The sequence below is a fragment of the Oncorhynchus gorbuscha genome, linkage group LG23 (assembly GCF_021184085.1).
Source record: "Oncorhynchus gorbuscha isolate QuinsamMale2020 ecotype Even-year linkage group LG23, OgorEven_v1.0, whole genome shotgun sequence".
NCBI classification, from domain to species: domain Eukaryota; kingdom Metazoa; phylum Chordata; class Actinopteri; order Salmoniformes; family Salmonidae; genus Oncorhynchus; species Oncorhynchus gorbuscha.
The window spans coordinates 54,647,335-54,708,282 of record NC_060195.1 but is presented as its reverse complement, the minus strand read 5'-3'; the positions used below and the strand labels follow the sequence as shown (position 1 = coordinate 54,708,282).

At 41.3% G+C, this 60,948-nt stretch overlaps 1 protein-coding gene across 3 annotated transcripts; it reads right to left on the bottom strand.

Annotated features, from left to right (window-relative positions):
• Positions 1-5,966: 5,966 nt before the first annotated feature.
• On the bottom strand, positions 5,967-40,990 carry LOC124011262 (glutaminase kidney isoform, mitochondrial-like). 3 transcript variants are annotated; one of them, XM_046324460.1, is made up of 17 exons: positions 40,395-40,990; positions 35,534-35,624; positions 34,950-35,068; positions 16,097-16,226; positions 15,892-15,971; positions 14,652-14,815; positions 13,156-13,214; positions 10,075-10,107; positions 9,903-9,961; positions 9,262-9,328; positions 9,088-9,138; positions 8,053-8,229; positions 7,573-7,704; positions 7,363-7,455; positions 7,065-7,126; positions 6,692-6,832; positions 5,967-6,175 (listed from the first exon to the last, which is right to left on the bottom strand). In XM_046324460.1, exons 1-17 carry the CDS (start codon positions 40,715-40,717, stop codon positions 6,019-6,021), a joined length of 1,938 nt encoding a protein of 645 aa, XP_046180416.1. In that variant the 5' UTR covers positions 40,718-40,990; the 3' UTR covers positions 5,967-6,018. The 3 variants fall into 3 exon arrangements, with proteins under 3 accessions (XP_046180416.1, XP_046180415.1, XP_046180417.1); XM_046324459.1 differs by having other exon boundaries at positions 35,534-35,630; positions 40,395-40,989; XM_046324461.1 differs by lacking the exons at positions 13,156-13,214; positions 14,652-14,815; positions 15,892-15,971; ... (2 more) ...; positions 35,534-35,624; positions 40,395-40,990 and adding an exon at positions 11,043-12,096.
• Between the last annotated feature and the right edge of the window lie 19,958 nt (positions 40,991-60,948).

Below are 60,948 nucleotides of genomic sequence, written 5' to 3'. Positions count from 1 at the left end.
CATTATTACTGAACAATCCTACATATACATGTTTTATAAGTAATTATTTTCTTAGAGAAAAGGGCATTGGGAATGATACATTGTAAACCACCACCACCATCCATCTCTAAATCCCCATCGTCAAGATGACCGGTTCAGTCACTGTCTCTTCCCCCCTTAATCTCCAGCGCCTTCCAGGTTTCGTATGTTTTCTTTTCCATGATATATCAACCTTCTTGTCTTTAGGCCCATGTTCTGTCTTGAAGAGAGAAGTGCCCATCGACGCAAATGATCACAAAAAGAGTTTCCACACGTTTGATCATTTCAAGGACTTTTAAGTAATCTCCCCACCTAAAGCTAAAGACAGGCACAAAATAGTTGACCTCTGTGCAGTCTTTTGAAAATACATACGAGCTAACTCATTTGCTGTCATTTAAACTATTAAATTCGGCACAACCTAAAATTGTCACTTTGGAGTCCGGACTATATGCCACTGAAGAGATTATGGCTTTCAAATCACCTCGCCCGCAGACGTCCTCTTCCAATGCACACCCAGGCAGCTCAGGACTGAGAGGTAGCTCAGGACTGAGAGGTAGCTCAGGACTGAGAGGTAGCTCAGGACTGAGAGGTAGCTCAGGCTGGTTGACGGCTCTGGTAGCTTCTGGCTGTCTGACGGTTCTGGCTTCGCCTGGCTGACTGGCGACTCTGGCAGCTCCGGGCTGACTGGCGACTCTGGCAGCTCCTGGCTGACTGGCGACTCTGGCAGCTCCTGGCTGACTGGCGACTCTGGCAGCTGACTGGCGACTCTGGTAGCTGACTGGCGACTCTGGCAGCTGACTGGCTACTCTGGCAGCTGACTGGCGACTCTGGCAGCTGACCCTCGACTCTGGCAGCTGACCGGCGACTCTGACAGCTGACTGGCGACTCTGGCAGCTCCGGGCTGACTGGCGACTCTGGCAGCTCCTGGCTGACTGGCGACTCTGGCAGCTCCTGGCTGACTGGCGACTCTGGCAGCTGACTGGCGACTCTGGTAGCTGACTGGCGACTCTGGCAGCTGACTGGCTACTCTGGCAGCTGACTGGCGACTCTGGCAGCTGACCCTCGACTCTGGCAGCTGACCGGCGACTCTGACAGCTGACTGGCGACTCTGGCAGCTCCGGGCTGACTGGCGACTCTGGCAGCTCCGGGCTGACTGGCGACTCTGGCAGCTCCTGGCTGACTGGCAACTCTGGCAGCTCCTGGCTGACTGGCAACTCTGGCAGCTGACTGGCTGACTCCGGGCTGACTGGCGACTCTGGCAGCTCCGGGCTGACTGGCGACTCAGGCAGCTGGCTGACTGGCAACTCTGGCAGCTGACTGGCTGGCAGCTGACTGGCGACTCTGGCAGCTGACTGGCGACTCTGGCAGCTGACTGGCGACTCTGGCAGCTGACTGGCCTGGCTGACTGGCGGCTTCTCCTGGCTGACTGGCGGCTTCTGGCTGACTGGCGGCTCCATGCTTACTGGCGGCTCTGGCTGCTCAGGACAGATGGGAGTCTCTGGCGGCTCTGGACAGATGGGAGACTCTGGCGGCTCTGGACAGGCAGGAGACTCTGGCGGCTCTCATACGCCCTAGCTGGATGCCCACACTCGCATGACACTTTCGGGGGGCTGCCCTATAGCGCACCGGGCTATGGGCACGTACTGGCGACACCGTGCGCTTAACCGCATAACACGGTGCCTGACCAGTAACGTGCTGTTTATAATAAGCACGAGGAGTGAGCTCAGGTCTGCTACCTGGCTTAGCCACACTCCTCGTGGGGGGGGCTGCCTCTCGTACCTGTCACGCTGCCTCCTCATATCGCCGCCGCTCAGCTTTCGCTGCCTTCAGCTCTGCTTTGGGGCGGCGATATTGCCCAGCCTGTGCCCAGGGTCCTTCTCTGTTCAAAATCTCCTCCCATGTCTAGGAGTCTTGTGATGCTGGCCACTGTTGCTGCTGCTGCCGCTGTCTGTTATCACGCCGCTAGGTCCTAGGTTGGTGGGTGATTCTGTAGTTGTTTTTGAGAATCATACTCCTCTTCGTCTGAAGAGGAGTCTGTTTTTCACCACACGTGTAGCATTTCACGGATCGGACCAAATATGGACACTTACCACGCTGGTAAGTGTCCATATCATTTTTAACAACAAAAACACTGAACACTATGAAATACAAAAAACAATAAACTAATACGTGAAATGACAAAACCGAAACAGTACCGTGTGGTGAAAAACAGACATGGAAACAATCACCAACAAAACAACAGTGAAACCCAGGATACCTAAGTATGATTCTCAATCAGAGACAACTAACGTCACCTGCCTCTGATTGAGAACCATACTAGGCCAAACACAGAAAACCAACCTAGAAACACAAAACAAAGAATGGCAGCCCAACTCACGTCCTGACCAACTAAAACAAACAAATAACACAAGAACTAGGGTCAGAACGTGACAGAAAAACTCCCCGTTTTTGGTTGAAAATGGGTGTTGAGGCAGCCGTTTGTGAAAATCTTCACCGTTGAATCGTCTGGTTGGAAAATGTAACCCATATGTCCGTCACTGATATCCACTCCACCATTAAAACAATCAGGAGCCTCACAAAGAATGGCTTTGATGTCTTTGTCATTGTGTTCATGACACGGATGACACAATACACCGATAGTTGGTCATGTTTTATTTCTTTCTTCTTTAGAGAGTCTTCTGTGGTTAATCTTGAGGTTTCTTTTCACACGTAGTGTTCACAGCTCTTTACTTAGACTGACCATGTACAAGATCACTAAACAGCAGAGACATAAGCTCACTACATCATTGCTATACTCTTTCAAATGTGAAAACACATTCCACAGTTCAACAATACATCAATCACCAGGACAGCCTTAGTGCAAACACATGCTTTACCCTTAACAGGTTACATAAGCACTCACTCCATAGCGTGAGAACATCAGGACCGGATGTACATAAATGAGCATAACCACATGACACATAAAATAGGTCATCAATCCCTTTTGAACACAAACCTTCAACTGTATTACCTTTGAGGTTCACAAACTCATTCCAAGCTTGATGAAAACTCTGAAAGGGGTGTTCCTTTCAGTCATTATATACTGCTACAGAAACAAGTCATATAGGCTTGATTTTTATTATTCATTATTAACGCTGGTTCTTGCATGTGACTGACAAGGCTTCTTCTCTCAAGACTGGGAACTTGAAACGGAGATACTCCTTTTAGTTCCCAGAGCAATGTTCTGGGCGTACTGTCAATTGGTCTGAGGTCACAGCCACCTGCAAGAACCAAGATAGAGTGAGGGAGATGCTGTGTACAATTCAAGGCTATCTCTTTAGACAACATAATTCTCTCAGACACAAGTTTTAAATATATGAAATTATAAACTGCCGCTGTAAATAAAATGACAGTAGGAATAATCATGTAGTACTCACTGTGCTGGAAACAATTCATACTTTGGTGTTAATTTGTTGATAATTTGTAACATTTATGGAATTAATTAATGAAGATACCCAAGTCTTCACATGCCTATATTCAAGAATATAGAGTGGGAGTAAAGGGAGATATCCATATTTAAAGTGATATATTTATTCATTGTTTGATAATTGAAATAAATATTTCTCCTTTGCCTGCAACACTCAGTTGAAGTGGATATACTTGAATGAAAACAAACAAACTGATGACATCAGTGTACACCTGTGGTACATTGAAAATAATTAGCTAATGTTGAAGATGACCTGCACCTACACAGGTGAACAATAAACACTCATACGTATGAGGCTTTCTGTGCAACAGGGACTGGGAAGACCAAGTCAAGTCAAATCCAATGAATGCAACACTTGAACACTTGAGATGAGTTAGTCAATAAAAATATATCCATTCATCAAATCACAGGTTGCCTTAGTACTTTCAGCACAATTGAGTAGGGATTTTGATGGCAATTGAGATTTTGATGGCAATGTCCTCTGTCATTACCAGATTTGTTGTCGCTGTCCCTCCCATAGTCAATGACACAAACAAATACACACAGACTAGTTCTCACCAAACTAACCTGAATTTTCAAGTATACCCTTATGTTATTTTACACTTTTACACTCTAAACAGTTAAACAATCAATATGCGTATCTCTGCATGAAAAGTGCTCCATTAGCTGTGTGTAGGATCGTCTTAGTGTTCTGGTTTCATATAGGCCCATAAGGATAACTATTTTATCTCTACCCAAACGATGCATTTGGGTGAGTATGGCGAGATTTAAAGTCCACCTTTGTGGAGTTGTTCTGAACCAAAAACATTCATCAAAGTGTAATGCACTGTCTATAACTGATGATAAAAAATCAATGTAAAAAAACACATCTGACAAATAAATAAAACGTGTCACAAATCATAATAGTAACACCATTGACACGGCTGTATCCATGAAGTGATAAATCAATGTTTCGAAGGGTTTTATGTTTTGCCCTAAAATTTTACTGAGCACAGGTGGGAAACATGTCTGTAAAGAGCACATGGCTGCTGGTTGAATTGTATTGTATTGCTCCTGAGGCGTGTGATATCCTCTCTTTTTTTTAAGTCGCCGACTAGACTTCATTATCAGGTGGCGCAAACGTACAGAAAAGCTTTGGCTGACACCTAAATAAATAACACCCTTTCTACTCCAAATTAAAATAAGGTTATTGAACAATCAATAAAAAATGTATTTGTTATTTTGGAGAAAAAGGTGCAAAAATGTCTAGCTGTCGAATAGCAAACCAACAAAACCATACTCATTCCACATAATGCCATACTTTGAATTCATATGAAGCTCCTGGGCCTAAATTAAAAGACCAGAGGTCTTAAATCATAGATAACCTGGTCCCAGATCTCTCTCTGGTCTGTATAGCCAGTGTCATATACAGCACAAACAGATTTGCAACCAGGCTCCCTAGATCTGTGAACATGTGGAATAGTTTATGTCATGCATTCTGCCTCATCAATAGAGACAAACTTAAGCCTAATGCACAGTGTGTGGACCCATTTCTACCCATTTCCTTCAAAAGCTGTGCCAGTGAGAGTCACTTGATTTCACTACAGATAAAATAGTATTTACACTGAATCCATCTACCTCTGATATTATATTAATTTCAGGGATATACACACATGACATAAATGTACATATTATCTGATGGATACGTTCAGGTTTTACACACTGTTGTACATAAAGAGAAATGTTTTGTGCATTTAAATGTAGAAAATACATTCCACATAGTGCCGACACACACTGAGGGAGAATTGCGCAGTACGACATAAAAAAAGTGAAGCGAAAGGAAACAACCAAAAAACTAAAAACATCTGGGAAAAAGTCAAAGCTCAATATATATATATATATTTTAAACACATTGTTGTCTATCAAATGACAGAAATACAATACTTTTATACAAATTCAAAAATACAGTACTATCGACAGTATACGTGACCTACCACTGACGTGACAAATGGACCACACACTTACAGTAAGTCTTCCAGATAGTTAATGTGGCCATAGAAATAGAATGACTGGAAAGAACCAAGCCTCTCAGATCACATACATACATATATACATACATATATATATATGTATATATATATATACATACATATATATATATGTATATATATATATATATATATATATATACATATATATATATATACATATATGTATATATATATATATATATATATATATATATATATATATATATATGTATATATATATATATATACATATATATACATATATATATATATATATATATATACATATATATACATATATATACATATACATATATATATATATATATATACATATACATATATATATATATATATACATATATATACATATATATACATATACATATACATATATATATATATATATATATATATATATATATATATATATATATATATATATATATATATATATATATATTTCAATGGGAACGTCCGTTCTAGTTATTTCATTTCTATGGATAGATAAGAGTATTAATTGGCTCATAGTAGGCCGTCAATGTTCTTCTCCGCTGTCTCCTTCTCTTTGTCCTCATTGGCGCCCCCCGGTGGACTGTACTTGTTGTTGTAGTCCTGGAGCATGGTCACAACGTCGTGGTGTCCAAAGTGCACTGCCTCTTCCATCGGTGTGTTACCCCACCTTGATGGAACAGACAAGAGACATTGTAAACACGACTCTTAAAATGGACACGTTTTACATGAGCTACGTTTCCATCCAATTGGCGACAGATTTTCATACAAATATTCTCAAATCTGCATAAGAGGTAATATATACATGTATGTCAAGCTCATCACCATGCACTTTTACCACCCTGTGAAGTTCATTATAACTTATTTCACCTGTAGCCTAATAAACTGCATGCTTTCCCAAGTCGTAACGGGAGGACCACACAACATATCCTTGTGTGGCTCCAAGTTTCCCCATCTTGTTTTTGGTTTGTTGACATTTGGAAAGCTTAATGACACATTTGCTGTTTTCATTCGGCCTGCCGTGACATTTCTTATCCGACATGTACTCATAAAAAAGTGGGATGGAAAGCTGGTTACAGACAAGACACTGGTTGTAAATATGTCTTCTCGTCCATTGGAGACATTGAACCTTAGCTACATTGACAGACACTGGGTGGTCTTTGGGGGCCATTGAATCTAAGCTCACCTGTCTTTGGGAACAGGGTTGACCCTGCATGCCTCCAACAGGAACTTGACCACCTCCACATGTCCCTCTGCTGCAGCCACATGGAGGGCTGTCCTGGAGTCATAGTCCCTCTGCTCCATGTCCATGGAAGACAGAGCAAACCTGGACACATTCCACAGAAGGACAGTGATGAGCACAGTACAGCAGCCAAAATAGCGCACACACCACCTCTAGTCCCCAAGTAGACACACAGGGAAACCTCACAAGGTCTCGGTCTGACACAGGGACAGATTTGGAATTTACTCTCCAAGATGTCAAAACATGACATATTTCCTTTCATGGCTTATTTTCAAGGCCTTGTTGGACAACATGGAGATAATGCAGTGCTGTGTACCTCCTCAGTGCAGACACATCGCCAGTGTACGCAGCAAAGAGAAGATTGATGACCGACTTCACCTGAAAGACAACAGAGAGGCAGCTGGCGTCAGTTTGCACGTCAACCACTTTCCTTTAGCACTATCAGCATCTTCCAGTGGATGGCACTGTTGCTTTAAAAAATAAACACTCAGTCCAACGACAGCCTTTTCAAGGGAATACGTCGACTACATGTACATGGAGGCACCTTGGTGAACGTAGGGAAGTAGAGAAAGAGCAGAGAAGGAGCGAGAGGCTCCCAGTAAAACTCGGCTCACCCTTTGGTCTCCTCCCTCCCTGCGAGGATCCAGCTTCTTGACAAAGTGCTTCAGGTTGTCGTAGTTGTGGAAGTTGCAAAGGGACACCAGATCCTGGAACCAGAGCAAATCCCTGTCAGGCTTTCTGCTGCTTTTCTAATCATCAATCAATCAATGAATTAGATCAGTGACAGAGAGACAACAGAGTGAAAACCTATCAGCTTCTCGTACCGTGCAGAACTGGATTCCTCGTACACTGTTACCCAGCTTGTCCAGTGGAGGGGACCAGCACATGATACCCATGACGTTGGGCACCACCAGCAGGATGCCCCCTGCCACGCCCGACTTCGCTGGAAGTCCAACCTGCCAGAGACAGCATAGAGGAAGAGGTTAACAGGGAGTGCAGACAACAGTGTCAAAACAGATCAGTGTAAAGGAACAGCAGTGGATGGACAAACACCATGGAGTAGGAACTGCAGTGTAATGTGTAATGCTTAAACGGTGGCAGACTGGAGACACAGTGGGAACAACGACAAAGAGCAGCAGGCCAAACAGACAGTAGGAAACAATGCTAAACTAGGGGGGTGGCTAGGAAAATAAAGGGGACTGGAAATGGGAATTCTAACTCAAATCTGGCGCAAAGTCTGTTGTACATGGTCCCTGTCAAATCAACAAATACAAGTATTGAAGGAAGGAACTTGGGAGACTCACGTGGAAAGCGAACTGTCCCGAGAAGTCGTACATGCCGCATGAGTGCATGAGACTCAGGGTGTTCCGTACCGCCTCCGGGCCCAGCACGCGCTCGCCTGTGATTGGACAGAAGCCGCCGTTGGCCAGGGTGGCCGCCATGACGCTGGCGCTTTCACAGGTCACCTCGATGGAGCACAGCTGGAGTAGAATAGAAAACTGTTAATATACCATCGGGAATAACAGCTGACAGAGTGAGAAAAACACAAACAGGATGTTTCTCCATTGAAATGATACAGCTTCAAACTTGAACCATGTTCAGAAAAAAATACTCACTCAATTCCCACACCAATTTACCATACATACATACACTGTCATCACAGCCAGTGTTGTCTATGTATACAGATGACTCAACACTACACACGTCAGCTACTAAAGCGAGTGAAATAACTGCAACACTTAACAATGAGCTGCAGTTAGTTTCAGAATGGGTTGCAAGGAATAAATTAGACCTAAATATTTCAAAAACTATAAGCATTGTATTTGGGACAAATCAATCACTAAACCCTAAATCTTGCAACGAATAATGTGGAAACTGAGAAAGTTGAGGTGACTAAACTGCTTGGAGTTACCCTGGATTGTAAACCGTCATGGTCAAAACATGTTGATACAACAGTAGCTAAGATGGGGAGAAGTCTGTCCATAATAATGTGCGATGGGAGGCGCACAGTACTACATAGAGCCATGACTACATGGAACTCTATTCCAAGTCAGGTAACTGATGTAGAATCAGATTTAAAAAACAGATGAAAATACACCTTATGGAACAGCAGGGACTGTGAAGAGACTCACACACAGGTACAGACCCGCAATACACACACACACACGTACATTGTAATATTGTTGCATGGTGGTATTAGACATTTTGTACTGTAGATATGTAGTGGTGTAATAATGTTATGTGCATACTGTTTTATCTTTTTGTTTTATGTGTGATGTAAGTGCCTTCATGTGTTTGGACCCCAGGAAGAGTAGCTGCTGCCAAATACAAATACTCACCTGGAAGTAGAGGTCTAAAATGGAGGTCATGTCTGTCCCCTCTGGAAAGCACTAGAAAGAAACAGTGATTTGATTTGACAGTCAGACAATGCCTAGTAAAAATGTCTTCAGTGATCTAGGAAAGGTACATTTGATTGATGTACAATGTGTGCGCTTGTTTCAGCTGTCGCCAACCTTCTTCTCCTTCAGGTAGTAGCCAATAGCAAAGTTCCGATCTCCAGACTCCCTCTCTGACTGGAATCTGGTTGCAGAGAGTTGTGTTGTTAGTTAACCGACACACACAGTTAACATTTGAAGTTCGGAGTTCTGTTTCAACTAAGTTCAATTCCAATTTGGAATCCAATTCTACTTCCCAAACCAGTAAAGCTATTTGTGTTGTTGACATAGCCGCTATTTGTGTTGTTGACATAGCCGCTATTTGTGTTGTTGACATAGCCGCTATTTGTGTTGTTGACATAGCCGCGGGAAGTCGTTTGGGGGTGGGGGCGGTGGCGGTGCAACAAAAAACGCTAGCTATATCGGTCTGCTAACACAGGACTACAGTTGACTACTTTTGAGAATTGTATGAATTCAGCACCCCTACTTCCCCTATGGTTTTTGATGTTGTCCAGGTCAAGATTTATCTCTATGGTTGTTGTTTTTGTGATGTTATTCTAAAGCAGAATAAAGTACTGTCTGAAACTGATAATCGTACTAAAAATGCGATTGATGAAAACAACACTGATGAATAACTAAGGCATGGCACCTGGCCAATGGTGGTGAGCCCAAGGTGCTGAACCAAACCACAACCCCAGTTCTTCATCTTGAGAACTCACGTGGCATTGCTGAAACCCACATACTCGTTTCCTGCCAGCTTGTTCATGAAGTTCATGACCTGCAATACAAAGTCCAAAAGGTCAAAGTGTACCCATCATAACGAAGACGATCATCTCAAACAGTCAGCGCAGCGTCGGTCGAAACATAAAAGAACTGGGTAGCGTTACTTACATAATCAAATTTCTCAGCGTTGCTTGCCCCTTGCTAAAAGAGAAACAGAAGATCACATAAGTATGAATGACTACATTCATGAGATGTACAGTATATTGTATATTGCCTAGCTAGTGGGAATACCTTATGACAAATTCAAATGATTCCTAGATCAATTTACCAACATCATTACAAAACCTAGCAATAATCATTAGACAAAAACAGTATGTACCCTAAAGAAAATACATTTAGTCCTAATATAAAAAATATTTAGGATTACTGGGCAAGTAGCTAGATGGAGATGAAATTAATCCCTAATTAAAGAGTCAAGGGTTTTGAAATGAGAAAATAATCTACCAAAAGACAATCAGGAAAACAATGTGTAGACCATTCTACCAGACTGTTATGGGGATAAAACGCACCACAGGTAAATGCAATTCCTTATATCTGCAATTCTGCATAGACAGGCATACGTGAAGTTAATCTGTAGTAGTGCAAGTAGCCTATGTACTGTAGGGGTGTCTGGGTGTCTGTTGAAAGTTAGTGATGTTTGCTAGTGTGTGGCTGATCCTGTGTGATGTAGAAGGTTATGGATCTATATGTGCAGATTAATTAGTGATGTCCTCCCTTGATATTGTGGAACACACTGACTTCTGGGATATGTAGTGTAAGCTGAGGAGAGGAGGTACTACAGAAAGGAAACGTTATATTTAACTCTAATAATACAAATAGTGCAAATAAACCAGTTAAATACATTCAAACACTAAAACACAAATAATCGATCATCTAAAAACAAAATGGCATGTTTGTCCTATCATGATTTTGAAAAACATGTTTTTTGTTTTGCCTTTGTTTATTATCCAGGTTATAAGCAGTTTGTAAACCGTTTGTAAAATGCAAGTGACAAATAGCAACTACTACAACTGCAGCTTCTTTTAACAAATCCAGATGTTGTTCAATGGGGGAAATAATTTAAGTAAAAGAATTACCAACGTCATTGACCTGTGGCAGTGGTCATAATTTCCCACAGATCTTAATGCTGTAAAATATGCAACAACAAATAAACCACAAACGAGGCTTCAAAAATACATTACAACGTTCCCATAGTTTAGTCCCAGATTTACCATACGAGAACCACACTCCGAGAGACAGATCTGGTCTATATTACTGAATACATTAGATTAGAATTAGAATGTGGGGGCATCCAATCAGTGGATTGATTATTGAGCTCACCATTAGCAACCTATACAGTGATTGGTTTAAGGTTATAATGAAGATTTGAAGTAGAAAGATACCACATTATTACCCTGTCAAGTCAAATGACTGCCATCCAAATAACCAAATGACTAATACGCTACAGATGTAGGATCTTACTTTTATCACTCACTGCCGGAAAAAAAGGCTTCTAAAGTTAGTCATTTCCACTTTAAAATGTCAAGACTTGATTTGCCAGAACAAAAACTGTATCAACCCCTACAAAAAAATGCCATTAATTATAATTCACATCATAATTCACATTTCCTGTTGCTGCAGGATTATTTTCCTGCTGTAGCAAACTGGCTCAAGTTAAGATCCTACATCTGTATATCACTAGGTGTAATATTTTATGTACTTTTTATGTACTGTACTATGTACCATATTGAGTACATAGTGTACAGTATGATACAAGTATCAATAAAATAAATCGTTAACACTAATTACTATAGAGTTGTTATTCCTGATAGGTGTTACTCCTATAAACTCTTAGACAGGATAATCATACGGCACCTTTCCATCAGAGTTCAACCCCATATCAAACCAGACAGGAAAACTCAAGTCTTCATTCAGTAACTTGGCTTGGTTGCGGTTGAGATTGATGAGTAGCCAGGCCTCATGTATCTGGGTCCGTGTGCCATGTTACGTTGAAATATGGAACAAAGTCCTAGCCTTGTTTTGAAGGTGGTAAGCTAGTGCCTACAACTGTCTTCATCTAAGGCAGACAGTTGTGCTGTTGAAATAGCCCCTGGAGCTATAGATATGGGCTTTTGCTACATACAGTAAGAGAAAAAGTATCTGCAGTAGGTTGGAGCCACTAATTATTGGAGATGAAACCTCGTTTCTGCAGAGAAAAAAGAGAGAAGATCTAACAGTAGTATTTCTATGAATACAATGAATACAAACTAAGCTTACGATACAAACTCTGTCCAAATGACTTCTCTTTTCACGGTATGTGACTGTTGAAAGTTTAGTATGAAACAAACGTAGTTCCTCACGTTGATATGATAAATGGGCTGGTGCTGGGTTATGTAGTAACAACACTACAGAAGACTTATGCACACGATGTACATGTATGTGTCACCTCTTGGTTCTAGTCTTCAGCGAGGCACCTACAATGCCTTGGAGGTGAATGCGTTTTACCCTACAATATCTCATAATAAACACACAGAGAATTGATCACAGTTTCAGCAGCAGAGGGTACACTGCTCCCGTACAGTAAGCTATTTCTAAAATCACTTCCTGACTAATAGCCAATAGCAAAGATGTTCTACTCCTCTCAGCCAATAGCCAGCCAGGTTAGCTTTGCCTCTGCCTGGTCAAAAACACAAGATTTAAGCAGGCGATGGACACACAGAACACACCCACATGTTGATCTTTCATTCATATACCAAAGCAGTTTTACCCATGATTAAATGTATGGCTTTATCTATATGGCTGGGCTGGTTAGACCAATCTGATGCCCGTTGCCTGACACGCTAGTGCTGTCTGTGTGCATAACTGAGAGGCAGGCAGCTCACTGATGCTTTCACCAAACAAATCCCCTTTCAGCAGGATGATCTATAGTCTTAATCTCTCCATATACAATACAGTGCAAGCTGGTAATCTGGCTAAAGCAATGCAGTCCCCCCCATGTTATTTAATGTATTTCAAATGTAATTCAATGCAACTTTGTCACTCCAGAGGTAACAAGGTACGTACAGAATCGACCTTATGTATTATGTAGCCTAGTATTGGTACACCTACCCACAGTACTGAACAAAGGCATGGGTCAGCGTTTCTTTTTGAAACCAATGTTTCCCCCTCCAAAAAACATACATTATTATCTGAACTTCAAACGTTATTTACCTTTAGGAGGGACGTGCACACGATAGCGCCGGCGTTAACCATAGGGTTATGTGGTTTATCTGTGGAAATCGGTGTATGTTACATTACAACACGTTTACAAATGCAGTGGACAGAGTATACGTACAATACACAGCAAGGTTACATTTTCTTCACAATCACCACACACTACTCGACACATTCAATGTGAGAGGCAAATATGCCCAAAGATCATGCAACTTCGATTTAACTTTGAACTTGAAGTGAGGAAAGGAGCAGAATAACAAATCAGATGGATAATGAATGAATGCTGATGGGACCACGGCTGCCTTTTGTAGTCTAAAGACCATACTAGTGATATTGAGGAACACAGCCATGAACTCACAGCCCAGTACTAGCTGTACTGTAGGTCTCTTGTGTTATGCCACTTCCCCTTTCCTTCCCCTAAACCCTTTGAATCTTCTTATGCAATCACACAGAAAACAGGAAGAAACAACACTGCTACCACTGCTAGCAGTTTGCATAAACAGATTAGATAACATGACCAATGGGAGAAAGTGCATCAAAACAAAACTGAAACCCTGTACTAAACCCCGAGTCACAATCTACAGAGCTCAGATAGCATCATTTTCCAACCAACACAGCAATCAGAGCAATGAGTTACATTGCCTCGATTGGATTTGAAACAGACAAGGCTTGATTTGAGAGAGCTTGACAACCGCTGCTCTCCATATACCTTCTGCATGCGCTTCTTACGTGAAGCCGAAATCCACAGGCAGTGAAACATTGACACTGTTGTCATTGCTTTTGTTTCATTGATGAAACCGAGTGGTAAAAAAGATCACATTGCATACGGTGACAGAGGGAAGGAAACTGTGTTCGTTGTTTGAAGTAACTTCTTTGTTGTTGTAATATCGCAAGCGGACGTGGCCGTTTCACAGAGTACGGATTCCAGCTTTAAACCAGGATCTTATCAAAGATAAGGTTGAGGTTGGTGAGGTTGGTGTTATTCTCCAGGTCTATGTAGACTTTTGCAAATGGAGTAGAGCGTATGGACATTGTACTGATTCTGTACTGATTCTATCCGGCTGCACCAACACCTCTCATTAAGATTACACAACAGTACCATGGCAACAGACTGCACCACAGGCTGGATCACCTTGCATTGAATCACATGACAACCCACCCAGAGGGACTACTTTCTCTCAATCAACCCGAACAACTGCCTTGTCCAATGTATGTATACAATATATAAATGATTCTATGAAAGGACAAAATCTTTTCACAGGGTATGCTAGGTTTGAAGTAAAATAGGACCACCTGAGCAGCACTACATTGTAACGAACTCCTCTGTTCTGAGTTCTGCGTGTGAAATGAACAGCCAAACAGCGAGCAGGGGGGCTTCAGACAAACCGGTGCTGCCTGCGACCATAGAATTACAGAATCTCATTCTGGAGCTCTGTAGGTTTTACGACACCAGCCACTCTAGTATTTTATATCTTTATACGTGTGACCCTCACCTTCCTCGTTAAGGAATAGTTTGTTGAAGCGCAGACCGCTGGGCTCTTTGCCGATGAAACGGTGCACATACTCTGTCCCGTGGTCATTCACGGCGATGGCGTACTTCAGAGGCTTTACACACGACTGCAGGCAGAACGGGACTTTGGTGTCACCCGCTGTGTGTCTAAAGAAGGGATAGAGAGAGAGCAGAAGGGATGGAGAGAGAGGAGGGGATGGAGAGAGAGCAGAAGGGGATGGAGAGAGAGCAGAAGGGGATGGAGAGAGAGCAGAAGGGGATGGAGAGAGAGCAGAAGGGATGGAGAGAGAGCAGAAGGGGATGGAGAGAGAGCAGAAGGGGATGGAGAGAGAGCAGAAGGGGATGGAGAGAGAGCAGAAGGGATGGAGAGAGAGCAGAAGGGGATGGAGGGAGCAGAAGGGGATGGAGAGAGAGCAGAAGGGGATGGAGAGAGAGCAGAAGGGATGGAGAGGGCAGAAGGGGATGGAGAGAGAGCAGAAGGGGATGGAGAGAGAGCAGAAGGGATGGAGAGAGAGCAGAAGGGGATGGAGAGAGAAGGGGATGGAGAGAGAGCAGAAGGGGATGGAGAGAGAGCAGAAGGGATGAGAGAGAGCAGAAGGGATGGAGAGAGAGCAGAAGGGATGGATTGCAGAAGGGATGGAGAGAGAGCAGGAGAGAGAGCAGAAGGGATGGAGAGAGAGCAGAGAAGGGGATGGAGAGAGAGCAGAAGGGATGGAGAGAGAGCAGAAGGGGATGGAGAGAGAGCAGAAGGGGATGGAGAGAGAGCAGAAGGGATGGAGAGAGAGCAGAAGGGATTGAGAGAGCAGAAGGGGATGGAGAGAGAGCAGAAGGGGATGGAGAGAGAGCAGAAGGGGATGAGAGAGAGCAGAAGGGATGAGAGAGAGCAGAAGGGATGGAGAGAGAGCAGAAGGGATGGAGAGAGAGCAGAAGGGATGGAGAGAGAGCAGAAGGGATGGAGAGAGGGGATGAGTGGGGGGAGAGGACCAGGAGATAAAGGCAATAAGCAAAGGAAAATGTAAACAATACGAAAGAATGTCTCATTATGTAGGGTAACTAATTAGCTACTTTATAGTGTATGCCATTGTCATAATGCTGCTGTAAGCAGTTTGACAGGAACACTATACTGTACATCCAAATGGAAAGTGTTCCATCTTAACTGTAGAAACACAAATGTAGGCTACTACATGTTTACTGCATGTGAAACATGACTATAGCTGCTGTACCTTTGTCCATCCACAGTGCATATGGACACAGCCCAGAGGTCCGGGCTGAACCTTGCCAGCTGGGGAATGTAGTCAGCCACCTACGCAACAGAAAAGAAGGCAACATATCAACACTTACCATTCCCCATGGGCATTTAATCAGGAAATGATCATCACCACCATCACCACGCAGTCTCACTGACCCCGGGGCCTCTCCCTCACCCACCTGTCCCCCTCCCAGGTGTTTGGCATTCTCATAGAGCGCGTCGATTTCGGAGGCAAAGGACACAAAGTCGGGAATAACAAACTTCTTCCTGAAGGCCTGGGTGAGCAGCACGATGTTGCTCTGGACACACCTGGGAGAGAAAAGGAGACAGTGGTGTTTATGTCAGGTACCAGAATCTCCTTATGACTAGTGTAACACATGGAGTCCTGTGTGCTTCAGTTGGAAGAGCAAGGCCTGGGTCACGGGTTCAATACCCGCTGGGGCTACCGATAAGAAACTCTGTGCATGCAAGTCGCTTTGGATCAAAGCATCTGCTAAATGGAATATATTACTACATTGTTATTGTACATATGATACAGGGAATAGAAAACTGTGAGGAATTAGCTCATAGATTTGTATAAGATGTTATATGACATCAGATATCTATTTACCCTGTCCTATCCCTGCTACTGTATAGAATCAGATATCTATTTACCCTGTCCTATCCCTGCTACTGTATAGAATCAGATATCTATTTACTCTGTCCTATCCCTGCTACTGTATAGAATCAGATATCTATTTACCCTGTCCTATCCCTGCTACTGTATAGAATCAGATATCTATTTACTCTGTCCTATCCCTGCTACTGTATAGAATCAGATATCTATTTACCCTGTCCTATCCCTGCTACTGTATAGAATCAGATATCTATTTACCCTGTCCTATCCCTGCTACTGTATAGAATCAGATATCTATTTACTCTGTCCTATCCCTGCTACTGTATAGAATCAGATATCTATTTACTCTGTCCTATCCCTGCTACTGTATAGAATCAGATATCTATTTACTCTGTCCTATCCCTGCTACTGTATAGAATCATATATCTATTTACTCTGTCCTATCCCTGCTACTGTATAGAATCAGATATCTATTTACCCTGTCCTATCCCTGCTACTGTATAGAATCAGATATCTATTTACTCTGTCCTATCCCTGCTACTGTATAGAATCAGATATCTATTTACTCTGTCCTATCCCTGCTACTGTATAGAATCAGATATCTATTTACCCTGTCCTATCCCTGCTACTGTATAGAATCAGATATCTATTTACCCTGTCCTATCCCTGCTACTGTATAGAATCAGATATCTATTTACTCTGTCCTATCCCTGCTACTGTATAGAATCAGATATCTATTTACCCTGTCCTATCCCTGCTACTGTATAAAATCAGATATCTATTTACCCTGTCCTATCCCTGCTACTGTATAGAATCAGATATCTATTTACTCTGTCCTATCCCTGCTACTGTATAGAATTAGATATCTATTTACCCTGTCCTATCCCTGCTACTGTATAGAATCAGATATCTATTTACCCTGTCCTATCCCTGCTACTGTATAGAATCAGATATCTATTTACTCTGTCCTATCCCTGCTACTGTATAGAATCAGATATCTATCCAGATATCTATCCCTGCTACTGTATAGAATCAGATATCTATTTACCCTGTCCTATCCCTGCTACTGTATAGAATCAGATATCTATTTACTCTGTCCTATCCCTGCTACTGTATAGAATCAGATATCTATTTACCCTGTCCTATCCCTGCTACTGTATAGAATCAGATATCTATTTACCCTGTCCTATCCCTGCTACTGTATAGAATCAGATATCTATTTACTCTGTCCTATCCCTGCTACTGTATAGAATCAGATATCTATTTACTCTGTCCTATCCCTGCTACTGTATAGAATCAGATATCTATTTACTCTGTCCTATCCCTGCTACTGTATAGAATCATATATCTATTTACTCTGTCCTATCCCTGCTACTGTATAGAATCAGATATCTATTTACCCTGTCCTATCCCTGCTACTGTATAGAATCAGATATCTATTTACTCTGTCCTATCCCTGCTACTGTATAGAATCAGATATCTATTTACTCTGTCCTATCCCTGCTACTGTATAGAATCAGATATCTATTTACCCTGTCCTATCCCTGCTACTGTATAGAATCAGATATCTATTTACCCTGTCCTATCCCTGCTACTGTATAGAATCAGATATCTATTTACTCTGTCCTATCCCTGCTACTGTATAGAATCAGATATCTATTTACCCTGTCCTATCCCTGCTACTGTATAAAATCAGATATCTATTTACCCTGTCCTATCCCTGCTACTGTATAGAATCAGATATCTATTTACTCTGTCCTATCCCTGCTACTGTATAGAATCAGATATCTATTTACTCTGTCCTATCCCTGCTACTGTATAGAATCAGATATCTATTTACCCTGTCCTATCCCTGCTACTGTATAGAATCAGATATCTATTTACCCTGTCCTATCCCTGCTACTGTATAGAATCAGATATCTATTTACTCTGTCCTATCCCTGCTACTGTATAGAATCAGATATCTATTTACTCTGTCCTATCCCTGCTACTGTATAGAATCAGATATCTATTTACCCTGTCCTATCCCTGCTACTGTATAGAATCAGATATCTATTTACCCTGTCCTATCCCTGCTACTGTATAGAATCAGATATCTATTTACTCTGTCCTATCCCTGCTACTGTATAGAATCAGATATCTATTTACCCTGTCCTATCCCTGCTACTGTATAAAATCAGATATCTATTTACCCTGTCCTATCCCTGCTACTGTATAGAATCAGATATCTATTTACTCTGTCCTATCCCTGCTACTGTATAGAATCAGATATCTATTTACCCTGTCCTATCCCTGCTACTGTATAGAATCAGATATCTATTTACCCTGTCCTATCCCTGCTACTGTATAGAATCAGATATCTATTTACTCTGTCCTATCCCTGCTACTGTATAGAATCAGATATCTATTTACCCTGTCCTATCCCTGCTACTGTATAGAATCAGATATCTATTTACCCTGTCCTATCCCTGCTACTGTATAGAATCAGATATCTATTTACTCTGTCCTATCCCTGCTACTGTATAGAATCAGATATCTATTTACCCTGTCCTATCCCTGCTACTGTATAAAATCAGATATCTATTTACCCTGTCCTATCCCTGCTACTGTATAGAATCAGATATCTATTTACTCTGTCCTATCCCTGCTACTGTATAGAATCAGATATCTATTTACCCTGTCCTATCCCTGCTACTGTATAGAATCAGATATCTATTTACCCTGTCCTATCCCTGCTACTGTATAGAATCAGATATCTATTTACCCTGTCCTATCCCTGCTACTGTATAGAATCAGATATCTATTTACTCTGTCCTATCCCTGCTACTGTATAGAATCAGATATCTATTTACCCTGTCCTATCCCTGCTACTGTATAAAATCAGATATCTATTTACCCTGTCCTATCCCCCTGCTACTGTATAGAATCAGATATCTATTTACTCTGTCCTATCCCTGCTACTGTATAGAATCAGATATCTATTTACCCTGTCCTATCCCTGCTACTGTATAGAATCAGATATCTATTTACTCTGTCCTATCCCTGCTACTGTATAGAATCAGATATCTATTTACCCTGTCCTATCCCTGCTACTGTATAGAATCAGATATCTATTTACCCTGTCCTATCCCTGCTACTGTATAGAATCAGATATCTATTTACTCTGTCCTATCCCTGCTACTGTATAGAATCAGATATCTATTTACTCTGTCCTATCCCTGCTACTGTATAGAATCAGATATCTATTTACTCTGTCCTATCCCTGCTACTGTATAGAATCAGATATCTATTTACCCTGTCCTATCCCTGCTACTGTATAGAATCAGATATCTATTTACCCGGTCCTATCCCTGCTACTGTATAGAATCAGATATCTATTTACCCTGTCCTATCCCTGCTACTGTATAGAATCAGATATCTATTTACTCTGTCCTATCCCTGCTACTGTATAGAATCAGATATCTATTTACTCTGTCCTATCCCTGCTACTGTATAGAATCAGATATCTATTTACCCTGTCCTATCCCTGCTACTGTATAGAATCAGATATCTATTTACTCTGTCCTATCCCTGCTACTGTATAGAATCAGATATCTATTTACCCTGTCCTATCCCTGCTACTGTATAAAATCAGATATCTATTTACCCTGTCCTATCCCTGCTACTGTATAGAATCAGATATCTATTTACTCTGTCCTATCCCTGCTACTGTATAGAATCAGATATCTATTTACCCTGTCCTATCCCTGCTACTGTATAGAATCAGATATCTATTTACCCTGTCCTATCCCTGCTACTGTATAGAATCAGATATCTATTTACCCTGTCCTATCCCTGCTACTGTATAGAATCAGATATCTATTTACCCTGTCCTATCCCTGCTACTGTATAGAATCAGATATCTATTTACCCTGTCCTATCCCTGCTACTGTATAGAATCAGATATCTATTTACTCTGTCCTATCCCTGCTACTGTATAGAATCAGATATCTATTTACTCTGTCCTATCCCTGCTACTGTATAGAATCAGATATCTATTTACCCTGTCCTATCCCTGCTACTGTATAGAATCAGATATCTATTTACCCTGTCCTATCCCTGCTACTGTATAGAATCAGATATCTATTTACTCTGTCCTATCCCTGCTACTGTATAGAATCAGATATCTATTTACCCTGTCCTATCTCTGCTACTGTATAGAATCAGATATCTATTTACCCTGTCCTATCCCTGCTACTGTATAGAATCAGATATCTATTTACTCTGTCCTATCCCTGCTACTGTATAGAATCAGATATCTATTTACCCTGTCCTATCCCTGCTACTGTATAAAATCAGATATCTATTTACCCTGTCCTATCCCTGCTACTGTATAGAATCAGATATCTATTTACCCTGTCCTATCCCTGCTACTGTATAGAATCAGATATCTATTTACCCTGTCCTATCTCTGCTACTGTATAGAATCAGATATCTATTTACCCTGTCCTATCCCTGCTACTGTATAGAATCAGATATCTATTTACTCTGTCCTATCCCTGCTACTGTATAGAATCAGATATCTATTTACCCTGTCCTATCCCTGCTACTGTATAAAATCAGATATCTATTTACCCTGTCCTATCCCTGCTACTGTATAGAATCAGATATCTATTTACCCTGTCCTATCCCTGCTACTGTATAAAATCAGATATCTATTTACCCTGTCCTATCCCTGCTACTGTATAAAATCAGATATCTATTTACCCTGTCCTGTCCATGCTACTGTATAAAATCAGATATCTATTTACTCTGTCCTATCCCTGCTACTGTATAAAGTCAGATATCTATTTACCCTGTCCTATCCCTGCTACTGTATAAAATCAGATATCTATTTACCCTGTCCTATCCCTGCTACTGTATAAAATCAGATATCTATTTACCCTGTCCTATCCCTGCTATTGTATAAAATCAGATATCTATTTACCCTGTCCTATCCCTGCTACTGTATATAATCAGATATCTATTTACCCTGTCCTATCTCTGCTACTGTATAGAATCAGATATCTATTTACCCTGTCCTATCTCTGCTACTGTATAGAATCAGATATCTATTTACCCTGTCCTATCCCTGCTACTGTATAGAATCAGATATCTATTTACTCTGTCCTATCCCTGCTACTGTATAGAATCAGATATCTATTTACCCTGTCCTATCCCTGCTACTGTATAGAATCAGATATCTATTTACCCTGTCCTATCCCTGCTACTGTATAGAATCAGATATCTATTTACTCTGTCCTATCCCTGCTACTGTATAGAATCAGATATCTATTTACCCTGTCCTATCCCTGCTACTGTATAGAATCAGATATCTATTTACTCTGTCCTATCCCTGCTACTGTATAGAATCAGATATCTATTTACCCTGTCCTATCCCTGCTACTGTATAGAATCAGATATCTATTTACCCTGTCCTATCCCTGCTACTGTATAGAATCAGATATCTATTTACTCTGTCCTATCCCTGCTACTGTATAGAATCAGATATCTATTTACTCTGTCCTATCCCTGCTACTGTATAGAATCAGATATCTATTTACTCTGTCCTATCCCTGCTACTGTATAGAATCCTATATCTATTTACTCTGTCCTATCCCTGCTACTGTATAGAATCAGATATCTATTTACCCTGTCCTATCCCTGCTACTGTATAGAATCAGATATCTATTTACTCTGTCCTATCCCTGCTACTGTATAGAATCAGATATCTATTTACTCTGTCCTATCCCTGCTACTGTATAGAATCAGATATCTATTTACCCTGTCCTATCTCTGCTACTGTATAGAATCAGATATCTATTTACCCTGTCCTATCCCTGCTACTGTATAGAATCAGATATCTATTTACTCTGTCCTATCCCTGCTACTGTATAGAATCAGATATCTATTTACCCTGTCCTATCCCTGCTACTGTATAGAATCAGATATCTATTTACCCTGTCCTATCCCTGCTACTGTATAGAATCAGATATCTATTTACTCTGTCCTATCCCTGCTACTGTATAGAATCAGATATCTATTTACCCTGTCCTATCCCTGCTACTGTATAGAATCAGATATCTATTTACCCTGTCCTATCCCTGCTACTGTATAGAATCAGATATCTATTTACTCTGTCCTATCCCTGCTACTGTATAGAATCAGATATCTATTTACTCTGTCCTATCCCTGCTACTGTATAGAATCAGATATCTATTTACCCTGTCCTATCCCTGCTACTGTATAGAATCAGATATCTATTTACTCTGTCCTATCCCTGCTACTGTATAGAATCAGATATCTATTTACCCTGTCCTATCCCTGCTACTGTATAGAATCAGATATCTATTTACCCTGTCCTATCCCTGCTACTGTATAGAATCAGATATCTATTTACTCTGTCCTATCCCTGCTACTGTATAGAATCAGATATCTATTTACTCTGTCCTATCCCTGCTACTGTATAGAATCAGATATCTATTTACTCTGTCCTATCCCTGCTACTGTATAGAATCATATATCTATTTACTCTGTCCTATCCCTGCTACTGTATAGAATCAGATATCTATTTACCCTGTCCTATCCCTGCTACTGTATAGAATCAGATATCTATTTACTCTGTCCTATCCCTGCTACTGTATAGAATCAGATATCTATTTACTCTGTCCTATCCCTGCTACTGTATAGAATCAGATATCTATTTACCCTGTCCTATCCCTGCTACTGTATAGAATCAGATATCTATTTACCCTGTCCTATCCCTGCTACTGTATAGAATCAGATATCTATTTACTCTGTCCTATCCCTGCTACTGTATAGAATCAGATATCTATTTACCCTGTCCTATCCCTGCTACTGTATAAAATCAGATATCTATTTACCCTGTCCTATCCCTGCTACTGTATAGAATCAGATATCTATTTACTCTGTCCTATCCCTGCTACTGTATAGAATCAGATATCTATTTACCCTGTCCTATCCCTGCTACTGTATAGAATCAGATATCTATTTACCCTGTCCTATCCCTGCTACTGTATAGAATCAGATATCTATTTACTCTGTCCTATCCCTGCTACTGTATAGAATCAGATATCTATTTACCCTGTCCTATCCCTGCTACTGTATAGAATCAGATATCTATTTACCCTGTCCTATCCCTGCTACTGTATAGAATCAGATATCTATTTACTCTGTCCTATCCCTGCTACTGTATAGAATCAGATATCTATTTACCCTGTCCTATCCCTGCTACTGTATAGAATCAGATATCTATTTACTCTGTCCTATCCCTGCTACTGTATAGAATCAGATATCTATTTACTCTGTCCTATCCCTGCTACTGTATAGAATCAGATATCTATTTACTCTGTCCTATCCCTGCTACTGTATAGAATCAGATATCTATTTACCCTGTCCTATCCCTGCTACTGTATAGAATCAGATATCTATTTACCCTGTCCTATCCCTGCTACTGTATAGAATCAGATATCTATTTACTCTGTCCTATCCCTGCTACTGTATAGAATCAGATATCTATTTACTCTGTCCTATCCCTGCTACTGTATAGAATCAGATATCTATTTACCCTGTCCTATCCCTGCTACTGTATAGAATCAGATATCTATTTACCCTGTCCTATCCCTGCTACTGTATAGAATCAGATATCTATTTACTCTGTCCTATCCCTGCTACTGTATAGAATCAGATATCTATTTACCCTGTCCTATCCCTGCTACTGTATAAAATCAGATATCTATTTACCCTGTCCTATCCCTGCTACTGTATAGAATCAGATATCTATTTACTCTGTCCTATCCCTGCTACTGTATAGAATCAGATATCTATTTACCCTTTCCTATCCCTGCTACTGTATAGAATCAGATATCTATTTACCCTGTCCTATCCCTGCTACTGTATAGAATCAGATATCTATTTACTCTGTCCTATCCCTGCTACTGTATAGAATCAGATATCTATTTACCCTGTCCTATCCCTGCTACTGTATAGAATCAGATATCTATTTACCCTGTCCTATCCCTGCTACTGTATAGAATCAGATATCTATTTACTCTGTCCTATCCCTGCTACTGTATAGAATCAGATATCTATTTACCCTGTCCTATCCCTGCTACTGTATAAAATCAGATATCTATTTACCCTGTCCTATCCCTGCTACTGTATAGAATCAGATATCTATTTACTCTGTCCTATCCCTGCTACTGTATAGAATCAGATATCTATTTACCCTGTCCTATCCCTGCTACTGTATAGAATCAGATATCTATTTACCCTGTCCTATCCCTGCTACTGTATATAATCAGATATCTATTTACCCTGTCCTATCCCTGCTACTGTATAGAATCAGATATCTATTTACCCTGTCCTATCTCTGCTACTGTATAGAATCAGATATCTATTTACCCTGTCCTATCCCTGCTACTGTATAGAATCAGATATCTATTTACTCTGTCCTATCCCTGCTACTGTATAGAATCAGATATCTATTTACCCTGTCCTATCCCTGCTACTGTATAAAATCAGATATCTATTTACCCTGTCCTATCCCTGCTACTGTATAGAATCAGATATCTATTTACTCTGTCCTATCCCTGCTACTGTATAGAATCAGATATCTATTTACCCTGTCCTATCCCTGCTACTGTATAGAATCAGATATCTATTTACTCTGTCCTATCCCTGCTACTGTATAGAATCAGATATCTATTTACCCTGTCCTATCCCTGCTACTGTATAGAATCAGATATCTATTTACCCTGTCCTATCCCTGCTACTGTATAGAATCAGATATCTATTTACTCTGTCCTATCCCTGCTACTGTATAGAATCAGATATCTATTTACTCTGTCCTATCCCTGCTACTGTATAGAATCAGATATCTATTTACTCTGTCCTATCCCTGCTACTGTATAGAATCAGATATCTATTTACCCTGTCCTATCCCTGCTACTGTATAGAATCAGATATCTATTTACCCTGTCCTATCCCTGCTACTGTATAGAATCAGATATCTATTTACCCTGTCCTATCCCTGCTACTGTATAGAATCAGATATCTATTTACTCTGTCCTATCCCTGCTACTGTATAGAATCAGATATCTATTTACTCTGTCCTATCCCTGCTACTGTATAGAATCAGATATCTATTTACCCTGTCCTATCCCTGCTACTGTATAGAATCAGATATCTATTTACTCTGTCCTATCCCTGCTACTGTATAGAATCAGATATCTATTTACCCTGTCCTATCCCTGCTACTGTATAAAATCAGATATCTATTTACCCTGTCCTATCCCTGCTACTGTATAGAATCAGATATCTATTTACTCTGTCCTATCCCTGCTACTGTATAGAATCAGATATCTATTTACCCTGTCCTATCCCTGCTACTGTATAGAATCAGATATCTATTTACCCTGTCCTATCCCTGCTACTGTATAGAATCAGATATCTATTTACCCTGTCCTATCCCTGCTACTGTATAGAATCAGATATCTATTTACCCTGTCCTATCCCTGCTACTGTATAGAATCAGATATCTATTTACCCTGTCCTATCCCTGCTACTGTATAGAATCAGATATCTATTTACTCTGTCCTATCCCTGCTACTGTATAGAATCAGATATCTATTTACTCTGTCCTATCCCTGCTACTGTATAGAATCAGATATCTATTTACCCTGTCCTATCCCTGCTACTGTATAGAATCAGATATCTATTTACCCTGTCCTATCCCTGCTACTGTATAGAATCAGATATCTATTTACTCTGTCCTATCCCTGCTACTGTATAGAATCAGCTATCTATTTACCCTGTCCTATCCCTGCTACTGTATAAAATCAGATATCTATTTACCCTGTCCTATCCCTGCTACTGTATAGAATCAGATATCTATTTACTCTGTCCTATCCCTGCTACTGTATAGAATCAGATATCTATTTACCCTGTCCTATCCCTGCTACTGTATAGAATCAGATATCTATTTACCCTGTCCTATCCCTGCTACTGTATAGAATCAGATATCTATTTACCCTGTCCTATCCCTGCTACTGTATAGAATCAGATATCTATTTACCCTGTCCTATCTCTGCTACTGTATAGAATCAGATATCTATTTACCCTGTCCTATCCCTGCTACTGTATAGAATCAGATATCTATTTACTCTGTCCTATCCCTGCTACTGTATAGAATCAGATATCTATTTACCCTGTCCTATCCCTGCTACTGTATAAAATCAGATATCTATTTACCCTGTCCTATCCCTGCTACTGTATAGAATCAGATATCTATTTACCCTGTCCTATCCCTGCTACTGTATAAAATCAGATATCTATTTACCCTGTCCTATCCCTGCTACTGTATAAAATCAGATATCTATTTACCCTGTCCTGTCCATGCTACTGTATAAAATCAGATATCTATTTACTCTGTCCTATCCCTGCTACTGTATAAAGTCAGATATCTATTTACCCTGTCCTATCCCTGCTACTGTATAAAATCAGATATCTATTTACCCTGTCCTATCCCTGCTATTGTATAAAATCAGATATCTATTTACCCTGTCCTATCCCTGCTACTGTATATAATCAGATATCTATTTACCCTGTCCTATCCCTGCTACTGTATAGAATCAGATATCTATTTACCCTGTCCTATCTCTGCTACTGTATAGAATCAGATATCTATTTACCCTGTCCTATCCCTGCTACTGTATAGAATCAGATATCTATTTACTCTGTCCTATCCCTGCTACTGTATAGAATCAGATATCTATTTACCCTGTCCTATCCCTGCTACTGTATAAAATCAGATATCTATTTACCCTGTCCTATCCCTGCTACTGTATAGAATCAGATATCTATTTACTCTGTCCTATCCCTGCTACTGTATAGAATCAGATATCTATTTACCCTGTCCTATCCCTGCTACTGTATAGAATCAGATATCTATTTACTCTGTCCTATCCCTGCTACTGTATAGAATCAGATATCTATTTACCCTGTCCTATCCCTGCTACTGTATAGAATCAGATATCTATTTACCCTGTCCTATCCCTGCTACTGTATAGAATCAGATATCTATTTACTCTGTCCTATCCCTGCTACTGTATAGAATCAGATATCTATTTACTCTGTCCTATCCCTGCTACTGTATAGAATCAGATATCTATTTACCCTGTCCTATCCCTGCTACTGTATAGAATCAGATATCTATTTACCCTGTCCTATCCCTGCTACTGTATAGAATCAGATATCTATTTACCCTGTCCTATCCCTGCTACTGTATAGAATCAGATATCTATTTACTCTGTCCTATCCCTGCTACTGTATAGAATCATATATCTATTTACTCTGTCCTATCCCTGCTACTGTATAGAATCAGATATCTATTTACCCTGTCCTATCCCTGCTACTGTATAGAATCAGATATCTATTTACTCTGTCCTATCCCTGCTACTGTATAGAATCAGATATCTATTTACTCTGTCCTATCCCTGCTACTGTATAGAATCAGATATCTATTTACCCTGTCCTATCCCTGCTACTGTATAGAATCAGATATCTATTTACCCTGTCCTATCCCTGCTACTGTATAGAATCAGATATCTATTTACTCTGTCCTATCCCTGCTACTGTATAGAATCAGATATCTATTTACCCTGTCCTATCCCTGCTACTGTATAAAATCAGATATCTATTTACCCTGTCCTATCCCTGCTACTGTATAGAATCAGATATCTATTTACTCTGTCCTATCCCTGCTACTGTATAGAATCAGATATCTATTTACCCTGTCCTATCCCTGCTACTGTATAGAATCAGATATCTATTTACCCTGTCCTATCCCTGCTACTGTATAGAATCAGATATCTATTTACTCTGTCCTATCCCTGCTACTGTATAGAATCAGATATCTATTTACCCTGTCCTATCCCTGCTACTGTATAGAATCAGATATCTATTTACCCTGTCCTATCCCTGCTACTGTATAGAATCAGATATCTATTTACCCTGTCCTATCCCTGCTACTGTATAGAATCAGATATCTATTTACTCTGTCCTATCCCTGCTACTGTATAGAATCAGATATCTATTTACCCTGTCCTATCCCTGCTACTGTATAGAATCAGATATCTATTTACTCTGTCCTATCCCTGCTACTGTATAGAATCAGATATCTATTTACTCTGTCCTATCCCTGCTACTGTATAGAATCAGATATCTATTTACTCTGTCCTATCCCTGCTACTGTATAGAATCAGATATCTATTTACCCTGTCCTATCCCTGCTACTGTATAGAATCAGATATCTATTTACCCTGTCCTATCCCTGCTACTGTATAGAATCAGATATCTATTTACTCTGTCCTATCCCTGCTACTGTATAGAATCAGATATCTATTTACTCTGTCCTATCCCTGCTACTGTATAGAATCAGATATCTATTTACCCTGTCCTATCCCTGCTACTGTATAGAATCAGATATCTATTTACCCTGTCCTATCCCTGCTACTGTATAGAATCAGATATCTATTTACTCTGTCCTATCCCTGCTACTGTATAGAATCAGATATCTATTTACCCTGTCCTATCCCTGCTACTGTATAAAATCAGATATCTATTTACCCTGTCCTATCCCTGCTACTGTATAGAATCAGATATCTATTTACTCTGTCCTATCCCTGCTACTGTATAGAATCAGATATCTATTTACCCTGTCCTATCCCTGCTACTGTATAGAATCAGATATCTATTTACCCTGTCCTATCCCTGCTACTGTATAGAATCAGATATCTATTTACTCTGTCCTATCCCTGCTACTGTATAGAATCAGATATCTATTTACCCTGTCCTATCCCTGCTACTGTATAGAATCAGATATCTATTTACCCTGTCCTATCCCTGCTACTGTATAGAATCAGATATCTATTTACTCTGTCCTATCCCTGCTACTGTATAGAATCAGATATCTATTTACCCTGTCCTATCCCTGCTACTGTATAAAATCAGATATCTATTTACCCTGTCCTATCCCTGCTACTGTATAGAATCAGATATCTATTTACTCTGTCCTATCCCTGCTACTGTATAGAATCAGATATCTATTTACCCTGTCCTATCCCTGCTACTGTATAGAATCAGATATCTATTTACCCTGTCCTATCCCTGCTACTGTATATAATCAGATATCTATTTACCCTGTCCTATCCCTGCTACTGTATAGAATCAGATATCTATTTACCCTGTCCTATCTCTGCTACTGTATAGAATCAGATATCTATTTACCCTGTCCTATCCCTGCTACTGTATAGAATCAGATATCTATTTACTCTGTCCTATCCCTGCTACTGTATAGAATCAGATATCTATTTACCCTGTCCTATCCCTGCTACTGTATAAAATCAGATATCTATTTACCCTGTCCTATCCCTGCTACTGTATAGAATCAGATATCTATTTACTCTGTCCTATCCCTGCTACTGTATAGAATCAGATATCTATTTACCCTGTCCTATCCCTGCTACTGTATAGAATCAGATATCTATTTACTCTGTCCTATCCCTGCTACTGTATAGAATCAGATATCTATTTACCCTGTCCTATCCCTGCTACTGTATAGAATCAGATATCTATTTACCCTGTCCTATCCCTGCTACTGTATAGAATCAGATATCTATTTACTCTGTCCTATCCCTGCTACTGTATAGAATCAGATATCTATTTACTCTGTCCTATCCCTGCTACTGTATAGAATCAGATATCTATTTACTCTGTCCTATCCCTGCTACTGTATAGAATCAGATATCTATTTACCCTGTCCTATCCCTGCTACTGTATAGAATCAGATATCTATTTACCCTGTCCTATCCCTGCTACTGTATAGAATCAGATATCTATTTACCCTGTCCTATCCCTGCTACTGTATAGAATCAGATATCTATTTACTCTGTCCTATCCCTGCTACTGTATAGAATCAGATATCTATTTACTCTGTCCTATCCCTGCTACTGTATAGAATCAGATATCTATTTACCCTGTCCTATCCCTGCTACTGTATAGAATCAGATATCTATTTACTCTGTCCTATCCCTGCTACTGTATAGAATCAGATATCTATTTACCCTGTCCTATCCCTGCTACTGTATAAAATCAGATATCTATTTACCCTGTCCTATCCCTGCTACTGTATAGAATCAGATATCTATTTACTCTGTCCTATCCCTGCTACTGTATAGAATCAGATATCTATTTACCCTGTCCTATCCCTGCTACTGTATAGAATCAGATATCTATTTCAGATATCTATTTACCTGTCCTATCCCTGCTACTGTATAGAATCAGATATCTATTTACCCCTATCCCTGTCCTATCCCTGCTACTGTATAGAATCAGATATCTATTTACCCTGTCCTATCCCTGCTACTGTATAGAATCAGATATCTATTTACCCTGTCCTATCCCTGCTACTGTATAGAATCAGATATCTATTTACTCTGTCCTATCCCTGCTACTGTATAGAATCAGATATCTATTTACTCTGTCCTATCCCTGCTACTGTATAGAATCAGATATCTATTTACCCTGTCCTATCCCTGCTACTGTATAGAATCAGATATCTATTTACCCTGTCCTATCCCTGCTACTGTATAGAATCAGATATCTATTTACTCTGTCCTATCCCTGCTACTGTATAGAATCAGATATCTATTTACCCTGTCCTATCCCTGCTACTGTATAAAATCAGATATCTATTTACCCTGTCCTATCCCTGCTACTGTATAGAATCAGATATCTATTTACTCTGTCCTATCCCTGCTACTGTATAGAATCAGATATCTATTTACCCTGTCCTATCCCTGCTACTGTATAGAATCAGATATCTATTTACCCTGTCCTATCCCTGCTACTGTATAGAATCAGATATCTATTTACCCTGTCCTATCCCTGCTACTGTATAGAATCAGATATCTATTTACCCTGTCCTATCCCTGCTACTGTATAGAATCAGATATCTATTTACCCTGTCCTATCCCTGCTACTGTATAGAATCAGATATCTATTTACTCTGTCCTATCCCTGCTACTGTATAGAATCAGATATCTATTTACCCTGTCCTATCCCTGCTACTGTATAAAATCAGATATCTATTTACCCTGTCCTATCCCTGCTACTGTATAGAATCAGATATCTATTTACCCTGTCCTATCCCTGCTACTGTATAAATCAGATATCTATTTACCCTGTCCTATCCCTGCTACTGTATAAAATCAGATATCTATTTACCCTGTCCTATCCCTGCTACTGTATAAAATCAGATATCTATTTACTCTGTCCTATCCCTGCTACTGTATAAATCAGATATCTATTTACCCTGTCCTATCCCTGCTACTGTATAAAATCAGATATCTATTTACCCTGTCCTATCCCTGCTACTGTATAAAATCTATCTGTCCTATCCCTGCTAAAAATCAGATATCTATTTACCCTGTCCTATCCCTGCTACTGTATATAATCAGATATCTATTTACCCTGTCCTATCCCTGCTACTGTATAGAATCAGATATCTATTTACCCTGTCCTATCTCTGCTACTGTATAGAATCAGATATCTATTTACCCTGTCCTATCCCTGCTACTGTATAGAATCAGATATCTATTTACTCTGTCCTATCCCTGCTACTGTATAGAATCAGATATCTATTTACCCTGTCCTATCCCTGCTACTGTATAAAATCAGATATCTATTTACCCTGTCCTATCCCTGCTACTGTATAGAATCAGATATCTATTTACTCTGTCCTATCCCTGCTACTGTATAGAATCAGATATCTATTTACCCTGTCCTATCCCTGCTACTGTATAGAATCAGATATCTATTTACTCTGTCCTATCCCTGCTACTGTATAGAATCAGATATCTATTTACCCTGTCCTATCCCTGCTACTGTATAGAATCAGATATCTATTTACCCTGTCCTATCCCTGCTACTGTATAGAATCAGATATCTATTTACTCTGTCCTATCCCTGCTACTGTATAGAATCAGATATCTATTTACTCTGTCCTATCCCTGCTACTGTATAGAATCAGATATCTATTTACCCTGTCCTATCCCTGCTACTGTATAGAATCAGATATCTATTTACCCTGTCCTATCCCTGCTACTGTATAGAATCAGATATCTATTTACCCTGTCCTATCCCTGCTACTGTATAGAATCAGATATCTATTTACTCTGTCCTATCCCTGCTACTGTATAGAATCAGATATCTATTTACTCTGTCCTATCCCTGCTACTGTATAGAATCAGATATCTATTTACCCTGTCCTATCCCTGCTACTGTATAGAATCAGATATCTATTTACTCTGTCCTATCCCTGCTACTGTATAGAATCAGATATCTATTTACCCTGTCCTATCCCTGCTACTGTATAAAATCAGATATCTATTTACCCTGTCCTATCCCTGCTACTGTATAGAATCAGACATCTATTTACTCTGTCCTATCCCTGCTACTGTATAGAATCAGATATCTATTTACCCTGTCCTATCCCTGCTACTGTATAGAATCAGATATCTATTTACCCTGTCCTATCCCTGCTACTGTATAGAATCAGATATCTATTTACCCTGTCCTATCCCTGCTACTGTATAGAATCAGATATCTATTTACCCTGTCCTATCCCTGCTACTGTATAGAATCAGATATCTATTTACTCTGTCCTATCCCTGCTACTGTATAGAATCAGCTATCTATTTACCCTGTCCTATCCCTGCTACTGTATAAAATCAGATATCTATTTACCCTGTCCTATCCCTGCTACTGTATAGAATCAGATATCTATTTACTCTGTCCTATCCCTGCTACTGTATAGAATCAGATATCTATTTACCCTGTCCTATCCCTGCTACTGTATAGAATCAGATATCTATTTACCCTGTCCTATCCCTGCTACTGTATAGAATCAGATATCTATTTACCCTGTCCTATCCCTGCTACTGTATAGAATCAGATATCTATTTACCCTGTCCTATCTCTGCTACTGTATATAATCAGATATCTATTTACCCTGTCCTATCCCTGCTACTGTATAGAATCAGATATCTATTTACTCTGTCCTATCCCTGCTACTGTATAGAATCAGATATCTATTTACCCTGTCCTATCCCTGCTACTGTATAAAATCAGATATCTATTTACCCTGTCCTATCCCTGCTACTGTATAGAATCAGATATCTATTTACCCTGTCCTATCCCTGCTACTGTATAAAATCAGATATCTATTTACCCTGTCCTATCCCTGCTACTGTATAAAATCAGATATCTATTTACCCTGTCCTGTCCATGCTACTGTATAAAATCAGATATCTATTTACTCTGTCCTATCCCTGCTACTGTATAAAGTCAGATATCTATTTACCCTGTCCTATCCCTGCTACTGTATAAAATCAGATATCTATTTACCCTGTCCTATCCCTGCTATTGTATAAAATCAGATATCTATTTACCCTGTCCTATCCCTGCTACTGTATAAAGTCAGATATCTATTTACCCTGTCCTATCCCTGCTACTGTATAAAATCAGATATCTATTTACCCTGTCCTATCCCTGCTACTGTATAGAATCAGATATCTATTTACCCTGTCCTATCCCTGCTACTGTATGCGCCCACTGGTGTGTTTACTGTATAGGTTTCTCTTGCCTATAAATCGTTGCCTCCCAGATGGCTTCCAGTCAAAGCTACTGGCAGCTTCTAGCATGTTTGTGTAGCTCCTAGTGTGTTGTCTTATGATCTGTATCCTGCAGGGTGGCTTGCCTACAGAGTGGTTTCTCAAGCGGTCACTGGGCTATGTGTGCTATGTCACATGGTATGTCCTAGGGATGTAAACAGGAACAATCTTTTTAAAGCAAATATCAGCTGATCTGGAAAGGACAGTTCTTGTGATCGTAGAGATGAGTCTCTTGACAAATTGCCATTCATTATTTTTGTAACAAGGATATTTTAAAATGAACAGGATTGATATGACCTTGGCAATCTGAAAGGACTAGGCTATGACATGCTTCCTTATAAAGCCTGAACTACTATGAACAATTCATGTCTTGAAATGCATTGAGCAAATACTTCTAAGGAACCTGAATGTTATGGCCCTACACAAACTGTGTTTAAATAAAGGAGGCACACAAATGACTAAATGATGACCAGTGCTTGACATATCAAAAGCCCCCTAAAGCCTTCTATTCTAGGTTGAGTGTCTAGAGTGTTCTGGAACTAACCTGTTATAGAACCCAGCTCTAGAGTGTCTTACTTCTTGAAGACGTCTAGATAAACATTACTTCTAGCGTCTGTTCTACATCCCAGTATTAGACTGTCTTACTTCTTGAAGAGGTGTCGGTCCAGATTTCCGTCTGACGTGGTCTTCATGATGACTTTCAGGTTCTCCATACATTCCTTCAGCCGGGGGTCTCCGGTCCGAAGCCCTGTGGCTTTCAGCGCCTGCAGAAAGCATGGCTCGTGTCAGGGGGCTGACGATTATCATGTTTATTACATTTACAAACATTTATTACGTTTGTAATGCTTATAAACAAGGTTATAACTTGACAATTTAATGGCATATTACACTATATTTATTGAAGGATCCAATGTAAATGTCAAGACTAATAAGGCCTATTGAATAAACTGCTCTTCCATGCCAGATAGCAGGAGATCAACATTTCACCATAGAAATAGAATGAATTCTAATCTGACAAGAATCTAATTCTATAAATGACACCCCGAGCAAGGGGCCACACATGTGTGAGCTATTGCTTCCTGGTACAGCCAGAGTAGTAACAAGCATTATATTCAGATATACCATATAAGGCTGTGGCAGTAACCATGACACAGCAGGCACCATTGCTATACTACCATCCATCTGGCCCAACCATGTGGCTGCCTGCTTGGCTCTGGTCTGACACTCACTGTGGTGAATTTGTGAGCTGGGATTTTTTCAGCGCCCCCGGCGATGGTGTAGAAGAGTAGATCCTCCAGACTGGGCAGGATGCCTGCCTTCCTTCTCCTGACGCAAACACGCGCGCGCACACACACACACACACACACACACACACACACACACACACACACACACACACACACACACACACACACACACACACACACACACACACACACACACACACACACACACACACACACACACACACACACACACACACACACACACACACACACACACACACACACACACACAGTGAGGAACGGCCTGGGTTCTCTAAAGGTAATGGGGAACAGCAGCAGGGGGCCGGGATTAACTAGCTATAATACTGTAGAGGAGAGGTGGTGAGTATTTCACGTTACAGCACCAGATTTAAGGAACGGGTTTGAACCCTGCTTCCAAAACACCAGTCTGATAGTTCAAGGAGAGTTTAGATCATTTTTTAGACAATATCTTGTTTGCATGGATCTTCAATCATAAATAAGGTAGACTTTGTTAGTTTTATGTCAATTTAAATACATGCATATCAGTTACAAATTATAGTGTCAAGTTTTAGCTAATACTCGGGGGCTTGAAGTGAGTCATTGGCCCATTTACTGACAGGTATTATGCATAGCAGCTCCAAATCCGTTCCACTCACTCTGGGAGAGGAGAGTTAGTACAGTATGTTAGAGGTAGATAGATAGGTTGAATACTGTCGTTAGGCCTAAACGAGGTGTATGTATTTCATCATGAACCACCATACACCACATAGGATCTCTGAGGGAGGTGGGTGGGAGCTCAGGCTCAGTCAGCCCCGCAATGCATCATGGGACAGACAGGCAATAGAGCTATAGTAACCCAGCTCCGTAGCCTGCCCTAGCGATTAAGAAGACGTCACAACGTTTAAAAACTGATAAAAATAACTTTGGTAGAAATCCCCTCATCAGCTACCCAGGAATGACTCAGACTCCGGACACTGCACTATATCTTTCAGTTTGTTGTTGTTTAAAAGGATCTCTTCCAGTTTGGTGGTTGTTTAAGCCGTATTCGTTTGTTTTGACTCCTACTCTGAAATTATTTACGATCCTTTATCATTCCCATGACAAATGATTTGATAAGGCCTATTTGATTGTGGTCCTCGGTCCATTTCTGGAGTCATTTCTGGATTGCTGATGCCTGCCAGAGAGGAATGCTGGAACAAACAGGTCGGTGGGACGGCTGGGGAAGTTAAGCGCGGTCGCTTGTAGAGGCTGAGGACACTTCGAGGTAGAGAATTGAAGAGAGAGTGCACTCAGCAGCCGCAAGGCTTAGCCTGGAAACACCACAGTACATCTACACGAGAATGAATTAATAAATTGAGACATATACTTACACACCAAGGCAAAGCATGCGGATCAAACGAAAAAGGAGAGAAAATATGCAGAGTAAGTGAGTGGCATTAGAACAAACTAAGTGACGTAGTGCATCATCATCATCATCATCATCAGCAGATCGGCCTACTGATAAGACACAGATTCATGGATTAACCTACACGTTCAGTATTTAGGACACATCCAACACTGCAGAACAACAGTGAAAACCATGGCATGGCAGAACCTGGAAAAAATCATCATTATACCCTTCCAGCAAAGCACAGTGTAAAACAAAACATTAAACTGAGGACGTGTGTTGTGTTCCAAACTGCCCATATGGACATCACCCTCTCTGCTTCATGTCTCCAAGCCCTTGCCCTTGCCCTCACCCCAGGATAGTAGGAAGTCCCAACAGGCAGGCTACTAGGAGGTGTGAAACATCTGGATTGGTGCTGATGATGCTCCGTTAATGAATTCTCACCCAGCCTTAGCTGGCCTTCCTCCATCGCCTCTCTTCCCCCCTCCACTGCCTCGACCTGTATCTCCGTGCAGCTTTGTGAGTTCAACTGTGTGCAGCATGTAGAGAGAGTGCCTCGTCGGAGGCCCTGCACGGAGCCCGCCATATAGCCTAACCCTCGGTGTCCAACCACACACACACTGCCTACAGTCAGTGTGTTCCATCTACTGTGCTATTTATACACTGGAGTTCAGTTGAGTTCAATAAGCAAAAACAAGGCAGAGTGACTACTTAAACTGTGACCAAATGAAATGAACAATCTATGCAAAATATAATTCTTGAATTAATGTGTGGGTTAGCCTGTAATTGTTGAGATGACAGTAATCACATGGTCATAGGCCTAAATGCTTGCAACTTCAAGGCAGAGCTCTGGTGAATATGTTTGCGCCTGACACAAACATTAACCAACTTGGTGTCATTTTGGCAACCATTTTTATTCAACCCAATTTATCAACCTGGTTTCACTACCTCCAAGATGTTGAAACCAGTCTGGTTTCACTACCTCCAAGATGTTGAAACCAGTCTGGTTTCACTACCTCCAATAGTCTGCTGACAGGAGGGAACCACAAAACTCAATCTGAGTCAGGGCAGTGTCTGAACGACTCAATCTATTTTTACTCACAATATTCTGCAGCTGCACACGTTAACACAATGCAACCCAGGGCAAAACCAGAAAAGGAAAAACCTTTAAATTGACCAGACTGTGTATTGATAATTCTGCTCTAGGCACAAAGCTATAGACCTACCTAGGCTACCTTCCAGCAGAGGATCCATTTGGACTGACTAGGCCTAATGTTTGTGTATCTGTGACTGAACCTAAGCTGACGCGGGATGTTGTTGTTGTCAATAATGTACTAAAGCTGGTTTGACACCAGCGAAAGTAAATTGACTATGGATAAAACAAGAAGGGTGCCTGCTAAGCTGTGGGCAATGAGGCATATCATTACCAGTAGATGCATTTGTTTTCTGTGAAAAAGGAAATTGACTGGATGTGACGGAGAGAGCGAGCCTATTCCTGGCAGGATTAATAGCCTAGGTCGACTCTACACCTTTCTGCAGTAAAATGCATGAGTAAACTCAGGAGTTCCTGTCCCCATTATCATGTGACTATTTTGTTTTTCTCATAAGAGGGACTCCATTCACAGCACACTGTTGCCTGAGTAGGATTAGGATAGGATACCTGTAACCCTCTGTGGGAGATTGAATCAAATTGAGCCATCAAATGTTATATATGATTAGAAACTGGGTCTAGAGAGAGAACTATCTTATCGTGTTCCTCTCTGGGGCTACAGTATTACTGTTCGCTGTAACCAGCTCTCCCAGGGTCAAAGAGTTATTGGTGACAATGACACGATGCTCAAATTAAAGCCACCGACTTGGGCAATAGTAGCAATGCCCACGTGTGACAGCTGCACAAGGGGATAGGAATGCTTTGGCAGCATTGTATTGTTAGCCGAGTCATGTTTTTGCAGTGAGAAATTATGCAATAAACTAACATTACCCCAATCAGACTAGTTGGTATGGCCTAATGATTTCACATCTAAATTTGGGTGTAAGATCCCTCCATTCCTAAGATCCCACCAAGCATATTAAAGCTAGGCCTAAATGCTAGGAAACTGATTCTTTGTCAAAGAGACGGTCATCGGGAATATACACTGTAGCCTATGCAAAGCCACATCCATTATCATTCCAAAATGGTAGCCCCCTAGATGATGTCCATCCCCATTCCCAAATCCCCACTGACTGTCACACTAGATCCAAAATGGTAGCCCCCTAGATGACATCCATCCCCATTCCCAAATCCCCACTGACTGTCACACTAGATCCAAAATGCCAAGCTACCCATTCTGATGCAGCAAGCACCATTCTGCCCAGTCTGCAGTGGAGATCTGAGACAGTCTCCATGGTAATAGACTTCTAGGATTCTAAAGTGACTGACTCTGCAAGATTGGCTGAGAGGAGATTTGATCAAATGATTTGCTCATAATGGTCATTCAATAGCCTACCCTTAACACAGGTCTTTTTAAATAGCAAAGTGGTCCCTGCCACCATGGACAGCACTAATATTGGACAGTTGCCTTTGGCAAAGGAGGGCAGTAAATAAATAGCCTACTTTATCAGCTGGCCTAACACAGCGAGAACAAATACTCACTATCTGATAATATACTCATGATATGCCAACTCAAATGGAGATTTTCAATGTAGCGATGTGTCCAGAACTTACAAGTTGTTGAAACACCCAACAATTGTTATTATCATGCCATTATTACCATGCTGTATAATAGCCTGCAATAAACTATAGAATGACAGAGGCTGTTCTGTATTCATGTAGAATGACACTCATAACAGAGAGAACAGATGGAGAGAGCTTTCTCTAGCAAACATTTTTTTTAAATCACAGCTTGATGACCGACCTCCATGTGTCATTGATGAAAAAATGAAAATCCCTTTCTGATATAGGCTAAGGCCTGAAGGAGCGTACATGGCTTTACAATTATTCATGCCAGATATGAACTGTTCTAAAGTCATGTTATTATAGGCCATTACTGTTATAATAACATTATAACGGTGCTGTTTCATAGACAATATCATTTCATAACATCCCAAATGAATGCATAACCTTCTAAATGAATTTAATGCATAACCTTCTGCGTGATGAATTTCGTGAGGTGCGAGGCCTATCTATGCATGCATATCCTCCTAGCTGTATCAACACCAAACGCAAAGACGCTGCACAGGTGTGCAGGACTGATGTAATATGGGTCTCTTTGACGCTTCAAGAACTGAAACTGTCAGGACACACAGGTCAGGTTAACATCTGTAGACAAATAAGGACTGCATAATGTATTGCAGCTCATTAGAAACCAATCTAGCTTGCTTGACTCAGTCCATGTGATTATTCTGCATAGAACATCCCCACTGGTAAGTATAATTTCATAGCTTTATCAGCTGTACCGGCTAGCTAACGGTACTCACTTTTCGGCAGCTGCCTCCTTGGTGGCGGTTTCATTGCTGGTGGCGGTGTCATTTTTGGTGTCCGTCGGCGGTGGGGCCGAACCGTCATCGCTCTTGGTGGAGAGCTTCCGAGTTCCGTGGCCGTTGGTAGTGTATGGCGAATCTCTCCATCCAACCGCATGCTGGAGACACTTTAATTTGGGCACATATCTGACATCTGTACAGGCGGTGTTAAAGCAATACGCGACTGATGGTGATGTATTTCTGGCTATACCTGTCAAAGGGCGCTTCAGGTTGGATTGAAACAACTCCTTGAGCACTACCGAAGACCGAAAATGTAGCATTTCAATCCTATCAAGCTAAATAGTGGAACGGTTTATAACTCAGCTAGCTAGATATTTAATAAATATGAAGCAGTATATCCCAAATGTGTTGGGTTTTAGTCGTGAAGGATGGTCCAGTCACAGGGAGTCACGATTCTTAAAATGTTTTCCAGTGGACAAAAACATCTATTCACGCCCAAATATACTCCTATTGGCTCCTGTTAGCACTTAAATCATCCTCAGATTGGCTGGTCTGTTTGGCTGTCATTCATGCTAATTTTCCGTGCATCATATGGCTTCAAATTTACCAGGTGAATGTGACCGAAGATTATGAATATACTGACAAGATACATACATGTCTCTCCGCCGCCCTGACAATGGGAGTCGTTGTCCACAAATCAGCATCGCGGGCCGTCTAGCTCCCGCCTATCCTTTCATTGGAAAAACGCCACCTGCTGGAGGGAGACAGATTATCCGTGGAGTTGGGCTCTCTCTTCCTCTTCCTCTCTGATGTGACAGACATCTAGTGCTGAGCAATTACTGCTTTTTGATGTCGCTTTGGTTTTGGTTCGAAGGAAAAATTCGCGGTGTTCGATTATTTATTTATTTTACATTAAAAACATTATGAAATAATGACATTACAATGATTAAAGACTTTTAAATGAATTTCCAAAGGCAAAATATTGAACATTCAATTGTCAAAACACCACAAAATGTTCCACTGTCTCTGTCAGGTCCACATATAAAAATAGGAAATATGAAATGACTATGAAGATTCTCTGAAGCGGGATGTTCAAGGGAAAATGCTAAGTTTCAAAACACTTATATAAACTAACCATCATATCTAGTCATAACCTACAGTTGAAGTCGAAAGTTTACATACACTTAGGCTGGAGTCATTAAAACTCGTTTTTCAACCACTCCACACATTTCTTGTTAACCAACTATAGTTTTGGCAAGTCGGTTAGGACATCTACTTTGTGTATGACACAAGTCATTTTCCCAACATTTTTTTACAGACAGATTATTTAACTTATTATTTAACTTGTATCACAATTCCAGAAGTTGACATACACTAAGTTGACTGTGTTTTTAAACAGCTTGGGAAATTCCAGAAAATGATGTCATGGCTTTAGAAGCTTCTGATAGGCTAATTTACATATTTTGAGTCAATTGGAGGTGTACTTGTGAATGTATTTTAAGGCTTACCTTCAAACGCAGTGCCTCTTTGCTTGACATCATGGGAAAATCAAAAGAAATCAGCCTAGACATCAGAAAAAATTGGAGACATCCACAAGTCTGGTTCATCCATGGGAGCAATTTCCAAACATCTGAAGGTGCCACGTTCATCTGTACAAACAATAGTACGCAAGTATAAACCCCATGGGACCACGCACCCGTCATACCGCTCAGGAAGGAGACGAGTTCTGTCTCCTACAGATGAACGTACTTTGGTGCGAAAAGTGAAAATCAATCCCAGAATAACAGCAAAGAACCTTGTGAAGATGCTAGAGGAAACAGGTACAAAAGTATCTATATCCACAGTAAAACGAGTCCTAAGGAAGAAGCCACTATATATACAGTACCAGTCCAAAGTCATTTTTTCCTGTTTTATACATTGTAGATTAATAGTGAAGACATCAAAACTATAAAATAACTCATATGGAATCATGTAGTATGCAAAAAAGTGTTTAAAAAATCAAGATATATTTAATGTTTTTGACTGTTCAAAGTAACCATCCTTTGCCATTCTCTCAACCAGCTTCACTAGGTTGTCACCTGGACTGATTTTTCAACAGTCTTGAACTAGTTCCCACATATGCTGAGAACTTGTTGGCTGCTTTTCATTCACTCTGGGGTCCAACTCACTCTAAACCATCTCAATTGGGTTGAGATCGGTTGATTGTGGAGGCCAGGTCATCTGATGCAGGACTCCATCACTCTCCTTCTTGGTCAAATAGCCCTTACACAGCCTGGAGGTGTGTTTTGGGTCATTGTCCTGTTGAAAAACAAATGATCCCACTAAGTGCAAACCACATGGGATGGCGCATCACTGCAGAACGCTGTGGTAGCCATGCTGGTTAAGTGTGCCTTGAATTCTAAATAAATCACTGACAGTGTCCCCAGCACAGCAACCCCACACCATCACACCTCTTCCTCCACATTTCACATTGGGAACCACACACGAAGAGATCATCCGTTCACCTACTCTGCATCTCACAAAATCTCAAATTTGGACTCATCAGACCAAAGGACAGATTTCCATCAGTCTAATGCCCATTGCTTGTGTTTCTTGGCCCAAGCAAGTCTCTTCTTCTTATTGGTGTCCTTTAGTAGTAAGCCTGATTCACGAGGTCTCCTATCAACAGTTTATGTTAAGATGTGTGTGTTACTTGAACTCTGTGAAGTATTTATTTGGGCTGCAATCTGAGGTGCAGTTAATTGCCAATATACGAGGCTGGTAACTCTAATAAACGTATCCTCTGCAGCAGAGGTAACTCTGGGTCTTCCTTTCCTGTGGCATTCCTCATGAGAGCCAGTTTAATCATAGAGCTTGATGGTTTCTGCAACTGCACTTGAAGAAACTTTAAAAGTTCTTGAAATGTTCCAGATTGACTGACCTTCATGTCTTAATGCAGTGGTTCCCAAATGTTTTATTGTCCCGTACCCCTTCAAACATTAAACCTCCAGCTGCGTACCCTCTCTAGCACCAGGCTCAGCGCACTCTCAATTTTTGTTTTTACCAATCATTGTAAGCCTGGGATAAAAACTACACGATACATTTATTAAACTTAAGAATGAGTGTGAGTTTTTGTCACAACACTCTCATGGGATGTGACAAAGAGCTATTATAGGAACACGGCACAAATAATAAAATAACAATAATCAATAATGTTGCTTTTTAGCCATCTAACATATAAAACCTTATTTGTATAAACTTATATATAAAAAATTGTGAATAACTCACCACAGGTTAATGAAAAGGGTGTGCTTGAAATGATGCACATAACTCTGCAATGTTGGGTTGTATTAGAGAGTCCCAATCTTAAATCATTTTCCACACAATCTGTGCCTGTATTTAGTTTTCATGCTAGTGAGGGCCGAGAATCCACTCTCACATAGTTACGTGGTTGCAAAGGGCACCAGTGTCTTAACAGCTCAATTTGCCAAGGCAAGAAACTCTGAGCGCAGCCCTGTCCAGAAATCTGTCAGTGGCTTCTGATTAAATTCAATTTTCACAGAACAGCTTGTTGCAATTTCGATTAGGCTCTCTTGTTCAGATGTCGGTAAAGTGGACTGGAGGCAGGGCATGAAAGGGATAATGAATCCAGTTGTTTGTATCGTCCGTTTCGGGAAAGTACCCACGTAATTGCGCACCCAGCTCACCCAGGTGCTTCACTATTTCACATTTGACATTGTCCGTAAGCTTGAGTTCATTTGCACACAAAAAATCATATAATGATGGAAAGACCTGTGTGTTGTCCTTGTTTATGCAGACTGAAAAGAGCTAGAGACTTCTTAATCATAGACTCAATTTTGTCCAGCACATGGAATATAGTTGCAGAGACCCTGTAATCCTAGATTCAGATCAATCAAGTGAGAAAAAAAATTCACCCAGATAGGTCAGTCGTGTGAGAAACTCGTCATCATGCAAGCGGTCAGACAAGTGAAAATGATGGTCAGTAAAGAAAACTTTAAGCTCGTCTCTCAATTTTAAAAAACGTGTCGATACTTTGCCTCTTGAGAATCAGCGCACATGTTGTTAAAGCGCTACAATGGTCGCTGCCCTTATCATTGCATAATGCAGAAAATACACGGGAGCAACTGCTTGCACACGCATTACCACTCCACTATGTCTCCCTGTCATGGCTTTTGCGCCATCAGTACAGATACAAACACATCAAGACCACCAAAGTCCATTTGATGTCACAAAGCTGTCCAGTACTTTAAAAATATCCTCTCACGCTGTCCTGGTTTCCAGTGGTTTGCAGTAGAGGATGTCTTCCTTAATTGACCACCAATAAACGCAACGGACATATACCAGGAGCTGTGCAAGGCCCGCCATGTCTGTTGACTCATCCAGCTGTAACGCATAGAATTCACTGGCTTGTATGCAAAACAGTAATTGTTTCAAAACATCTCCTGCCATGTCACTGATGCGTCGTGAAACAGTGTTGTTTGATGAAGGCAGTGTCTGTATATTTTTTGGGGCCTTTTCCCCCAGCAATGTCCCAGCCATATCCGCGACAGCAGGAACAATTAAGTCCTCCACAATAGTATGGGGCTTTCCTGTCCTAGCCACTCAGTAGCTCACCATATAAGAAGCTTCTAGCTCCTTCTTATTAATGGTATCTGTTGTCTTACCACTCAAAAGCCGTCTTTAAATCAAATCAAATCAAATTTTATCTGTCACATACACATGGTTAGCAGATGTTAGTGCGAGTGTAGCGAAATGCTTGTGCATCTAGTTCCGACAATGCAGTAATACCCAACAAGTAATCTAGCTAACAATTCCAAAACTACTACCTTATAGACACAAATGTAAGGGGATAAAGAATATGTACAAACCCTTGCGTGGGTTGACACGTTTAAATGTTTTCCTCACGTCGGCTGCAGTGAAGGAGAGTCTGCATGTTTTAGTTGTGGGCAGTGTCAGTGGCACTGTATTGTCCTCAAAGCGGGCAAAAAAGTTATTTAGTCTGCCTGGGAGCAAGACATCCTGGTCCGTGACGGTGCTGGTTTTCTTTTTGTAATCCGTGACTGACTATAGACCCTGCCACATACCACTTGTGTCTGAGCAGTTGAATTGAGATTCTACTTTGTCTCTATACTGACGCTTAGCTTGTTTGATTGCCTTGCGGAGGGAATAGTTACACTGTTTGTATTCGGTCATGTTTCCAGTCACCTTGCCCTGATTAAAAGCAGTGGTTTGCGCTTTCAGTTTCACGCGAATGCTGCCATCAATCCACGGTTTCTGGTTTGGGAATGTTTTAATCGTTGCTATGGGAACGACATCTTCAACGCACGTTCTAATGAACTCGCACACCGAATCAGCGTATTTGTCAATGTTGTCGTCTGACGCAATACGGAACATATCCCAGTCCACGTGATGGAAGCAGTCTTGGAGTGTGGAATCAGATTGTTCGGACCAGCGTTGAACAGACCTCAGCGCGGGAGCTTCTTGTTTTTGTTTCTGTCTGTAGGCAGGGATCAACAAAATGGAGTCGTGGTCAGCTTTTCCGAAAGGAGGGCGGGGCAAGGCCTTATATGCGTCGCGGAAGTTGGAATAGCAATGATCCAAGGGTTTTCCAGCCTTGGTTGCGCAATCGACATGCTGATAAAATTTAGGGAGTCTTGTTTTCAGATTAGCCTTGTTAAAATCCCCAGCTACAATGAATGCAGCCTCCGGATATATGGATTCCAGTTTAAAAGAGTCAAATAAAGTTTGTTCAGAGCCATCGATGTGTCTGCTTGGGGGGGATATATACGGCTGTGATTATAATCGAAGAGAATTCCCTTGGTAGATAATGTGGTCTACATTTGATTGTGAGCAATTCTAAATCAGGTGAACAGAAGGACTTGAGTTCCTGTATGTTGTTGTGGCCACACCACGTCACGTTAACCATAAAGCATACGCCCCCGCCCCTCTTCTTACCAGAAAGATGTTTGTTTCTGTCGGCGCGATGCGTGGAGAAACCAGCTGGCTGCACCGTCTCCTATAGCGTCTCTCCAGTGAGCCATGTTTCCGTGAAGCAAAGAACGTTACAGTCTCTGATGTCTCTGATGGACATTGGCGAGGAGAATGCTAGGGAGTGGTGCACGATGTGCCCGTCTCCGGAGTCTGACCAGAAGACCGCTTCGTTTTCCCCTTTTTCGAAGTCGTTTTTTTGGGGTCGCCAGCTGGGATCCATTCCGTTGTCCTGGGTGAAAGGCAGAACACAGGATCCGCTTCGCGAAAGTCATATTCTTGGTCGTATTGATGGTGAGTTGACTCTGCTCTTATGTTCAGTAGTTCTTCTCGACTGTATGTAATGAAACCAAAGATGACCGCTCAAAAAACTTGTGGCTTATTTTTCAAATTGTCATGTTTCGTTTCTAAATGTCTGCGCAAGAGTGAAGGTTTCCCGCAAGAGAGTAAAAGGTTAATGTGATTGGATGTTAATTATTTGACTAGGCTACCTGTATTTGTGTCACGTCCTGACCTTAGTTCCTTTTTTATGTCTCTATTTTAGTTTGGTCAGGACGTGAGTTGGGGTGGGAATTCTATGTTGTGTATTCTAGGTTTTGTATTTCTGTGTTTGGCCTGGTATGGTTCCCAATCAGAGGCATCTGTTGATCGTTATATCTGATTGAGAACCAGAAAAAATCCAGAAAATCACATTATAGGACTTTTTATGAATTTATTTGCAAATTATGGTGGAAAATAAGTATTTGGTCACCTACAAACAAGCAAGATTTCTGGCTCTCACAGACCTGTAACTTCTTTAAGAGGCTCCTCTGTCCTCCACTCGTTACCTGTATTAATGGCACCTGTTCGAACTTGTTATCAGTATAAAAGACACCTGTCCACAACCTCAAACAGTCACACTCCAAACTACACTATAGCCAAGACCAAAGAGCTGTCAAAGGACACCAGAAACAAAATTGTAGACCTGCACCAGGCTGGGAAGACTGAATCTGCAATAGGTAAGCAGCTTGGTTTGAAGAAATTAACTAAATTTTATTTTCTCATTTTGTCTGTCATAGTTGAAGTGTACCTATGATGCAAATTACAGGCCTCTCTCATCTTTTTAAGTGGGAGAACTTGCACAATTGGTGGCTGACTAAATTCTTTTTTGCCCCACTGTATAATCATTCTTTAGGATCTTTTTATCATAAATCTTCAATAATATTCCAACCGGACAATTCCTTTGTCTTTAGAAATTAAAGGGAAAAGAGCTCGTGCTCACGGCTGCGGCGTGAATAACTAAAGGCTTTCTGCCAGACCCCTGGTTCAAACAGCTCTTATTCGCTCCCCTTTCATAGTAGAAGCCTGAAACAACGTTGTAAAGAGTGTTGACATCTAGTGGAAGCCTTAAGAAGTGCAATCTGACAAAAGACAGAGTATTTAATTAAACTTTACAAAACAAAAAGCCTGCAAGAACAGACTGGAGACTGAGTTCTGTTAACCTACTCAAACAGACATTATCTTTGAACAGTTTTAAATGAGAAACTTTAGGGACTCTAATCAGGGAAAAGGATGTTTTGATGATTAGGGGAATAGGAACCAAATCTACTACCAGCAGAGGGAAACGAATTTACATAATAAATGACAAAACATGTCTGACAAAAGACAGAGTTATTGCCTGCCGTATGAGTTCTGTTATACTCTTTATTTTAACAGTTTTGGAAACTTTAGAGTGTTTTCTATCTCTACAAATTTAAGTGCATTCACCTTATGACATCCAGTGGAACAACCACTTTACAATAGTGCATCTAAATATTTTAAGGGGGGGGGTGAGAAGGATTACTTTATCCTATCCTAGGTATTCCTTAAAGAGGTGGGGTTTCAGGTGTCTCCGGAAGGTGGTGATTGACTCCGCTGTCCTGGCGTCGTGAGGGAGTTTGTTCCACCATTGGGGAGCCAGAGCAGCGAACAGTTTTGACTGGGCTGAGCGGGAACTGTACTTCCTCAGTGGTAGGGAGGCGAGCAGGCCAGAGGTGGATGAACGCAGTGCCCTTATTTGGGTGTAGGGCCTGATCAGAGCCTGGAGGTACTGAGGTGCCGTTCCCCTCACAGCTCCGTAGTCAAGCACCATGGTCTTGTAGCGGATGCGAGCTTCAACTGGAAGCCAGTGGAGAGAGCGGAGGAGCGGGGTGACGTGAGAGAACTTGGGAAGGTTGAACACTAGACGGGCTGCGGCGTTCTGGATGAGTTGTAGGGGTTTAATGGCACAGGCAGGGAGCCCAGCCAACAGCGAGTTGCAGTAATCCAGACGGGAGATGACAAGTGCCTGGATTAGGACCTGCGCCGCTTCCTGTGTGAGGCAGGGTCGTACTCTGCGGATGTTGTAGAGCATGAACCTACAGGAACGGGTCACCGCCTTGATGTTAGTTGAGAACGACAGGGTGTTGTCCAGGATCACGCCAAGGTTCTTAGCGCTCTGGGAGGAGGACACAATGGAGTTGTCAACCGTGATGGCGAGATCATGGAACGGGTAGTCCTTCCCCGGGAGGAAGAGCAGCTCCGTCTTGCCGAAGTTCAGCTTGAGGTGGTGATCCGTCATCCACACTGATATGTCTGCCAGACATGCAGAGATGCGATTCGCCACCTGGTCATCAGAAGGGGAAAGGAGAAGATTAATTGTGTGTCGTCTGCATAGCAATGATAGGAGAGACCATGTGAGGTTATGACAGAGCCAAGTGACTTGGTGTATAGCGAGAATAGGAGAGGGCCTAGAACAGAGCCCTGGGGGACACCAGTGGTGAGAGCGCGTGGTGAGGAGACAGATTCTCGCCACGCCACCTGGTAGGAGCGACCTGTCAGGTAGGACGCAATCCAAGCGTGGGCCGCGCCGGAGATGCCCAACTCGGAGAGGGTGGAGAGGAGGATCTGATGGTTCACAGTATCGAAGGCAGCCGATAGGTCTAGAAGGATGAGAGCAGAGGAGAGAGAGTTAGCTTTAGCGGTGCGGAGCGCCTCTGTGATACAGAGAAGAGCAGTCTCAGTTGAATGACTAGTCTTGAAACCTGACTGATTTGGATCAAGAAGGTCATTCTGAGAGAGATAGCAGGAGAGCTGACCAAGGACGGCACGTTCAAGAGTTTTGGAGAGAAAAGAAAGAAGGGATACTGGTCTGTAGTTGTTGACATCGGAGGGATCGAGTGTAGGTTTTTTCAGAAGGGGTGCAACTCTCGCTCTCTTGAAGACGGAAGGGACGTAGCCAGCGGTCAGGGATAAGTTGATGAGCGAGGTGAGGTAAGGGAGAAGGTCTCCGGAAATGGTCTGGAGAAGAGAGGAGGGGATAGGGTCGAGCGGGCAGGTTGTTGGGCGGCCGGCCGTCACAAGACGCGAGATTTCATCTGGAGAGAGAGGGGAGAAAGAGGTCAGAGCACAGGGTAGGGCAGTGTGAGCAGAACCAGCGGTGTCGTTAGACTTAGCAAACGAGGATCGGATGTCGTCGACCTTCTTTTCAAAATGGTTGACGAAGTCATCTGCAGAGAGGGAGGAGGTGGGGGGAGGGGGAGGAGGATTCAGGAGGGAGGAGAAGGTGGCAAAGAGCTTCCTAGGGTTAGAGGCAGATGCTTGGAATTTAGAGTGGTAGAAAGTGGCTTTAGCAGCAGAGACAGAGGAGGGAAATGTAGAGAGGAGGGAGTGAAAGGATGCCAGGTCCGCAGGGAGGCGAGTTTTCCTCCATTTCCGCTCGGCTGCCCGGAGCCCTGTTCTGTGAGCTCGCAATGAGTCGTCAAGCAACGGAGCGGGAGGGGAGGACCGAGCCGGCCTGGAAGATAGGGGACATAGAGAGTCAAAGGATGCAGAAAGGGAGGAGAGGAGGGTTGAGGAGGCAGAATCAGGAGATAGGTTGGAGAAGGTTTGAGCAGAGGGAAGAGATGATAGGATGGAAGAGGAGAGAGTAGCGGGGGAGAGAGAGCGAAGGTTGGGACGGCGCGATACCATCCGAGTAGGGGCAGTGTGGGAAGTGTTGGATGAGAGCGAGAGGGAAAAGGATACAAGGTAGTGGTCAATTAAAAAGGATACAAGGTAGTACTAATTATATGCATATTCTGGCTTCTGTGCCTGAGTAGCAGGCAGTTTACTCTGGGCACCTTATTCATCCAAGCTACTCAATACTGCCCCCCAGTCCCAAAGAAGTTAAGCTACTCCGTTGGCAGCTGTCTCAAGCAAAAGCCCCGCTTGGTGACACAGTGTAGTTCTTGAGTAGTGGTGTGACATACACAGATCATCCCTTGGAAACAGAGCTAAGATCTCCGAAGGTCCAGTTAACCCTTTCAGTCCTGAGACCTGAGCAAAAATAGCCTTTTAACAGACTTTCATTTATCTGCATGTCCAGCCCTTACATTTATCCTCACAATTAAGTGTTTTACCATTTACCTTTCAGGACAACCAGGGCTACAAGTAGAACACAAAACAATTTGACATAAAACAGTTTCATTCATGGCTTTTATTGACAAATATCAATAACAAAATAAGGTCAGAGAGAGCAAAAATAAGTGCAGAAATTGTTTGCTCACTGGGAAATGAATATCCAACTAATCAATGACTGTGTAGAAAGTTGAGTTTGTGATAGAAACGGTGAGCTTATTACAGTATTATAGACACTGTGTCAAGGGTCTATCTATTATCTTCTATGTAGAAGAACCCCTTACCATCTAATGACTCTTGTGTAGCTTGTGAGCGTCATAGAGCAAAACGTGAATTTTTTGAAATTCTCAGCTTTTCACATATAGCTTGCAATAGTTTGTAGCTCAAACCATTCAGACTCGACAGTAGCTTTTGCAAAAAGACCTGGCCCTAAGCTACCAATCGAGCCTAGCCCCCGTTAATCACGCAGACTAACGGATGGTCGATCTACGGATGCAGAAGAAATAGACAAATCCGATGGTACATTGGGTTAACTGCTACTGTATCTCACCTGTTACTAGGGTTGTGTCGTTTTGAGGGTGCACATTCTCCAAGGCTTTAGCCTGTTACATGGGACAGTCTATTGTGCTTGGGGCTTTCATCTGGTTGCCTTTGTGCTGCTGGAAAGCAGGGAGATGTAATATTTGTCATGTTTTGTCATTAATTATCATGTCTTGTCCCTGTGCTTCCCCTTCTATTCGTTTCCCTCTGCTGGTCTTATTAGGTTCTTTCCCTATTTCTATCCCTCTCTCTCCCCCTCCCTCTCTCACTCTCTCGCTCTCTCTTCTCTCTATCGTTCCGTTCCTGCTCCCAGCTGTTCCTATTCCCCTAATCAATCATTTAGTCTTCCCACACCTGTTCCCGATCCTTTTCCCTGATTAGAGTCCCTATTTCTCTCCTTGTTTTCCGTACCTGCCCTGTCGGATCCTTGTCTATATTCACCGTGCTGTGTCTATGTTTTGCCCTGTCGTGTCGTGTTTCCCTCAGATGCTGCGTGGTGAGCAGGTGTCTGAGTCTGCTAGGTTCAAGTGCCTTCCCGAGGCAACCTGCAGTTCTTGATCAAGTCTCCAGTCAGTTCTCGTCTTTACGAGTAGTATTATGCCTTTTGTTTTGTTAAGTATCTTACTGGATTAAAAACTCTGTTTTCGCCAAGTCGCTTTTGGGTCCTCATTCACCTGCATAACAATATTTCTCTTTCTAGCCCGTTTTTGTCCGTCAACCCTACGCCTGCAAAGCGAGTGAGCGCCTTTCGTGTCCACCGTTCGTGCCTTCAGTTTGCCCTGGGTTCCTCCTGGGTACCTTGGCACCCAAACCCCACCTCTATGTCTAAGGTCAGCGGCAGCTGTGTTGTCGTGCCCTGGAGCTTATGGTGACACTCGCCGCTCTGCCCATTTAGTAGAGCGTCTCCACCATTTGTGTCCAGCATCAGTCGCAGTGACTGAAAACTTTAACGCCTGTGAGCGGCAATGACCCCTGCGTTTTTTGGGCACCTCCCTGCAAGGGAAGGCCCCCTACCTCATTAATGGCCATTTTTGGATATAGTGGAGGCTCTTGTATTGCAAAATGTAATATCAAAGTTTACAGGCCGGAAGGTAGAGGTATGGCTACCGCTTTCACACTGTTCTATGGCATTTTCTAACGGAAGATTTGAATTTTGGGAACACTCTTTGGGCTGTTGCGGTGACATTTTCACTGCCACACCGGCAGTCGTGAGTCATGTCGGCAGTATAATTCCATGTCATGGGTCACGGTAATCTCCTCTTATGCACTCTGGACATGCTTTGGTAGTACCCAACTTGCTAACGGCCAAAATTTCTATCCACAAGTCTGGGAGAGAACGTATAGCCCTAGGCGATGCTTTTGGTTCATTGATTGTGCAAGGATGGCGTAGGTAGCCTACAATTATAGTGAATTTGATTTTGAATAGCATAGTAATAGGGCATTTTTTATATTTTCATCATTAAATTGGGTGACATTACCTTTAGCACTGTGGTGAGATATACAGAATATCTCACCACAGTGCGTTTCCATCTCCTCCTCTCTCTGTTGTTCCTTTTGTAATTTATTTATTTAAAATATTTTTTACCCCCTTTTCTCCCCAATTTCGTGGTATCCTATTGTTAGTAGTTACTATCTTGTCTCATCGCTACAACTCCTGTACGGGCTCGGGAGAGACGAAGGTCGAAAGCCATGCGTCCTCCGATACACAACCCAACCAAGCCGCACGGCTTCTTAACACAGCGTGCATCCAACCCGGAAGCCAGCCAACTGTGCGTCGCCCCATGGACCTCCCTGACAGATCCTGGGCTCGAACCCTGAGTCTCTGGTGGCACAGCTAGCACTGCGATGCAGTACACTAGACCACTGCGCCACCCGGGAGGCCGTTATTCCTTTTTTGAGCGTGCAGAGAGGTGGTCAACAATTTAGGGAAATATGTTTGAGAAAACGTTACAGTTGATGTTCCAGAACAGATTTCACTTGGTTCCCCATATGAAGTATTGGTAAGGATTTAACAAGTGACATCAATAAAAGATCATAGCTTTCAACTGGTCAGTGTCATGGAAAGAGCAGGTGTTCATAATATTTTATACACTCAGTGTAAATTAGTAATACCCAACGATGTACACCTGCCTATACATGTGGATATGTATGTTGTAATACCACACAGATCAGTCATATTATCTCAAAACACTGCCACTGCCGACCCGATCACTCCGCACAAGATACAATCATGTGTTGAGGGTAAATGCACATTGACCATGACCAGGCAGGCAAACAAAAGCACAAGAGGACAGTGGCGTTAAACAGTGGGTTAAAAAAATAAACAGGATCTGCAATTAACCAATTGATGTAGAATCTGAAGCATCCCTTTAATGCATGTAAGGTGCTGTGGTTGGCATTTAAAAACAATGACTGTATTTTCATAAACATAGGTCCTTTTCCAAAATCCATAATGTAGTTTACAAAAGTTCAAATCAGGAAGGCTGGTCTGAATGACCTTTTTACAGTTTGACAACCATCCACTACCAGCTATAATAACCTCAAGGCCCATCATTGGAACTCCTTTCGCCTAGCAAGGGGGTTTCAATGCCATCTGCCCAGCAAAGTGCTACCCTTCATCAGCATTTGACCTCGAGAAGCATGGTGACATGAAGTGGTTTCTGTGAGAAGAACAGGAGGGGCCGTTTTACCTCAAGTTATCCTAACAGGTAGGCCTACATTATATTCACTGTGTTTCTGCATTTTTGGGGGGGACAAAGCATGTATTGATTAATGTTCAATAGTTACAAGATCACATTTCAGATCTAGCTAATGATTATGCCCATGGTACACGCAGATAGGCAACCCAATGCATCAGCCTATTTATTTATAGCCACTATGCTGCATCAGCTGGGCTACAGGTGATAATGCTTTCTCAGCATACCTGAGAAGATGGACCATGCATAGGCTTGGTCCAATCTGACCTCTCCCCACAAAGCTGTTCTCCCTCAGCATGTCATTCAACAGTTGAAGGCCCTCATCCTCAGACTGAGTCAGGATAACCCAAAGGGGGAGTCAGGTGTGGGTAAGGAGAAGAAAAACAATGCAGTTCTCTGTCCATTATCCCAGATGAAATCACTGAATCAGAGCTCCCCAGTATGCACAACGATGTGTCAACAATTTCCTACACCACTACTAGAATGTATGCTGACTGTAACTCGCTTTGGATAAAAGCGTCTGCTAAATGGCATATATTACAATATTATTATTATTACAATATTAATACTGTAACACTTACCACAATACAAAAGGAAATTATAACAACAAATATCACCCAGTTTCTTAGGCACCTTCCTTTAAAAAAATATAAATGTACTTACCGGTAACAGAACTGGAGGTCTAGACAGAGGGATCTGTTCGCCAAGGTGAAGATGTAGTCCTTCATACTCCATCTGCTGTTCGTTCATCAGGACGAGGGGGAGTGCCCGATTTGGGTCAGTGTCTCTGACTTTGGCCCCCACATCTGTTTGCCTGAGGGAGTCTGACACAAACTTGTTGTGAACATCCATAAGATGGCCAAATATTCCAAAAGATGAAGCTCTTTGCTCCTGGAACTAACCACACACAACATTGTGTTCAATTGTGTCAGAGAACAAAGAGGGAATAACTGGATTGACAAACTGCTTTACATTTGTATTGGAGGATTGCAACCAACTGAAAATGCATACACCGCCACCTACTGTACTGGAGTGTGAGGCCTCCCTATTACTGTACATTATCTAACCATGTGTTTCCCCTTACTGTTCTAGAGTGTGAATAAATTACACTTTGTGACACAAAAATGGGAAGGGAAAAATGATGAGGAAAAGGGAAGAAAATTGCCCTACCAACTACCCCTACACCCATTAAAACCTCACCAATATACCACCATCTGCTTAAACTAATAACACAAATGATTGTATTTTTCTTGTCTATATTGAATACATCATTTAAACATTCACAGTGTAGGTTGGGAAAAGTATGTGAACCCCTAAGCTAATGACTTCAGCTAACCTTGAATCCAATCAATGAAACGAGATTGGAGATGTTGGTTAGAGCTGCACTGCCCTATAAATAAAAAAATACAAAAGTGAGTTAGATATTCACAAGAAGCATTGCCTGATGTGAACCATGCCTCGGACAAAAGAGATCTCAGAAGACCCAAAATTAAGAATTGTTGACTTGCAAAAATCTGGAAAGGGTTACAAAAATATCAGAAAGACAAATTGCCTATAAATGGAGAAAGTTCAGCACTGTTGCTACTCTTCCTAGGAGTGGCCGTCCTGCAAAGATGACTGCAAGAGCACAGCGCAGAATGCTCAATGAGGTTAATAAGAATCTTAGAATGTCAGCTAAAGACTTAAAGAAATCTCTGGAACATGCTAACATCTCTGTTGAGGAGTCTACGATGCGTAAAACACTAAAAAAGAATGGTGTTTATGGGAGGACACCACGGAAGAAGCCACTGCTGTCCAAACAAACATTGCTGCACATCTGAAGTTCGCAAAAGAGCATCTGGATGTTCCATAGCGCTACTGGCAAAATATTCTGTGGACTGATGAAACTAAAGTTGAGATGTTTGGAAGGAACACACAACACTATGGGTGGAGTAAAAAAAAGGCACAGGACACCAACATCAAAACTTCATCCCAATTGTAAAGTATGGTGAAGGAAGCATCATGGTTTGGAGCTGCTTTATTGCCTCAGGGCCCAGACAGTTTGCTATAATCAACGGAAAAATGAATTCCCAAGTTTATCAAGACATTTTGCAGAAGAATGTAAGGCTATCTGTCCACCAATTGAATCTCAACAGAAGTTGGATGATGCAACAGGACAACGACCAAAAACACAGAAGTAAATGGCAGAATGGCTTCAACAGAAGAAAATACGCCTTCTGGAGCGGCCCATTCAGAGTCCTGATCTCAACCCTACTGAGATTAGAGGTCGACCGATTAATGGCGATTTCAAGTTTTCATAACAATCGGAAATCGGTATTTATGGACGGCGATTTTGCAGATTTTTAATATATATATATATATTTTTGACACCTTTATTTAACTAGGCAAGTCTAACTGACTTGCCTAGTTAAATAAAGGTGTAAAAAAATATCTTCTTTGCTAATCTCAGAACACATTCTTATTTTCAATGACGGCCGAGGAATGGTGGGTTAACTGCCTTGTTCAGGGGCAGAACTACAGATTTTTACCTGGTCAGCCCTGGGATTCAATCTTGCAACCTTACAGTTAACTAGTCCAACACTCGAACCGCCTCACGAGGAGCCTACCTGTTTCGCGAATGCAGTAGAAGCCAAGGTAAGTTGCTAGTTAGCATTAAACTTATCTTATAAAAAACAATCAATCAATCAATCATAATCACTAGTTAACTCCACATGGTTGATGATATTACTAGTTTATCTAGCGTGTCCTGCGTTATATATAATCGATGCAATGCTGGGGGATGATTTAACAAAAGCGCATTTGCGAAAAAAGCACAATTGTTCCACGACTGTACCTAACCATAAACACCAATGCCTTTCTTAAAATCAGTACACAGAAGTATATATTTTTAAACCTGCATATTTAGTTTTAAAAAATCCAGGTTAGCAGGCAATATTAACCAGGTAAAATTGTGTCATTTGTCTTGCGTTCATTGCACGCAGTCAGGGTATATGCAACAGTCTGGGCAGCCTGGCTCATTGCGAACTAATTTGACCGAAATTTTACGTAATTATGACATAACATTGAAGGTTGTGCAATGTAACAAGAATATTTAGACTTAGGGATGCCACCCGTTAGATAAAATACCGAAAGGTTCCGTATTTCACTGAAATAATGAACGTTTTGTTTTTGAAATGATAGTTTCTGGATTCAACCGTATTTTTGTGTGTTATTATGTTATAATTAAGACTATGACTTGATAGAGCAGTTTGACTGAGCGATGGTAGGCAGCAGCAGGCTCGTAACCATTCATTCAAACAGCACTTTTGTGCATTTTGCCAGCAGCTCTTTGCAAACACAGCGCTGTTTATGACTTCAAGCCTATCAGCCTAAAGGCTGGTGTAACCGATGTGAAATGGCTAGCTAGTTAGCTGTGTGTGCGCTAATAGCGTTTCAAACGTCACTCGCTCTGAGACTTGGAGTAGTTATTCCCCTTGCTCTGCAAGGGCAGCGGCTTTTGTGGAGCGATGGGTAACGCTGCTTCGAGTGTGGCTGTTATCAATGTGTTCCTGGTTCGAGCCCAGGTAGGGGCGAGGAGAGGGACGGAATCTATACTGTTACATTGGCAATACTATAGTGCCTATAAGAACATCCAATAGTCAAAGGTATATGAAATTCAAATGGTCGAGAGAGAAATAGTCCTATAAATACTATATTAACTACAACCTAAAACCTCTTAACTTGGAATAATGAAGTATCATGTTAAAAGGAACCACCAACTTTCATATGTTCTGAGCAAGGAACTCAAACGTTAGCTTTTTTACATGGCACATATTGCACTTTTACTTCTCCAACACTTTGTTTTTGCATCATTTAAACCAAGTTGAACATGTTTCATTATTTATTTGAGGCTAAATGGATTTTTATTGATGTATTATATTAAGAACAAATAAGTGTTCATTCAGTATTGTTGTTATTGTCATTATTACAAAAAAAAAAAAAAAAATCGTCCGATTAATCGGTATCGGCTTTTTTTGGGCCTCCAATAATCGGTGTTGGCGTTGAAAAATCATAATCGGTCGATCTCTAGTCGAGATACTGTACAAACAATTATCTTGGCTAAGTAAAACAAAATGATTGTTTTGATATACTGCTCTGCTATCTAAAGTGTAGTCAGTGGCTAGCTAAGACAGAGAAAGGGGACATACATTCATGGATGGGCACAAAGGTCTCTGATCTTGCTGGTGAACGGTAGCTGACAGTGCCAGTTAGAGATGATGTGCAGAAGATTCCTGCAGGAATGTGTAGTCTTGCTGAGGTCTTCTCTGTTAATAATTAGCATTTTGAATTGTTATAGAAAATTGAGGTGACTATACTGACAAAACCATGCTTTGTCTGAGAGAGAATTACACGTCACGCCTGGGTAAACCTACACAAAACACAGACCTTATAGGAAGTAGTTCTAAAATCCCAGAGGCAAAAATGAGTGAGGAAAAAACGATTGAGACCATTACTGGGTTTTACCGCTAGATTTTACGGGTATTATGACGCGTGTACTGTGCCGGACTATTTGCTAGGTTGCGCTCTGAAGTTGTTTCCATCCGGAATATTAATAAAGGGACACTGTATCTTAACTCCTCCTCCACATTTACTGGATTGGTGGAACAATGCAGAAGAGAAACTCCCCGGACAGTGCTTTTGTTTATTCTCGTCAAGACCAGAATGTGGGGGATTTATACGGTTTCAGGAGTTTATTTTATGCCTGGCTACGTTAGGTTATTTGTAGGCAGTTGGCGTGTAGCCTACACACACCAGCATTTTTTGTTATTGAATTGTAGGCTACCGGTAATTACATTTCTCCCCCAAAATCCTGTGTTGTTTTATTGACGTGTGCAGTGATAAATAGCCATACACAGTCAAAATAAATAACACCACTCAAATGGGTAGCCGTCTAAACAAATGGTATTAGCATATTCTTTACAATGAAACAGATTACTTAGATGCCATGCCAAAGAGCGTGAACCACATGCATAATAATAAAAGAAAATTCCCGCATTACTGACTTCACTTGTTACACTGTCAACTGTAGTCTGTTCTCTGCTGTAATGTCTGCCTGCCCATGTGACATTAAACTAATGTTTCAATTTGAATTGCATTTACATGCAACTAGAAAATAAAGGTGTACAGCAGCCATGTACAAACGGTAGAAGACTGAGAGCGATATAGCCAACTTAACATGAGAAAGTGTCCCGTTTTACTGCCCTGAGAGATGACATCACAGGAGGGTGAAGGTCACGGTCAATACTAATATCCCAAATAACAATGCTTACATGAATAGTAATACTTTACTGCAGTTAAGAACAATTTAGTAGGAATGATTTGTATAGTGTTCACCGTATAACACATTTGTACAATGACCAGAAAAAACAATGTATGCCCAGTTCATTGTTCCATTTGTTTGTAGAGAACATCAAGCTGCTTTTCACTAAAAAGTTAACTGAATCTGAGCATAAAATGGACCAATCTTTCTCAAACCTTTCCCGTATTTGATAGTGCAGACAGCTGTAGGCCTACCATCCCAAAGCATTACTCCTGCCTATTGCTCAGAGAGGAATAATGTACCTTTCTAAAAGTTTAAAACCCATCCTTTGAAATTATTTTCTATGTACTCTCATTTTCATCTCGCTCATGAAAGCATTTTTTATAGTATTCTGACACCTTCTGGTCAACATGTATATTTCAGCCAATGAGTGAAATAGCATTAATGCCAGCTTCTACACAGCCTTTACACATAAAAAAAAACATTTAAAAAAATAAAATAAATGTGATGGTGGTGCCGAGTAGGACGATCACAGGTCAGCACTGACAATTAAATACACGCAGAAAATAAAAAATCAATTAGGTCATGGGATAGTTTACCCAAATTACAAAATGACATATTGGTTTCCTTACCCTGTACACCAGGGATTTCCACAAATGTGGACCCGCGACTCAATATTGATATAAAAATAAATTGTTACCCCCACCATGTGAAAAAAGTGATGTAATCAACAGCCAATGTTTCTTTTTTTCATTTGGGCTATGACGGTCTATTAGTCAGTTTCACAGTACTTTTGACAATATTTCCACCTGACAAATCATTCTGACAGTACTTTTGACAGTATTTCAATCTGAAGGAAGTATGTGTGAAGTGAAGTGACTGAAATGCATCAGAACGGTATTGGGAAGTTCAGAAGATCCTCAAGTCGTCAGATCACCCCCCCCCCCCCCCAGTCTGATTTTCATTTGTAGGAAGAAAACAGAAAGCTCTCTGTTTATTACAACCACTTCTAGCGTAACCCTGGTTCTATGAACCAGTTTCTCCCGCGACCCTAATTTTCAAATGAGGTGACCCCACATTTGGCCACAACCCCTAGTTTGAGAAACATTGCTGAAATAAAACCAAAGCATACCTTGTCCATTGACTGATTACGGGGTAAGGAAACAAATGTGTCATTCTGTAATTTGGGTGAACTATCCCTTTAAACAAAGCAACCTCCTGGACTTTACACTCTGATGAAAACTGTTCAAATAAAAACAAACAAAGAATTAACTAATCAATCCTTTATTAGTTGCACTATTGGAGAATCTGAGGGGATAATTCACTTGATTACCCACCTCTGTTCAAGGACCGTTAGTTTCATGCTTTGTTAAACAGGGGTGATGGCGCGTTCACCAGATCACACCCACGCAGTTTAGCAGCCGGGCTGAGCTCCCTCCCACTGCCTGTAGTGCCGCCGCCTACAATCACTATTGCCATGGCAACACATCAGTGACTTGCATTGGCTGGGAGGCCATCACATAGGGCTGAGACTGGGAGGATGGGAGGGAGCTACACGTGTGGGTGTTCAGTGATGAGTTGACCTGATCTCAGGAGAAAATCTGAGGCGGAGAGGGAGGAGCGAGAGCAAGGG

Bases quoted from the DNA above. Each gene is read 5' to 3' on its own strand.
- LOC124011262 (XM_046324459.1), bottom strand. From the start codon at position 40,717: ATGCTACATTTTCGGTCTTCGGTAGTGCTCAAGGAGTTGTTTCAATCC. The intron at 14,816-15,891 runs GTACAGCAGCTA...TCCCTTCTTTAG, and splicing joins TGCACTGTGGATGGACAAAG to ACACACAGCGGGTGACACCA. The intron at 8,230-9,087 runs GTGAGTATTTGT...ATTCTACTCCAG, and splicing joins TTTTAGACCTCTACTTCCAG to CTGTGCTCCATCGAGGTGAC.